Below are 72,089 nucleotides of genomic sequence, written 5' to 3' on the forward strand. Positions count from 1 at the left end.
TAGTGGCTATCCGGTTGCCGGGGTGCTCAGCACGGGCAATTCGACCACTAGACGTCCCTGAAGCGAAGAAAAAGCAAAGGGACTGGTTGTTCCCACCAGTCAGGGGAAGAACACTCTCCAGCAGGGAGATCTCCTCTGTCGTCGGGAAGTGGTGAGACGGTTCAGCAGGGCTCCACCGGAGGTGTCGTCGTTGCAGGTCGGCTCAGCTTTACCCTCGTCGGATTCTTAGGTCCTGTGGGGACTTCTGAAGATCCAGTGCCAAAAGCCCTGTGTTTATGCAGAAAACCCCCATTCATTCAGCCTAGCTGTCAATCAAACACGCTAAGTGGTGAGCGGGACGGCTCACCACTTGGGCCAATCACACCAGAGAGCGACTTGAGTTGGCAAGGCAACTCAGTCCAGGGTGCCTAAACCCCCTCCCACACCCCCTGTGGTACCCAGACAGAATGGCACCACTCTGGAGGGCTTCTGTGCAGAAGCCCGCCAAAAGTGGAACAAAGGGCTCAACCTTACCGGGGCGAACACATACACCATTTTAAAAACCAAGTTCTGGCAGAAAATACCAACCGGTGGATTTATTTAAGACAAATAAACCGGCGGTATGTTAGAGACTAATGTGAAAAAGTATTAGCTTCCAACAATGGGAAGAATCCCATAGGAATATATTTGCGATCGAATATAAAAAGTAGAATCCACTGCCACCAGCCAAAACTCGACGAGGGAGGATGGGACAGTGCCCCCTCGAACAACAGACCCAGGGGTAATCGATCTACCCCTACCAGTACGTCCACAATAGGATGGTTTGTACTAGTTCTGTTAGTAAATTTAGGTCTCGTAAAGCCAATGGTGACTTTACATGCCCTGGGAGACAGTAGTCAGTCCCAGGGTATGGAGTCTATGGTGGGGATCCCCTAGGACATCCCAGTGTTACGGCACGCAGGGTGCGGTGTAACACACATAGCAAAATACATGAGGCCCTATGGCCCCATAGCCCATAGAACACATTGACATTCAAAGGAATCAACCACATTCATGTCCAAGAGTGGGAGGGAAAGAGTCTCACTCTTGGCAGGATGAAAAAAAAAAACTCCAGAAATCCAGCAAAGCTGTTGGGGACTCACTAGGTTAGGAAATTCAGCCTAAACAGAGAATTCTCCCTAACACATAGCCACTAATAAACACAAGTCCTGTCATAGTTTATCCCTATTTGCAGAATTGACACTGTTTTCATATCAAATTGAAGTGACTGTAATAGAAAATGTAGGTCAGAGATTGGCCTGCAACAGAGTAAATCAGCAACAGAAGTGTTATTTCCAAAAGAGTGTGAGCGGTTCTATTCACAAAAGTACTTCCTATTGAATTGTGCATTTTGCTTGCTGCAATGTTTAAATTGGATGCCCTTGCAAAGTGTAAATAAAGGTTTGTGTGCCTGAGAACATTTTTTTTCAACAAAGCAACAGAACATTATCAGATGCAACTATTTTGAAGTACCCTTTCACTACCATTTAAGGTAAATACTAAAGACAAGGGCCAACACTTTGGATTGCCACCACTTGGAAAAGAGAGAATTTTGTAACCTTCCAAGTAATTCAGCAGGCCACACAGTGTGCATCTTGAATATGTTATCAACATGAGAAGCCAGCTTGTGTTCCAAAAGTTAATTCTTTCAACTATGAAGCTTAAAAAGAAATGGATTTATTAACACATCATTATAATTAGGATATGGTGTGTCAAGAAAATGTATCTGATATATAAATGTGACTTTTACTCAATCATAATATTTACTATGTATTTTAGAGTACAAAATGAAATCAATGCGTAGAGCATTATGACAAAACCATTGTATATCATTTCAGGGACTAGATTTGCATGTGTTTCATGCTAACCAAAATAATGCAAGATATAAAGTCACACACACGCTAACATTGAAAGTTATCTATTATTCTGCCATGACTGCAATTCACTTTGAAGCACACCATATTTAGAACTTGAAGTTAGCATGGCCCAGACATATTTCTGTTGCTAACATGAGTTGGAACTGTAAAAATGGGGAACTTGAAACACTTTAACGATTCACATTTGCAGGAATAACCTGGCTCAGGATATTTCTGGGCCCACACAGAACCATTGATCTATTATGCTGAAAGTGGATTCTAAGGAGACATCTATATGCCAAGTGGTATGAACCCTGGGCTTCAAAGGGCTTGCATCTATCCATCAAATTCCAGCCCCCGTGAAGCCCATGAATCCCACGGAGGTGCTGTTGATTTCCATGCAAAGAAAGCAGAATCCTTGCATTGACTCACATTATGTATCCTGGAGGAAAGAATTCATCAGATGTGTCAAAGCACTCTCTTGGGTCCGAAGCCAACATTTCTCCACTTTTGCCAAAATTGAATAGAAGGCTAATGGATTCATGTAACACCAAACATGTAATCATTAACATAATAATGACATCATAATGCAAGGTCGAATAGACATTAAATGAAGTTGTGTAGCTTGAAGTGACAGCTCCAAAAATATGTAAACATGTATATATTGTGCCATGTAAAGATAAGGGGAAAATGGCAAAAACATGTAACTCCTTCAAATTCTTTCACAGCTGGATCATTTGTTCATTTAATTGTGCACACTGATCCACTGAATTTGATTGTGTTAAATTTAATTAATCTCACATGTTCATATCCAATTTAATGTCATGTAAATAAAATTAAATTCTTTTCATGAGCAGTGGAAGTACCCCTCATTTCTCTTCATGCGACTGGTTGAAACCACACATCTGTGACAAGCTATGGGAAGAGTTAAACAATATATATTAGGCTGCTCATGAGATTATGATTATTACGGAATATGGGGAGATGAACCTTGGAGGATTTTTGGAACAAACTGGAGATGTTAGAGTGGAGCCGACAATGTTTGAAGGAATTACCCCAGGCAGCCTGAAGAGAGGAGCACTTACAGAGACTGATGAGCAGAGCAAGGACCTTCATGGGTCCAGAAAAGATGGTCTTAACTAGCTTTGCCCCCAAAAAGGCACCACACTTAAACAGGTAAATAGAACACCAATGCAACTCTCAAAATTGTCCCTATGGACTGTTCAAACTAAACCTTGTGGAAATAGAGGTTTGGGAATCCAGGGGAATGCAATTTGGGAACAGGTGCTGGTATTTAAATGCCATGTGTTCTTCAATCTTCTTTGAACAGAAAGTCACATGTTATTTCTTTATAACCCAATTTACTTTGCAATGAGAAATTACACCTAAAACTGAATGCATTTCAGCACTTTGCATAGAGAAATTAAATGTAAAACTGAATGCATTTCAGCACCACTTTAATGAAGAATTACCTTTGTGAAAATAAGTATCATTTTTAAATATAATTAGTGGCTAAAGCCAGTGTAGAGTCTTTTGTACCATAGTGTAAGTCATGACACACTGACGTCTGAGAAATATAATGCTACAAAACAGCCGTGTGAGGCTTAGATGTTTGTGTAATAAAACTGAGTATTGGGAATGCATTCTAATCAATAAGAATTGATGTGATTCTTATCACCTCTATCTCACTGACCATTTCCTCCACGTGCATGGGAGTGTCCTAGATCCACCAAGAAGGGGCTGTGGTAGGAATAGAGATAGAGAAAAGCATATACCCTTCACTGTGCATCAGTAAAGAGAGTAGGCAACGACCCCCTGCACGGGGTGGCTATTCCCAGTTATCCATATAAATATTACAGGGCCTGTGGTAGAGACCCTGTAGTTATAGTTAAGTTGCTAAACTCATAGAAAGAGCACTTGTTTGGCAGCTTATAACTTTGCCCCCACCCCTGGATGAATGCTCACCAAACTTTGCCAAAAAGTATATGACTCCCCGGAATGATTCTGCAAAGTTTGGGGCGGTTTCATCCAGGGGGTGGGCAAAGTTAATAGGGGGGTTCCAAAATGTGTGGACATCCGTATACACACAATGGAAAAAAATGTGCTTGCGCTGACAACCCAAACCGCTGGATGGATTTTCACCACATTTTGTAAATTTGTTGTTATCCGTTCAGTAGCTTTTAAATAAATTGTCAAAACGTAGGTCAAATAAAATGTGTGATATCTGGGTGCAGTCCGCGGAGTCACTTCTCAATTTGTGGTCCGTGGACATGTCTGGACCAATCAGGGACATCGTACGTTCCTGCTGATTGAATGTTGAAAAACGTGAAGTGCGTAATTTTTTTGAACACCATGTTGGATCCGCCGTCAGCCGCCGGTGTCCACGGATAGTGCGGTGGGGAAAAGTCTGGAAAGCACATTTGGGGTTATTTGGTGGCCGAAAGAGGGCATGGAAAGGGTGGGGGAGTGGAATAAAGATGATAGGAAGCTGTTTTTGTAGGTGAAAATTGGGCGTGCAGGTGCCGCCTAGTCTGTGGACACAGCAGTAGTCCATGGACAATGCTTTGAACAAAAGTTTGGAAAACACATTTGGGTTCATTTGATGGCTGAAAGAGGGTGTCAACGTCAGTGATTTGCTTCCCCCTACTCCGTCCTCCCATAAATTCTTTGTATACACTTTTCCATACATCATTATCTGTGTTCTCTCCAAGCAGCCGGGCTCTCCACCTATTTCCTTTGCTCCCATATGCATGGCAAGTATTCTAGTGTTATTGTCTTTGTTTCTGCCTAGTGCTTCAGTGTGCTGCCAGTAATTATTCATCATCGGTAAAGTCTTAATGTAATTGTCCTCATAGGGCAAGGTTGCCTTGGACATCCATCGATATGTCGCCGTCTTCCCTTGGAACCTTCTTCACGTTTGGAACATCGCGAGGTAAAAGAGGCATTGTGCTGTTGCTGCTGGTACTTCCGTTGCCATGCAGGTTCTGGAGGTACTCATGGCATAGGAGATCAGAGAATAGACATAACAGTTCTCCCCCGTTGTGTCCCTACCAATTTTGGACATGTGCTTATACCACATGCTGTTCGTTACCTGTGCAGTGTCTGTGAGATATGTGTCAACTCCCTGCAAGTCTGTGCCAACACTGCGCTTACCTCTCCTTACCTTATCAGCATTGTCTTCAGTACCACCTGACACAGTAGTCCTTGCAGCTTGGGTCAGGGAAGTGTTGTTGTGGGATACAGCGGAAACATGCAAAGCAAGATATAGCTGCCAGATGGCATTGGCTAAGAGGCCAGTGGATAGCAGTAACTACACAGTAGTTTTAACAATTTTTATTAACAGTACCATTTTAATTACGTTGCTTGTGAGCAGCTGATGAGATGATAAAGTTTCCTGCCTGAAAACCGTGATAAGAAGCGTTATTAGTGTAGTAGTTGTAAGTACTTTGAAGCTCTGTAAACTAAATAATCACTTAGTGCCCATGCAAATATCTCTTCCCAAATCTTCTGTATGGATGAGTCATGGAGCGTGTGCAGAACAGGGTATGCTGTTTGCTCAAGTTGGGGGTATGTTTGGGCCAGGTACTCTATGAATACTTGGTAGTATATCTTGGGCGATCATGCTCTAAAATGGCTGGGCCTTCTGATGGTGTCGACAAATTGGTTGGAAAACGCCTCGGGTGGTGAACAGGACGCAACATTAAGTGACTTCTGATATTGGCAATTACCCTAACAATTTACACAAACAGTCACAGAACCCTGCATGCGCGAATAAGAAGAATGTTAAGACAGTGTTGACGCTGTGTAGCCGGTAGTATGAACTGTGCGTGCGGAATGGTCACATTTAATCACTGTGCTACAACATATTTTTTATACTTGTTCCAGGTCGTGGGAGGGATATTGGGCAGGGCAATATTTAGCTTTTTCAAGTACTGAAAGTCTTGGGGCTGGGAATAATGTTCTTTTACTGGTCAATTTGCACCAGTGTTGCTGTGGGAATATCACGGACTTGGGAGCATCTGACCATAGGGTGGCCAGCAGGTTCTAGTTCAAGTGTATTTTGGACAGTCTCAAGTTCAGGGGTGTTTGGGACACTTGTGTTTTCATGGTGGTCGTTTGTTGCTGTAGCGTTGGCCCTGTCGATATCTGTAGTGGTGCATTGGGGTGAGGCCGATGCTTTGTAGGGCTTGACATCCTGCAGGTGGTTTCAGACACTCTTCCCTTGTAGCTTGACGGCCCTTTCTGTGACCGCCTCTACTAGATGGGGGCGGGTGAAGCGTGGCACATTCCAGCGCCTCACAAAGTTCTTTAAAAGAACCAGGTCCCCAATTTGCACCAGCCTTTCCTTTACTATTTCCAGATCATTAGAATCTTCTCGTATGTTGTCTTCCGTCTCCCCTGTGTCTGCTGTATCTGGTGAGAGATAAAGGAAGCGCTAGAAACAAGTGAAGTTACATACTCATATATTTCATGTTCCAAGTTATCAAACGTGCTCTCACAGTCTTTTAATGCCCTTGTGTGCGGAGCCAGTGGGAGGTGCATGCAGTGTCCTGTCACCACCTCATGGGGAGTTAAATGGTGGTCGGATCCTAGTTTGTTGCAGGACCAGGGGAAGGCAATGGAGTCAATTATTTTTGAGGAATTGCAGAGTTTTTGCTATGCTCTCTTTCAGGAGACTGTTGAGGCGTTCACACATCCTGTTGGCTTGTGGGTGATATGCACATGCAAAAGTGTGTTTCATTCCTAGTAGGGGGGCAATGTGCTAGAAGTGAGGTCCATTTTCAGACCGCAGGACCTCACAGATGCCCCATCTTGGGAATACTACCCTGTGAACATTTTGGCAACAATTGGGATCTAACCCAGTGAATTGGACACTTTTGGGATTTAACCAGTTATATATTTTTTTCTTTCTTCAGGTAGTATATTGACCAGGAATTGGAGTGCGCGCCTCACCCCCTCTTTTTTACATGTCTTGGGAGTAATAGCCGTCCTGTCCTCCTTGGTAGCATTGCTGCCCTAGTTCCCCCCACCCTTGTTGCATCCCGCTGTTCCTGCATGTACGGAAGATATGACCTAGCTGCCTGCAAGTCTAGCACTGGGGTGGCTCCCTTGCTTGCCATGGGAATCCTCCCCCTCCTTCACCAGATCCCTGCGACATTTGATGCATGTATCCCCTGAACCCCCCACCCATAGATTGGTTTGACTGTGGACCGAAAGGCCGTCCTCTTTGGAACCGACCCTTCCACGATAATTGTGTTGGTACCCACCCCTTCACATGTATCCTTCGCCCATGTGTGATGCACATTGTTGCATGGCACTATACTGTTGCTGTGGTTGGTGCTGAGGTTGCGGCTGGAAGTCGCCGTCTGTGTCTGTGGTCTGGGGCTCATTGTAAGTGCCCCTTCTAGTGCATATTTTGACAATTTCATTTGTACTAGTTTTGCTTCATCTGCCTTTCTTTCTTCAGATTTTTGTTTTACCTTCTCCTGCCACAGGCAACAATGGTACACTATGGTGAGTTGTATTTCTGGCCATGTCTTAGCTTCCTTCCCTAACAACTTTTTCAAATGTTTCTGTACTGGCTCTGGTAATCCTTGCATCAATATATGTTACAAGATTGCTACCGCTTTGTCCCACGGCTCTGAAGTTTTGAGGCGCCAGAGCTCTTGAATCTCTTGGATGCAATTAACAGGATCCTCAACTTCATGCATGTTGTGTGATGTAATTGTCCCTATGTCTGACGTGTCAGCGTATTGTGTCCGCAGTGCCTGCCATATTGCTGCCCTGCAATTTGCAAATGGTGACCTGTTGTGGGCTGTGTTTCGGGTAGTCACCCCCGGGAGCCCCGCCCTCTTCCAAATGTCATCAGCTGCGCCACCCAGTATTGAGACAAGCAAACACTTGACATCACCCACTACCAACCTGTGTCTCGCCGTTAGTTTCACCATTTCACAAATCCACTTCCCAGCTCCTCCACTTAATAAGGGCAACTTGCACTTAATATTTTCTTTATCTGTGTGCTTCTAGGGCACGTACTGTGGTCTCATCCGTCCCCTTTCCAATAACAGCATCTGCGAGTATGCAGCCCGTTCTTCAGGTGCCCGTCTATAATGCATTACCTGACTGGGCCCCCTCTCGTCCTCAAATTCCCACCTATGTCTATTGGTTCCACTGCGTGTGTCTGTTGTGGCGCATCACGTGCCGTGTCAGCCCCCCATGAACACGAATGTCCTCTCTATTGTATGACCGTGGCACCATCCCTCCTGTGCCCTGGGAGGTCCCTAAGCCTATTGTTGTAAGGTGTCTGTGGTGCTAACCCTTCTGTTACCTCTTGCGTTAGATTATCTATGTCCTGCCATCCACCCTTCTGTTCTTGTGACCTGCATTCCCACAAGGTCCCTTGTCCCGTTCATGTTAGGTAAAGTTTACCGGGCCTCTCCCTCTCTTCGTCACTGATGTCTTTGTCATGGTCAGACTCCTCGTACATGTCGCTACAGAACCCATTTGAAAAGGTTATTTTTCGTGTGATTAATTTGTGTATTGTTACTGTGTTAAGATCAACAATGTCTGTTAATTTACACTTATTCTCCTCTTCCCGTACTCCCATGTGTGCGGCGCCATTTCTTGTTGTACTCACCTTAAGTGTATTCATACTTCCTATGGGGCCGTCCTTAAGAGTGTTAATGTGGTCCTGTTCCTTCTGTTGCCCCTCGTCTCTCCTTTTTCTTTCCAATTCGAGCATTATCTACTCATTTACCCTCTCTAATGCCCGCGCATCTTTATCCTCCTTATTTCATTCCCGTGCCCATCTTTCCAACCTCAGCATTTTCAGCCTCTTCTCCTCATATTTATGTGTTGCCTGTAACAATATCTTCTTCCTCCATAGTGCCATTTCCATCTCCTTTTCCTCTTCTCCTAGCTTCTCTATTTCCTGCCGCTTCTTCTCCATTTCTTCCTGCTTACTCTCCCACTTCGTCTCTCTCTCTCTACTAAATCCATTCTCTCCATTTCCAGCATTGCTGTCTGCTCTTTCCGTCCCCGCTCCCGCATCTCTAGTTCCTTTGTTATCTCTACTTTCCGCTCCCTGTCTTCACGTTCCAATCTGCCCTCCTCGTCCTTCTGTAATTGCCACTGTTCCTGCGTTGATCGTCCTCAACACCCTTGCCCCAACTCCAAGCCTTATATTGCCTTTGTTGCCCCTTCTGCTTCCCCTGTTGTGACCCCTTTTAGTTTGAGGAGTATATGTGCCGCTACCCACTCTTCTGGACCTATTCCTGCAAACTCGGTTTTCGCACACTGCAGCCCATCCACATCGAGGTTGGAGCTGCCAGCCCCCTGACCTCTGCCTTGCTGCCACTCTCTTTGGGCATATGGGGGTGGTTTATATGTAGGGTTTGAGTATCCTTCCACTGCTTTTAATTCTCTTAACGGGTATATGTCCTGCTCCTTCTCCTCTGCGTCATCACATGTTAAACTAGGCAGTGCAGGAGGCGGAGCTGAAATGTCTGCTTCCTCCTTCTTCACCTCCTGCAAGTTCATCATCCATGGCCTGTCCTCCTGGAACATACGCCATAGTTCAAATATCTCCATGCGGTTAGTTAATTTCTTTCCCTTATAAGTGTTCTGTAAGTGGGTCAAAAGTGATAATAGCACGTCTTTTGAGAAGCTGCTGCTAGGTGGCCATGACCTCTCTATTTTTCGCTCTGTACTCTTGGGCCATTGTATACTGTATTTGATGATTGTGTCTTTGTAAGGGGGAAGTGTCTTACAGAGGTGCAGAATGGGGTTACCGCCCCACTATACATGACCCCCACACCTCTGTGCGAATACATAACAATGTTTGTCTTTTACATGACCTCTAATCGAGGTTTTCGACACTCCGCTGTCACAGGAGAATTTTTTTTATTTTTATAATACAATGTTTTATTACTTTATTATTTACAAGCCTATGAGGGTCTAAACCTTACATGGCGTACTCTGTGTACAGCCCCACCTTCACCAGCGATGTCGCTGTCTGGCACACCACCTCAATCATGCGCATGTGCCTTCCACGCACTGCCACTTGTTCACCTTTCTACCAATCCCAATGCCGTAATGCTAGTACCTCACCGTCATAACACACTGTCCTATGCACCGACCTATGGGTGATGTCACCAAGCTAAAGTTTGAACACATTAATGGACAATTTGTATGTGCACAGAACACTGACATGTTACTTCAACCTTGCTTTGAAAAATCACAAGCTCAAAAACACCCACAGCTGTCTTCCTGCCTCTCCAGCGTGGAGTAAACTCTTTTTTTCACCTGATTAACTGCACCCGCTGTGTCGCCTGACGTGTGAACCATCACTCTCCAGGAGACTTTACCAGCAAATACACCTTCCGCAATCTAGGATAGCCCCAGCTAATCCTTACGGGGATCTGTCATCTATGCTCCGAACTAAAATGTCCAACTCATAGGAATACCATACATATATACATATATATTCACAGTCCAAACCTATCAACTCAATAGTCCCTACTTAACACTGGAACCTGTTGCCTTGCAACCCGAACCACTTCCTGAACATAGAAAAGGGACTTCTTCCTCCGCTCAGGTCCCTACCACCATGCTGGTGCTACCACAATTTCACTACCAATATTGATCAAAATGTACACATACCTCCTCCCACATACATGAAACCCACCCACACAATGCGTTGCTGGTTGCTTGGACCACACATGACGTCTGTTCTACGTCTCTGTCGGAGCCGCTTGGCTGCTGGCTCCCCGTTATCTGCTCATCTTGCTCCTCTGGACTGAGTGGACACCTCGCAGACCGCGGGCTGGATATATTCTCAAGATGGGTCCCGACGACTATCTCCTGTTGCACTGTCCGGATGTCTTGCAATTCCCAAGAGGGTCCTGCAGTCTCCCGGGTCCAACAGCTAAGGAGGCAGCTTCTGGCTGGGCTGACGTCACAAACTATCTCAGCAGTGCCTCCAACTTGTTAGGGTGGACCCCCAGGGATGCCGAGCCGTGCTAGGAGTTTGCAGACGCAAACCTCACAGATGGCCGAACTCCTTCCTTTGTCTCCAAGAACGCAAGGTCCACACAAGAAGCAAGGTGTACTGAGGTTTATTACAGCCAACAAACTGCAGGGATCACATGCACAGAGGGAAGTCCAGGCACATTTCAGTAAACTCTGACTCGCAAACCAGTTTTCATAACTTGTAATGTCACAATCTGCGTCCCACACTAGGCTCTTTTCCAAAAACCTATCCCCACTCGGGATAGGTTACTGATTGGTAGTTCCCATTTAGGAGCCTATAGAGGAATGGTGTTATTGGATAGGGTTGTGTCAGGTGGTATGCTTGGATCATCCCCAAAAACTGTTACTCTGAAATTGTTACAGTGGGCAAGCCCTGTGATTGGTCTGTGAGTCCCGCTATCTACCCATGGGGTCCTGGTCTCTGATTGGCTGAGCTGCGGGCTGCCCAAGCCTGGGACAAACTCTTTTCCTAGCCCGCAAGACACATGTTTGTGATACATGTATACTATGCGTCATGTGTCAGCAAGGTGCAACTATGTGTCGGCGTTTACAATGGTGTGTGGATTACTAATGCCATGAGAGCGCTCCATTCCCAATGCACAAAGTAGCTGGAGAGTAACAACTTTGAGACGGCTGTTCCTTCCCAGCCTCTGAGTCTTGGCCCAGTATCAGCTCGGCCGGGTCACGTGTTTGGAGACCATGTTTGTGAATTCAATAGCTCCAAATTAGTCTGGATTTTATAGGGAATATCCTTTGCTGCAGCGGGTGTCACCTTGGCTCAGTGTGTGGAATGACGTTTGCAACATTGCAGCCTTGGCAGTGTCTTCATTCCTGCCGCAGCTGTACTGCTGGCGCAGCATCCTTTGAGACTTGAGATTTCTCTGAGACGATCACGGCCCACTAGATTTCCTAGACCATGGTCTGGCTTCTGATATGTGTTTTCCATAATGTCCATAGGTTAGTGTGTCATGGCTGACAGGTCGCTCGAGTGCTCCTGTCATACCATAGGGTTAGTTGCCTGTAAGCAGCTGCATGCATTTTTAAAAGCTCTTCTTGCTTTTTGCGTTTCCTGCATTGCAGCAATACATCTAATGGCAAAGTAATAAATGTGCAGACATTATGTATATGTCACTGTCCTCTATCTCATAGAGCTGTACATGCATGTTCTTTGTGTAGTTTGGGTGTGTGAGTATTCTAGATGTGTACAAGGCATGTGTGCTTCCTGTCTAACACAGCTATGTCGTTGTGATGTCTCTAACGACATGAGGCATGGTTTCTTGATGCTTTAGTTGAGTCTGTTCATGTAGCTGTTTCCAGCTCTGTCTTGTGTATCTTCATCCACTCTGGGTAGAGTTCGTATTACTGCATGGTTGTAGGGCCTGCTGGCAGGTTACCTTTTGTGGTAGTTGTCCATCGTAGGAGCAGTGGGAATTGGTGTGAGCTCATATGATCAGCATCCATATTGTCGTTGGTGATTTTCCCTCTTCAAGGGACTGGAAAGGGTGGGCGTACTGGAATAAAGTGAATATAGAGCTGTTTTTCAAGGTAAGAAAAGGGTTTGTAGATGCCGCTGAGTCTGCGGTCAATTTTGGTGTCCGCTGACATAATTTGGATGGCACGTTTATTACTGTGCCATTAGATGTATGTATGCAATTTAATGTATACCTTTTTTTAGACCCTCCTAAACATTACATTCTAAGAACAGTCTAAGTACTATGCTTGGTACAACCTTAGTGTGTTATACACTGATTTTGTGTTGACATTAAATAATCATTGGGTCATTGGGAAAAACAATCGATACTGGATTTAAAAAAAACATTTACATTTCTGTGAGTGTAAGGGTGATAGTATGTTTGTTTGAAATAGGTTGTGATTAAGGGAATGCTTGAAGTAGTTAGATACCTGTTGGTTAGAAGCTGTACTGTCATATAAGAATTGAGATGGTGTATTTGAAGTGTTTTGGAATCAAGTTGTTAGATACCTGTTGGCGTATTCTAAATAGATTGACTTTGAAAGTACTATTGTAGTATTATGGATGTAGTTAGATACCTTTTGGTGTATTCTAACTGTTAATTGTGCTATAGATTAGTGACTGAATTTGGGTTGAAGGAATATTAAGAAATGTGCTAGTAACCTATGTTTTGGGGTAACAGTGGTATTGTTACATTCAAACCAACCACTTATTTTTTTTTGTAAGCTTACAGGTCTTGTGAAACATGGTCGCAGGGAGTGCATGTATGTTCCACGTGTATGAAACCTGGACGATTTCATTTATAGGGATATTTTTGGTTTCCATTACTTGCAGTAAGTACATAAGAAATTGTGTGTTTATAGTAAATTTTACCATTCCTAAACAGTAGTCCAAATCTTGCCTTATACGTGAAACACTGTAACTGTTGTCAGGATTATTTGTAGCATTTCTATGAAGGATGAGCATTTGCAAACACAACTGATCGGAGCCGTTTAAGTATTTGTTGTTGGTGGCAATTGAAAGAGAAGAGTCATTGTCACATGAGAACAATTTACTCCAGTTGTATTGCTGAATTTAAATGGACCAGAGAGTTCTGTTTGTGGATCGTTTGATGGGCCTGCAGATCTTTCTGGAGAAGAGACATTTATGTTTGTTTGTTTGTTTGTTTATTAATTTCTAATGCTCACCAGGCCCAAGGGTATCAGGGCGCATGTCTTTCTTTTCTGATGGACATGCAGTTGACTTGGTACTAGAGAGTTTTGTGGTTGTATTGTTTGATGCAGAAAGAGTTGCTCATTGTTTTTTAGCAGTATTGTTGGGAGATCTACTATAGATTCTGTTTGTATTACTGGTCCTGTTGGCATTAAGGACATGCCTTTTACATGTTGTTGAGTCATGGATTAGTCTACTATTTAAGATGGATTTTGCATCTTTAGTAAGCAGACACGTTCCATTGCTTTTTAAAGTGTTAGCATAGGGGAGGTCTGCAGACGGACACATGTTTTGTGTTAGTTCTCTGTTCTGAAAATGTTGCCAAAGATTTACATTTACAATGCTGCCAAGGGCATTTCGGCAGTGTTTGTGTCCTAATGTTTTGAAAATATGTTGACCTTTCACTGGTGTTAACTATAGGAGACCGCCGAAAACAATCATATTTTTTCCTCCAAACAGTTCTTTGCAGTTGGTTTTTAGGACGTCTTGCATTCTAAGATGAATTCAAGTCAACATGAGGTTGAAAACCATGCTTATTTCATCTATCAAAAGTACTTTCATTTGTTTAGAATTTTGCATACTTCAGTAGCAGTTTCTGCTGATAATTTGTAGTATTCTAATGTATGTTGGTGTTCTACAGTGAGGAGCAGTAGTCAATGTAAAGTTATACATCCTATGTTGTAGGCAGCTAAACCTGTCGGGGCTGTTACTACAGCCAAAAGATTGTTGCTTGTTAAGTTTTGTAGAAATATGCTGATTATTTTAAATAAGAATGTTTTACCAGAACCAGCTTCATCACTTACATACAGGAGCAGAGGTTTATAATTTTGACAGCTACAGGTTTTAGTTTCATGTTTAAAACCATGTTCAATTTCTTGAGTGACTTCTAGATGAATGGTGAGCTGTTCATCATTTATCTATGATTCGAGCACTGACAAGTCTTCCTCAGATTGTTTATATTGATAAATGGTATTTTCTACTTCAGTCATGGCTATTTCTGATTCATTTCGAATGAGTGGCTCTCCAAGTGGTTCCTGGCTTCCTGTAAGGAATGGTCGAGTCCCCTCAGGAGTGTCTTTGTCTAGTTATGCTTCATTTTCTTCCTCTTTTTGGCGTTCATTGTCCAACATTTGTTTGTATTGTTTGAAATTATCATTTGTTATGCTGCTTTCATTTCCTTTGAATGCAGTTTCAAATGAGTCAGAGTCACCTAATAATTATTTTTCTTTTCTCCAAGGTATAAAAAGTTGGAGTAGGGAGATATAATACAGTTCTCTGTGTTGTGGAAATTTAAATGATTACTTTATATGATTAATTAGTCAGGGTTTGGTGAGTTTCACTAGGCTTCCTTTACAATTTCAGACTGCATATTTGCCAGTTGTGTCATTTGGTGTGACAATGTTTTTGTAGGTGTAGTTTTGGGCAATGTCGTACAGAAACATGTGTTCCAAAACAGTACTTCTGTTTGGGTAGCATGTGTCAATTAAATTGTTTTTTAAAATGTCCTGGATGTTGGGATCATTTGTGGCTATGTTTTCTATCTCTTGGTAGGGTTTTAGTACTCTTTTTAGGGATGAGCTGGTCCAAGGTTCACCCAGGCAATGTGTTCAGATTTGCTATATAAGGCTGTACCTGTTAACCAGTCTACAGCTTCATAGCACCCATATTCTCCTTGGGAGAGAATGTTTATACCAAAGCTGTACAATATTTGTGATAATTGTTTGTCAGAGGATATGTCATCCCACAGGTCTTTTAGCTCTGTGTTTTCATGTTTGGTGGGATATTCTGTGACATTTCTTGCAACTGCAGTTGAATTGTCTGCAATGTATTGTATGTTTATGTTTGCATTCCACAAGAGGGCAATGATTGCATTGTAATCATTGATGTAATTGGATGCTTCATCCCTTTTAATGTTGTATGTATTTTTAGGGGATTTGCCTTTTACGATGTGTCTAACGGAAGACATCAAGCTATTTACTTGTCATTTTTTGCAAACTGGTCTAGGGTAGCCAAAGCGACATTTAGTATAGCATTTGCCTTTGATTTTAAATGTATGTCAGCATTATTTGCCACACTTATGTTTTTGGAAGTGTAAGACTTATATATGTAGGTCACTCTCTGTGGATTCTGAAGAGATCTGGTAGGTAATATATTCTTCAATAAACTGTAAAACAGTGACATCACTATCATGGCCAAATTTAGGAGCATCTTTTATCCACAATACCATGTGGATGTGTGGTGCTCCTCTGGATTGATATTCTTTTCTTTATTGCAGATAAAGTGCAGCATGGCTATGAGGCGATAGTGAAAGTAGCTTGATTCATTGACAGGGTCAAGAGAACAGAGTTCTCCTGGTGTTTCTGTATCTATTCCGTCTTTATTTTGTTTCGCAGTGCATAAGAAGTCATACAAATGATCCCACGCGTACTCTACACAACTTAAAGTAACAAACCATGTGGGTGGGCCTAGGTTCCTTACCATACAACGTACATCAGCATGACGTTTGAACCAGTATTCTTTTGTACCATGCATGTTTGCCAGGAGATTTGTGATACTTGACTGCAAAACTTCATCTTTGTCTTTCATTTTTTGAAGCAGTTGGGTAGCGGATATGTTTAAAAGGTTAGAGCCGGTTTTTAATGTGTCTGCAACTCCATAACATAGTTGCTAGTTCACTTTTGAAGGGGAGGTGGAAATGTATTTGACATTGTGTCTGAATCCAGGCTCTTCAGAATACATTCATAAAGAGCGATATTCTAGTGCACTAATTTCCATGGACCTTTCATCATATCTTCCTCCGTTTCCTGTAGGGAAGATTAGAGGAAAAGAATGTGCTTCTACACTTTTTTCCCATATGCTCATTGGGGATCCTTTGGCTTGATTCATTTGATATGTTTCTAATATATCATCAATGGATTATTTGGAGTGTATTGGGCGAATTGTATACTTGTCTAAAATGTTGGCTGCAGTAACAGGATCTACATGTTGCCAAATTCTTTTGTCTTTTGTTGGCACACCATTAATGTGTACAATAAAAGATTGATCTATTGGTCATTGTACTCCTAGAGTTTGTACATTTTCTTTCAGATCCAATGGCAAATATACTACTTTGCCACAGATGCCCTTTTGTAACTCGGATGGAGGTAATTTGGCTGATTTTAGTTGAAGCCGTATTATAACCTGAAATGGGTGCACTGTTTGGATTATAATGTCTCATACAAGTTAAGCTGTTGAAGAGTTATTTGTTATAGCATGTGTTGGAATTTGGTTAATGTCAAGCTTTGTGTTACAGTATGTGCAAAATGTTGAGGGGTCAGTTATTTTGTATTTAGTTTCTGCTGTTAGATGTAAAGCTAATTGGAACCATTGGGATTCTTCATTGTCTTCTATTTTGTAGGCTACATCTACTATTTTTGTGCTCTATTTATAAAACGTTCTATGACAACAGGCACATATTTGGCCTGGTATTTAAGCAGATGTGTTTTGAAACTTAGCTATTTCTTTGTTGTATGTCTTTATTAGGACATTGGTGTTTATGAGGTTTTTCGGTAATGTTTTCTGAAGGTAGAGAATTGTCTAATTGCTAACATTTTGATGGTTGATTTTGATGCAGTTCCTAAAATGCAGGCTAATGAATGTCCTTGCAGACCAGTGTGGTTGCGCTCTGGACAGGAGTCTATGGTTTGTAAAGTTTTCATTCTACTTTTGTCTTTTAGTTTCACATAGTGATTGAGAAATTGTCATAAGATTTAACGTATTGTTGGGGTACATTACACATTGCGCTGCATGCACATTTAAACACTGGGTTGTTTTGGTGAAAGGAGCTTTTGGTTCAAAGTTTTTTGGGACTTTTTTCTATTAGGGTTTCTTTTGCCATAATGGTGTGTTCCACCGTTTCATAGCCTCGACCATTATCGTCTATGGCAATTGTTTTTTGTTGTTCTTGTTTATAAGTCCCTTCATTGAAATATGGTTCTGTGCTGCTTGTGTGAAACCATTCACCACTACAGAAGTTTGAAAAGGTTTGTATATTGATACTTCACATGTTTAGAAGTAGTTTTTGTTATTTATTGATTAATTTAGTTAGTGGTTTAATTCTATTTGAAATCAATACAAACAATGTTCTCTTTAGTTGAAAAGCGCTGTCAATTAGAGCTTGCAGGATTAGTCTCCTGCAGACGTTTTTAAGGGTAGACTGTTACTTTTTAGCTGTTTTTATAAGATTCTGACAAACTCTATGGTGGAACATTTTCTGTAACATAAATATTTAGGATTGCTTTACTGTAACTATGTTAACACTGGTAGATAGAAGGTTAGGTTTGTTAGTAGGTCTGCTTTCCTTTGTACATAATGTTTTACTTTTAGTTTTTGCAATAGGAGCCTTACCTTTTTTAGTCATGGCTGGTTTAGTTTTGCTGAGTGAGGTTACTAGCTCTTTTGTTTTAATGTTTTCTATAAATTGTTTTAGAGGTGGCTGACTATATGGTATAGTTTTATTTTTATATGCTCTATTTTTTACTTTCTTTTCTACCGAATTCCTTTTTAGTAGGCATTTTGTTGTGTCTGTTGGGAAAAGAAAAGGTTTGCTTTGGACAGTTGTGCAATGTATATGCATATATTGTACATGGGTTTGTGGGTGTGATTGTAGCGATGAATAGAGTGCAGTTTGATCATGAGGTGCTATATTGGGTGTGGTTGGAATGTTGCGAGAGTAAGATTCTGCAGAGGTGTAATGGTGTTGGGTTAGTGAATAAGGGCGTGATAGTGTGGTGGTACCTGTAGGGTCATTGTGCTGTTTTGAGCAACAGAGTGGGTGTTGCAATGATGGTGTGTAGATGGGAATAGTAACAGTGTGAATGGTGGAATATACTGGGCTAAAGTGAAAGAAATGCTGTTTTGTAAAGGGTAGCTTGGGGTAATATATACTGGAACTGTGCTGCTGTAATTACATGCATACACATTGTACATTAATGTACTTACCTTGTTGGATGTGATGGGTATTCTTTTTTCAGTTGTTGTCTTCAGTAATGTGCTTCTTTCCTGTAATTGTAAAAGAAAGTTAGTGGGGATATGTGGTGATGGTGAAGTACTTTTAGTAGGCAAGAGTATTATTTATGAAGGAGGAGTGGTGGGGAAAACAGTTAACAAAATGGGTGGACATTTAAAAATTGTCGCTTTTAGGAGCATTTTCATGAAAGTTAAGAAATGCATATGTGCATTTATAGAAGCTTTGTAATGTTTTGTAAAAGAGAAGAAAAGTTAATGGAAAAGATTTGTAGCACACTTTTAAATGGCAGTCGGTGTGTGGAAGTTTAATATGTTATGAGTATATGCATACTTTCCAACAAGATGCATTATAATCTGTAGGTGTTTATGTAGTCCTATATTTATTGTTAAAGTTCTGGCATTTGTGTTTCAACTTTTCCCATTATGAAAGTTGGAGTACAAGTAACAGATTGTAGAGAAAAAAGTAGGACTGCATAAGCAGCTGAAGATTGGAATGGGTTATGTTAGGAAGTATACATGTACTGTCAATATATTAAACTGGCAGACACTAATTAGTGCCACTTAAAAATGGTCTAAAGAACTATTTGATCTGTTTTTTCCTTTATTTTATGAAACAGTTCACAATGCGGCTATACATGCACATATGCATTTTTTTACTTTCATCACAATACTTGTAAAAAGAAACAGTATGAAGCGCATAGAATTCTAATTGTTTGCTGCTTCATGTGAGCTGGTGATGAATGCTGCAATGCATGACTTTTGCTAGAGTGGTTACGAAAGAGAATATGCTTATTGAAAAGCTTATTACAGGTATATATATATATATATATATATATGTATATATATATATATATATATATATATTTGTGAAAGAATTCAAGAAACATTTTTCTAAATATAAGCATACCTGTACTATGTTTTGTATGATGCAGATCTTGTTGAATCTGGAAATAGAAATCATGGACAGTTGCATAATAGTTTTTGATGCAGATGCCTTTCATTAACAGGATATATGTATTGAGAGTTCACGTGTTCATCTGAAGTGTTGAAGTGAGATCACAGGGGTAGGGTTAGGTGTAGAGGTTTTGGATGTGATTGGTGGATGGATGTTTGACTCATTGAAAGCAGCCAATGAGGGAGTGTTGAGAACATCAAAGTGGAAAGGGTAGAAGGGCTGCCCCCCTGCTATGGGGTTCGTGGACACTGCAGTAGTCCATGGACGGCACATGCAGCATCCAGGTCTTTTGTGGATGCCTGGCATGGAAAGGGGACTCTGGGGATTAGCCAATCAGATTTGTTGGGTGTGGTGTACAGGAAGAGAGGGTTGCAGGAGTTGTGTTTGCAGGAGTTGTGAGAACACTGAAAATAGGGATGGCTATTTGTTTGAGAAGGCAGATTGTGTGGATTCTGGGGAACTCTTCAATTCAGTCATTGACGGTGTATCCTGAAAATCATGGCATCCTTAGAAATATTGGATTGGCAGAGTGGATGTTTTGTGGCATGCAGTTTGTGGCTTAAACTGGGCAAGCTTGCTTTTATTCTGTGATAGTATGGCTACCTTTAAATGCCAAGACATTGTGATTGTGCATTGTGGAGGGGACATTTGGGGGTTTGTGACTCCAGTGTATGTGCAGGTTGCCCTGAAGGATTTCTTTAAAAGCCTAATGGAACTGTTTCCTGCTGCCAAGATAATATTTTCTGAAATAAATCAGAGGTAAAAATGTAGATGTCCAACAAACATTTTCAGTCCACAAATAGGTGAGTGCGATAGACATTCTAGATATACTTGGCCCATACCTTTTCTCTGTGCCTGACTTAACTGTATTTTGGTATTCCCCTGTAAGAACACTGTATGTAGTTATAATTAAGCAATGGACACTGGACTATTCCATTGAGGGACCATGTTGTGGGAGCCCATTTGATGTATATCCACTACTGTGTCTTGCTACCAGTAGTGTCCAGACATCTCTACATATAGAGCCATCACGAACGACACGTCCATTGGACTATAATACAGGTACAAGTATGTATATGAAGATGTGTGTAACAAAAGGGAGAATTGTCATCATAATCAGAGTACTCTAGCCGTGAGCCATTAAGATACACTTCTATTGAGCGTTAATAGTCATTACTAAGTTGCAGAAGGGTATCATATCCGACAAGTGTTGTGCAAGATCACGTGGTACGCTGAGTTACATGGCAGTAATAAGACAGATATCTTGCTGAGGACGAGCTGACAGCTCTGCTGTATTTTATTAGTGTACTGACTGCCTGCGCTAGCCTCATGTTGTGATATAACTTAGGATTTATAGAAGTGTATTTTTGGTGTAAGTTATGGAGGACGTAAAGCGATTGTGTGGACCAAGGGGTGTGGTCTGGTGTGAGAGCAGCGGGTGGGGCTGCTCAGACTGAGAGTGGCATTTTGTGGAGCCAATAAAAAGGATTAAGGAGATGAGTGAGGTGGGGCTGCTCAGAGAGGGAGTGGCGTTTCTGGTGCCACTCAGACGGATTGGGTGACACAGGTGGTGCAGTCTCAGACAGAGACACACAGAAGTATTCATTGTGGAAAAGTATTGTTGGGGAGTGGTTGTAACGGAGGAAAAAGGGTGAATGAGAATTAAAATAGAGTTTGATAAGTATTGGTAAATTGCGTTGTTATCCATTATCATGGCGAACAGTCCAATCATTCATTTATGTAAGGCATTGCCCCAATATAAGGACAACATTCTTAAGTATTACACAGAATGGGCTAAAGATACGGCGGGCAAGCTGTTTCTGCCCTGGCCACTGGAAGGCACTCATTCAAGGACAATACTGAAACACATGTGCACCAATATACATGCAGCATAAAAGGATAAACAGTTACAGAATAGGTTAGGGATAGTCAAACTATGAAAAATGAACAGAGAAAACGTAGTGGAGTCAGCTATGGATGCTTAACCAACATGACAATGGAAGCATGATGCCCATGGCTCCTCCTACTCTTTGCCAGTGTGAGTGGCATTGCTCGAAAGCACAGGGAGTATATCCATTACACATAGTAAAGGCAGGAGCAGTGTACATATGCACCTCCCAGATACAGCAATGAAGACATTATACGTGTAGAGAAAATAAGTAAACGGCAACCACTGTTCAGAAGGGGAGAATATTATGAGCATCGTGACTTGCAAGCAAAGTTAATGGATCTGAGTAAGAAGTTCAGAGACAGAGCTGGGCGGCAAGATGCCAGACGGGTGACAACACTTGTAACAAATGAGTGTATATTAGGATAGATAATGTTCAAATTGGATGTAAAGGGCATCAATTACTCTAAAGAGAAGGCAAAGGAAGATAAAGAAAGGCAGGATCAAGAAGAAGTGAAATGAGCAGAGGTAGAAAGAGAAAGAGAGCACAGAAGAGAAAAGAGGGAAAGAGAAACAAAGGGAAGAGAAGAAATTGGAGGGCAGGTGAAAAGAAGATAGAGAAAGACAAAGGATACAGGAAAAGAAGGAAAGGGAGGTCAGATGAGGGGAAGACAGAGAAAAGAAAATGAGAAGAGAAAGAAAGGGCAAGGAAAGGAGAGAAAGAGAGAGAGAAATGGCCATTTGAGGAAAAGGAACGAGAGAAGAGCTTAGAGAGTGGCAGCAAGTAAGTTGGTAACATCATGAACAGATATGTGATCAAAAGCAAAGGTGATAAAGGTGTTGTGAGAAGGAGCAATGACAATCCAGATAGGAACAAAAAGGAGGACATTGGTACAATGGGAAGCTGTAGAGCAGACTAGCAAGACGAAGGCAGGGACATAATGGAATAAGTCATGAATGGGACGTATAAAACAGATCCTCATAGAATACTAGAATTTGAGGATAGAGAAGATGAAGAGGATGATGACCTAATGTTGGCAGAAGAATGAGATGACAAAGAGAGTGGTGAAGAAGAAGCTATTTGATCACCATCTACGGTTATGTGTGTGGGGAGAGCAGTAGCTTGGTGAGAGATAGAAGACCCAGATATAAGGACAGAACATGTTAAATATCCAGGATGCCGAAGGTACATGCAAGTCATTTAGAAGAGAGGAAACCATATGACTGAATAGAATGAGAAATGTACCAGGGCTAAGTAGAGTTAACGCAACAGACGTGGTGACAAAGACAAATGATGCAGCCGCTAATGGACGGTGCGCCCGGCAAACGCAATTTCCCTTATTAGAGAAAGGGGGAGGAGTGCCACAATACAAACCATGGCCGCAGACTGATAAAAATAACTTGATTAAGAAATTACCATTGCTCACAGCATAGGCAGGTAAGTGGATCTATGAGTTGGAAAAAATGACAGTGGGTATGACATTGGCTGTGGGTGACATAAAAAGCCTGTTTGCCGCTATATTAGACTAACAATCAGAGTACATTTGGAAATGGGCAGGATATCCTGGGGTTACACCAGAAACTCAAAACATGAAGTGGCACCATTTAATAATCACAGGGCAGATGTTTGGTTGGCACTTAGAGTACAATATCCTTACACATCAGATATGGGTGCAGTTATGACATGGAAAATAGGCCCAGGCGACGACCCCACTGCATATATACAGGACACTCAAGAGAGATGGAGATTAGAGACTAGGGCATCATGGGACAAAAACCATCACCATTTTGTATTTCATTTTGTGCCAGGGACTCCGCAAAGAGTTACAGAGGCAATGAAAGTAAATTGTCAGGATTGAGGCAAAACCATGGCCTGAGATACCATTGAATATTGTACATCATTGAAGATTGAAACAAGAGAAGGACATAAAGAAAGTTGAGGAAGGAAACAACGAGGAAGCAAAATTAGTGCAAAAGAAATTATCAAAAGTAACCTTGGAAGAAGCTCTGTTAACAAGCACGGGAGAAAACAATGCCCTGCAGGAAGCACCACAGGCGCAGCCAGGGCCAAATGGACATTTTTCAGGACAAGGAGAATATAATTATTATCCCTGAAGACAGGGGTTTGCACCTAGAGGTAGAGGGTGTAGTTTTCAAGACCTACAAGGAGGGTTTAATGGAGAATTTAATGTAGGACAATCACAATTTGGAGGACCACCTCGTGGACATGTGGCACAATAGCACACATTTCACGTGTATGCAGAAGTAGGGGAAGGATACAACAGAATTGGCAACCGGTTGATACAAGAGGGTGGCCAGGATACCCCCACCATATACTGCAGAGCCACCAGCATATTATGCCCAAGAACACACTCAGTAACAGGCACAAGTGCCACAAATACAGCAGACGTAACAGGGGATGCCACTCCAAACACAGCAAGCACCACTGCAGAAACTGCATGCACAAATGCAAGGTCAGGCAGCAACACAACAGAACGCAGTGACACCATGGCACGCAAACATATTGTCACAGGCACCTTCACCTCGAATAGGGGGTGTGACAGTAGTTGGAGGGTACCCTTTCACAAGTATGGTACTGAATATGTATCCACAATAAGACAAAGAAAGAACTGATGTGTCCCATCCTATAATTTATACCAGACCCACAAGAGGAAACAAAGCATCAAAGTGACCATATGTGACAAAATAGTTTCCTTTTTAGTAGATACAGGAGCTACTCAAACCTGTGTTAGAGTGTGAAAAGTCCCAATGTCAGGTATATTCATGGATGTGCAAGGATTTTTTGGGGCGACAACAAAGGTTCCTTTTACAGCCAGCCAATGCATAACCATGAAGGGAGGATAGCACACGGTCAACGGGCTTGACTTGGAATCAAGACCACCCAGAGCAACAAAGGTTCAAATCCGAGATTCACGCTTAGAAACAGAACTCAGGTATGGTTTTAGGCATGGAATAAGAAAACAATTAAATTAATAAATACAATAAACCATAGGAGAACATGACATGGCTATGCCATTGTTATATTACCGCCAGACCCCAGTTAACATATTCGAGAGAGACTTGTTGAGTAAACTAAGCATGACAATATTGTTTACTAAAAAAGGGATAATATATTCTATCCCAGGGATCCATTTTGTTAATGCCCAAGAATATATAAAAGCATTTTATGGTCAGAGAGCACCGAGAGGGGTGCCACTAAACCTGGAAGTGTTCCTTTTTGGAGCACACATATTGCTAGCATGGCTACCAAGAATACAAGAAACAATTAATTAGACTACTAGCAGAGTTTTTGTTTCACCCAGAAGTACCCACAGATGTGGCAGAAGGGCAGATAATTAAAATTGATCTGGAAGCAGCAATAATAAGAGAAGACAGAGTCATTTTACATGGAGTAGACAATGAAGGGGTCAATTGATGCACAGTACTAGCTGTTGATGAGGCACATAGATTGACGTGACAGGTGAAGTATTGTTTATAGATGAGGACTCAGATGACAAAGTAAAGTTTAACATCAGCCTCACATACCAGTTACAAATTGAGAACATGGAGATCCCACAGAGAATGTCATTATTGAGAGAAAGTACACCACCATTGCTTCAATTAGATTTGGCAAACATACCAAAACCCTACGGACCAGCAGTCCATAGGATGTGGAACTATTAAACACATGAAAGGGGTGCAGGAGGACAGAGTTTGTCAGTGTTTTATCAGTCTCATTTGGACTCCCAGGAAGATAAGCAGGATGTGTGCTAGAGATTAGATGATCTGAGATGGTAGATACAAATAAGGTGACCTAGAACTGTAGAAGGAATAATATGGAATAATATGGGATACCAGCACGTCTGGGACAATAAGATGTCTTTTGCTTGATCAAAAGAATGATTATTTGCTTCTCTCCCTTCTCTTGTTTTGAAGTATTCTGACAAAAGCCTTGCACATCATCTATGGGTTAAGGTTCCTCTGATAAATAGGACAAGTTAACTTTTCTGAGTTTATAAACTGATTATGTTTCATGATGTGAGAGACCACGTGAAAAGGGAATTATGCTTAGTAACATGTATCCAATGTCATTAGAGAATGTATATTTATCTATAGGGATGGCCAATGGGGATCTTGGGATGACATTTTAACTAGAATGTGTAGTTATGTAAATCATGTAATTCTCTGTATAAACACAAAGTGTTTTGAGCCTGGGAAGGAGCTTGGGAAGGACAGTCCATTAAACTGTCCATTAAACTCACTTGTACTTACAAAGTGTGTTTGTGACCCGCAACGTGATCTTTAGGCCATCACGAGCGGAGAGGTTTCATTACCACACACCTGGCTTTGGCGTCTGTCTACAGTAATACGTTTCCATGCACATAAAGAATGGCCTGCAGGTGCCATGTTGAGTAAAGTCCTGCCTATTCGCTGAAGCAAGGTGCCGGGGCCCAGTTGTGCAGGTCATTTGAAGGAACACAGCTCCGGAGCACGCATATATTATGTAAGTGCGCTTTGCAAGAAAACCGAGGGGATGGGGGAAAAGTTATTGATATGATATGATAGTTTATTTGTATCACACTCATACACAGGTGTTTCTTTTATTTTCGATTATGGGAATGTGTGAGGTTGAATGGAGTCAGAGAAATCATTGAGGATGAATGGAGTCAGGAAGGTAGTTGAGAGTGAATAAGAGAGAGAAATGCATGGAATTGTGCATTGTTATCTGTTGCAAGTCCTTTTTCCATTTTATACTTTGTTTCTTATCTTTGTTATCCAAAGTAGTAAAAAGAGATCTTTCCGTAGTTGAAGAAAGACAGCATTTTAGTTCCAAGCCCTGTACTAGTGATAAAGAACCGAGACAGAGCTTCCCATAAAGCAGGGAAAGAGAGTGCTGTAGTACAAAACATCATACACTTTTGTATTTTTTTGTTGATATTATGTTGTCTTATCTGTGAGAGTGTTTATGTGGATTAATTTTGAGGACGGAGATTGTGGGGTGAGTGAGAATGAGGTGAGTGATTATTGAAAGATCTATACATTTTAGTATTTTTTTTTAATACCGCTGGATTGTCTCAGTGTTTAGGTATTTGTTTTGGGGTATTTGTTAGAAAAAGCTTGTTTTGCAGTATGGAGACGCCCCTGCCTCATATGTGTCAGTCACTTCCAAGATACAAGGAAAAGATACTGGATTACCACAGATAGTGGGTGCAGGAGACAAAGAGTAGAAGGTTCAAATCTTGGCCACATAGGGTATGCATGATAAGGGTATAGTGGAAAAAATGTATACAGTCTTATGAACAAGATATATGGGACAGAATTTGGGAAGAAGGCAGTGTGGTCTAGAATTATGGAAGTTGTTAAAGTGCATAGAAGTCAGGAGGAAGCACTGCAGCAGGTGGAAAAAGTGTTGGCACACGTAAGGCAGCGACGTAGAGAGGAGCAGGAAGCAGGTAATGAGCAAGTAGCAGAGACAGAGTTGGGTCAGTGGAAGTCAGAACAGTTTCTTTTAAAACTACACTTTGTAGTCATCAGTTATATCAAGGTGGACCTCACAGAGGGAGGTGTTGCTTTGGAAGCAGAACTTGAACCGCCACCAAGAGTACCAGTGCGCTATGGTAGTGTAGGCTATGGTTCAGTGTCCGTAGAAAAGGTAAGGAATGTAGTTGAGGTAAATGAAGAGGAAGAAATGGAAAATGGATGGAGAGCAGGGAGCAACACCAGAAACAGCTCCTAGGGAACTCACACCATGGGATCTTAGGACACGCAGCTATGGTCTTGTAAGTGTAATGAAGTGTAAGGAGAAAATGGGAAAGATCCCGGCAAGGGTAAAAGGGATGCAGTTCCCGTCACTTCAGAAGGGGTTGCGGAGAGCACATTATGTTGCATGGTCACACATGGGCCTGGAATAATCAAATGAAATCACTACCGTTGCTTAAAGCAGTGGCAGAGGCGTGGATTTATGCATTAGAAAAACAAACAGCTGGCATAATGCTGGCCACCGGAGATATTAAACCTTTGTTTACTCCTCTTATTGGAGAACAAGCGGAAGAGATTTGGGAAAAAGCAGGGTATCCATGGGTACAATTAGACACCATTCATCATTATGGGTCACCTTTTAATAATTGCAGGGAAAACGTTTGGGCAGCTTTGAAACCCATATATCCTGATATACTGTATATTAATTCAATTAAGGCTAAGACCATGTGGGTGGATGATGACCCTGTCGCATACATACAGCAGATTCAGCAGATGTGGAGAGCAGAGGCAGGGAATGCATGGGATACAAATGGGGCCATATTGTATCATGTGTTAAAATAGGAACTTCCCAAGGAGGTACAACATGATTTGGACAAAGTTGTGGGGATAGAAGCAAAGGAATGGTCAGAAATTCAACCACAAATAGTGCATCATTGTAAAAGGAGGCTGGAGAAGGAAAAGAAAGCAGCGGAGCATGTGCATAGAGCCAAAGCGAAGAGGGTTCAAAAGATCACAAGTTTCGTGACTGCTCACAAATTCAAAGATTTGCCCTGGTCATCACCCTGCTGAAAATGTGCCCAATGATTGCATGAAAGCACTGAAGCATGTTCCCAATCACTTATGACTAATGTGGGGTGTTTAGGGTGCTCATCGCAAGAGAGGGATCATTTGTTGATGGTGAACTTGGGGTAAAATGATACACCCCTTATGTCACTAACACAAGAAGGACAAAATAGATCTTTATGTCAGAATACAAAATCTTACAGTTTATTATGCTGACCGACACAGGATTTGGAAGGAGGTGTGAAGTAAAGCTGTTTTTGAAAGAGAGTGTATTATTAAATGTGAAATACCTGGCACTAGTCAAAAATTGGATTATATGAAAGGAAACCATTTAAATATTCTGATGAATGTTGGGCTGCAGCATATTGCCAGAGTAACACATTTCATCTATAGAAGACATCACCGAACTCTGCTCTGCATGCCTCATGCAATTGACACCCAACTCCTCCTATAGGCTATTAGAGTCAGTCAGTGGTGAAAAAGCATGGACTATCAAGAATTATACCAGCAGGGATCTTCTTGTGGGGGCTTTTGGGGCGTTAACAGCTTCAGCGGGTTTCTCTGACACTTGTTAGAGTGTTTTATAAGGAATCCCAGGAATACTACATCATTTTAACAGCACACAGATTCAGCTCCAATAGGTGGAACTGACACCACTGTTATAAGTGCAACAATTGTCCCCCTTTACTGTTTGTGTGGATAGAGAGGTATTTGTCCTTATTTGGTATATTACATTAAGGTAAGAATACCGGACACTTTGGAGTGCTATATGATCTTTATCACATTTCACAAATGCATGTTTTCAAACTACAATAATGACAGTGCCTTGGTGGTACCTGAATGTTTCTTTTTTTACTGCTGCCTACTTTCCTTTCCTTTGAATGGTGGTGGACATCATGTCACATGAAATGTTCTCTCAGTCAGTGTCCAACTGCAAGCGTGTGTCACTCCATAAAATTTGTCAGGGGTAATCAGACTCCAAGCCTATTTTCTCTGACTTCTTACTTGTTTTCCCTAAGTTCGAGTGCTTCTGGGCTTGTCTTAAGAGGTTCTTTGTGGTAGCATGTCTTACATGGCCATGGGTTCCCAAGAACCAAAGTTCGTCTTGGCTCCATCAAGTTATTGCATTGGAGTGTGTGCTTGGGCTACCACTTGCTTCTTCATAGTAGGAGGTGTGCAGCATTTATATCTGTTTTCTACTTAAGCAGGCATTTGTGTTAAGTGTGTGCCGTCCTTAGTTTGCACTTTTCAATTGAAGTTGGGAATAGTTCTAGATCTTGAGTTTGAATCTGGATTCAGACCTAACAGCAAGAAAGGTGAATTGGTCAGATACTGGCTAAGCAATAGGTGACTGCAGTAGGTTTGCTGATTACTGGAAAACTCTGGAAGATGTTGACTCTTCTTTTCCGATAGCAGTACAACTCTGCCTGAGTATCATTTTGATTATTTTGCATGGAGAAGTACAGCAACATGGTGCAAGGGAGAGTTTGCACTCTTTGGTATGGCTTTGCGCATTGAAGCCTTGGCTTCAGTTGCTGGTTGAGATGATCATGGAGCCTCACAATCAGCCCTGCACTGTCTCCTATCTTGGTAATCTAAAATTGTGCATACTTACCACAGATAAATCCAGGTTGCCTGCATTCTATCTCTCCCACAGTCTGCTGTGGATGTGCCATCTATACATAGACCTCCTAAATGTGCAAACTAGGGGTGGGAAACATATATACTTGTCATCTGAACTGTTCAGCCTTACCATAGGTAAAGGACCCAGTTTGCCCACATCCTATCTTTCCCACTGTATGCTGTGGGTATACCATGTATACATAGACCTCCTAAATATGCAAACTAAAGATGGGAAACATATATTCTTGTCATATATTGTAAGTGATTTCAACCCAGTGCTTCACCTAAGTCAATCCCTAGCGTGGGAGGCACAATTGAAACCCTTAATTATATATTTTTGTATGTAAGTTCTTTTATTTCTGAATGATGTACCCTTATATCACGCCCCTCTCTTTGAATCCCCCCCCCCAGTCTCACTGAACCAGGAAGCCTGCTGTTTTGCAAAGGTAAAAGATTTATTTTATGCATTTCACAATATATATACATATATATATATCACACTATTCGATATTTAAACAAGGATCACCAATGGGGTGATGTTACAATCAACAATCTCTTTAATCAGAAGGAGTATGGAGAGGAAAAATAATGCAGCATAGAATAATACTTTGTGTGGTTTCAGTCAAATGCAATGCCACTATTTCCCCCTGCACACTACTCAATCCCCCCAATATGCAAGATAAAGAGATGGAAGGGGAGAAAACAAGTTTAAGGAATATACACTCAACAAATACAGTTTCAATCCCAATTTCCCCCAGCAAAATCAGAGAGAAACAGGAATAATGGCAAACAGGTCAAAATGGTTTAAATGTGGCTTTGAATGAATGGTTAAAAGCACAGAAACATTGATTTAATTCACTAAATTGGATTCAAAACTAGTGGGAGCTGCTTTGTATGGTTTCAGATAAACACTAGCAATGATCACTGAGTAACTAGCAGGTTGAAAACTGAATTCTGAGGTCGGATGCCAAGAACAGCTGTTTTACACATGATGAAATTGAGCTAAACGAAAAATTAGCGGAAAGAAGAGCGATTGCGGAAAAACTAGAAGGAGTTGGAATGTTTCTAGCATACACGGTACGGAAGTTATGAAGGTTTTAGTAGAGGTCGGTTTTTCTCAGAAAGACTCAACATTTTCAAATGAAAGATGCGCTTTTGAACATTACAAACAATATATTCTTTACACTAGGGAGTCTATGAAGCCACAAGATACACGACAGCACAGCCACCAATCCAGCGACGTCTCCGGATGGTTTCTACCTGCCGAGATGCTTGTCTTTCTTCAGCAAATATATTAGCGCAAAGATGATTTTGCACTACTATTATCAAAGGACTATAGAGAAAGATTCAGGTAAGACAAATGATTTTCTACAATGTAGTTCTGGATATGATAGAAGGGTTTGGATAGGATTAGTTATGAATAAGATACTTGCTAGAGACAATTCTATGCTATAGATACTCACTACTACTGTTTGGAATGGACCCGTCAGGGATCTGGTCAAAGATTTCTGGACTGGAATTCTGCTAGCCCACCGGACGGAATTCAGGGCGCTCGGGTTCTGCACTCTGCACTCTGCACGGCATTCTGGACATGGCACGGCACTCTGGGCTGGATCTGACGGGTTGGTTCTGGGTTGCAGCTATCTGGTTACAGCTCTGCTCTACTGGTTTGGATCTCTGGATTCTAGCAAGAATTCTTAGCAAGAAAGCAGAAACAGCACAGCCAGGTTGTTCTTTTGGGTTGTTTCCCCTTGAAGGTCTGGGGTAAAATCTGGTTTCAGGATTCTAAAAGGCCAAGCTGAGAAGGGTTCAGCTTTGGAATTGTGCCTCTCTGCTTTTAAAGTTCTGGAGTCTATGGATTTCTCTTGCAAAGTGCTCCGCCAGCAATCAGTTGATGGGTGAATGTGTCTGTGTGTCTGTAGGTCCTAAACTGTCTCTATTTATGTATTCCCTAAAGGGGTGGGTAGGCTAAATTATACTAGGCACACCCTCTAGGAATCCTATTGGTTAGGGTCTGTCCTCTCCCCTGATTTGAGAAGAAAATCTGGTGTCATGTTGATGCTATTTTTCATATAAAGCATATTTTCAATATTACCAACTTGCTAGCAATAACATATTTACATCACAGATTTAGTGAAGCAAGTATTCCTCCGAGTCCCATCTTGGTGAGAGCTTTAGTTCAGATTTGACAGTTTTTCGCGCTTTTGGTTGGGTACCCAATGTTAGATTTGTCCACATTGTTATACATATATGTGCATGACATATGGGCATAATCCTGTGAAGTTTTATATTTTTAGCATCATCACCATTGCTACAAAACCACAATTTCTTTAGTCATGTCCCTGAACATAGCACCGAGTAGTTTCAAAATGTGACCAGAATGTTCATGTTAACAACACTATATTTTACAGATTTTTACAATTTTGCAAAGTTCTCTGTCAGTCTTTTTCAAAAAGATACTTTCTTGTGGCTTAAAGATACACATATCTGTCTGGCCCACCCCCAAAGTTTTGATGGGCCAAGAGCAATCCAGGCCTCTCTTCCTGCTGGCAGTAGTTTCTGTTGACACTTGAATTTGCATACCCTTTCAGTCCAGGAAGCCTTTTGTCTCTCCCCAAAACAACAGAGCAAAATCTCCTCCCCCTTCATTAATATCTGACTGAGAGTTCCTGGGGCAGAGAGCAGAAGGAAGGCACCTTTTGTTTGGGGCACACTGTGGAATTTGCCTTTGAAGTTCTGTGGCTGGCATCAGAGGTTACTTTAACACACTTTGTTTAAAATTGTCTTTGCTAAAATAAACTTTACATTTTCAAAAAGTAGACACACAGATCTCTAATTCCAGTCTTTTTCAACATAGAAATTAAATAGTGGCAACCTATACTGCTTTTGATTGAAAGTCACTTCTTTTCAACAATTTGATTTTAATGCACAAGGTTAAACTCCTAATGCACTTAACTGACAGCTGTCATGCAGGCAGGTGGCGGTACTGTGCCCATATTCTGACAGATTTTCCCAGGCAAGCGTTTTTTTAATGTGGATATTCTTGTAAGGAAATCTGCTCCTCCTGACATTGTGTGCTTATGGGGATTCCTTAAATAAGGTGATAGTTCACACCCTGGAAGGATGTTTGATCTTTCTGATGTTTGGCAACCATTACTTTGCAATTTCAACAGCCAAGAAAAACAGATTTTAGAGCACTTCTGGTTTTCCTGGCAATGAAGCACTGCCTTTTCAGGTAGTTCCATTTCCCTCTGTGGGCAGCCCAATGAAAGGTTTTGGCAGTGTGGTCTCCTGTTCCACCACTGCCACAGGCAAAGTAGATTGGCATCCAATTTTTCCAGTTTCACTGCGCAATTCTGAGTGGTTTAGCGCGCATAGGGCTTTTTGCGGCCATTTTGTTGGTTCTGGTGAAAGCAGTGCACAGTGATGTCACAGGGCAGAACCTAGTGGGTCAATACATCCCACAAGCCCCCCCTCGTGATTTGGCGTTGACCGTCTGTCAATGGGAAGTCGCAAAACTGGGATGATCAGTTTCTTTTCTTTCTGGTTCAAATGGCAAAATTCTTCAGCTTCTCCCATCAGTGGTGGATCGACCGGTTCTCCTCGCCAAGTCCTGATGTGAGTATGGAGCGATACCCCGGGCCCCTTGGATCTTTCCTTCCGGTCCCTTGGTGGTCCTCCTTGGTTTTAGTCTCCATGGATTCCAATTCTAGGATGACAAAGCAAAAGCATATTTGTAGACATTTCCCCACCACTATTGATGTAGTGGGGCAGAGACATACATTTGACAAATCAGGACACATTTTTCTATTTGCAATTTATTGACTATATAGATGGAATATTTTTATAGTTGGAATTCTAGGGAGCTGGAGTGGACCCCTCTGGGGTTCCAGAAGACTCCTCCAGTTGCTGCAGAGTGTGCCTAGGATGGCAACCCTTCAGTTGGTTGATATGGACCCACTTATCTTCCCCCTCTGCCAAACTGCCTTTGATGATGCAGATTTTGTAGGCGACTAGTGAGATTTTGTCTACAATTTCAAAAGGGCCCCTCCAGCTAGGCAAAAATGTGCGCTGTTTGGCCTGGTTCCTTTGGAAATTGTATAAGTAGACCCGGTCTCCTACATGGTATTCTTTTCTAGTAGTCAAACAGTGACGTTTTATTTGCAGATGAAGGAGTAGATCTGATGGCCATCAGGACAAGGGGTACTCGAATATCCCATATTGTATCTCTCTACTGCACCACTAGAGGCTAGCTGGTAGGCAATGTGTAATTTCCTTTTGACCCCAAGTATCTCCCACATCTTTGTCATTACTTCACTAGTGAAGTGGCTACATCGGTCTGACTCGATCCTTTGGGGTAGTCCAAAACACGAGAAGATGTGGTTGATCAGCAGGGCAGCTGCTGTTTCTGCCTTGCAATTTGGGGCCGGGAGACATTCCACCCATTTAGTAAACAAGTACGTCACGGCCAACATGTACTTGTTCCCCCTAGAGGAGCGAATCACAGGCCCAATAAAATCGACTTGAAAATCTGACCATGGCAGAGGCGCACGGTGTGTGAGGGATGTTGGCTGAAATTGTGCACACACAAGATACCCCTTCAAGTATTGGTCGAGGTCCTGCCCCATTGTGGCCAGTATTAAACCTCTCTTAAGATTTCAAGTGTTTTATGAAACCCCCTATGACCGGCTGTGGCCGCATCAGGGGCTTGACTTAACATCAGGTTTCGGAATGAAGTAGGGACCACCCACTGATCATGGCCAGCTAGGGATCTCCTTACCAACAAACCGTCTTGGATTTGGAACATTTTTGGACATTTCATCAGCACTCTCAGGTCCTCTTTGCCAATGTAATCGGTATCCGTCAGGGGAAAGTTCTCAGGGTCCTCAATATGATGGTAAATCTCACCAATTATTGGATCCCCTTTTTGAGCTGTAATCAAATCAGCATCTGGGGTCTCCTTTCTCCATTGTGCAGTTGAGAGTTCATTGTGAGCATTTGTCTGGGACCTAGTGATAGCAGTGACCTGGATTTCCCCCAGCAGGGACTCGATCTGAAGTAGATCCCCTTGGATGGCTCTGGTTTTGGCCAGCTGATCAGCTAGGTCATTTTCAGTTTTGTCTGGACCCTCTACTTTAGAATGACCTTTGATCTTTTTCCAGTCGATGGTCAACCTATTCGAGGTGGCCAGATCATCAATATTTTGAATTAATTTCCCATGTTACATTGGTTTGTTATTTTCACATAACATGCCTCTGTTTTTCCAGTTAACTAGGTGCACCACGAACCTGTTCCGTACATAATCCGAATCAGTGATTATGACAAGTTCGTGGAGTTGGTGTTGGACAGCAGTGTGGATGGCTTGATGCACAGCCATCAACTCAGCCACTTGACTACTTTGGGGACCATTCTTGTACCCAGCGGAAGGTTCTGGGGCATCATCCACCCAGGCATTCCCTACGCCTGCCACAAGTTCTTTTTCCCCGTTGTTGTCAACATGGTACGAGCATCCATCCACATAGACAGTGGGCATTCCCTCACACTTGTCTTCTTCAAAGACTTTGTGTGGGGAATTAAGTTATGCCTCCATGTTGTCCTTGATTTTTAGACTCTCGTCCTCAAGACAGTTTTCTCTGGCACAATCATGCAAGGCAGCCAGACCTTGCGTGAGGGGACTCTTCTTGTTTTGGCCATATCTGACCTCCACAGGAAAGCCTTGCATTGAAAGAATCCAGGAAGTAATTCGGGAATTACTCACATTTCCGGCCCGGAATCTGTCACTTCGGAGATATTGCAGAGGCTGGTGTGGAGTCGCCACTATTTATTTTATTTATCTATTTATTTATTTGCATTTGTCAAGCGCACTTGCAGCCCATAAGGCATCGAGGCGCTGTTACAGAAGATGAACGGATTTATGATTTACAAGCAGGTGCCCAGTGGTCTCATAGTTACACAGTAGCAAACACAGATGCAGGAGATGACTGATACAGATTCATAGCGAAGGGAGAGGTAATTCAAACAAAGAGCCTGGTTTTGATAGCCTTGCGAAAGGCTAGGTGTGACTCAATAAGTCTTAAGTGAGGTGGCAGTGCGTTCCAGTGCGTGCCTGCTTGGGTGGGGAAGCTGGAGTCACCATCGCGCACCTTTCGCGTTGTGGCCGTGACAATCATGTTGGCAGATGTGTTCCCCCTGGATAAACGGGCGGTAATTCTTCAATGCCCACACCATTGCCAGGAGTGCCTTCTCACAATCGTTGAATTTTTCCTCCACAGAGGATAAAGTTTTACTCGCATAGGAGATTACTTTATTGACCGTGTCATGCTTTTGGTACAATACTGCAGTCAAGCATGTATTTGAGAACCCTGTCTCCAAGAAGAACTCCTTGTTTTTGACAGGGTTAGCTAGGCAAGACGCTTGTGAGAGGCTTCTTTTGATTTGACTTACTGCCTCAGCTTGTTCTGGACCCCACTCCCACTTGACCCCCCCTTCAAAAGATGGATCAGGGGTCTTGTGATCTCTGCGTAGTCCTCAATGAACTTTCTGCTGTAATTAGTCAGTCCAAGGAAGCTCCTTAGTTCCCGCAGAGTTGTGGGGTCTTTTAATTTCTGGAGTGCTTCCACTTTTTTTTCCTTGGGCCAGAGACCCTGAGGAGTAATCTCATGCCCCAATCAATTTACACATATTCTACACCACTGTGCCTTTTGAAAGGAGAGTTTTGCTCCGGCATCCCTCAACTATGTCAGAACATAACGGATCTCCGCTCTGTGTTCCTCCACAGTTGAGCTTTGGATGAGAACATCATCTGCATAGGCCAGGTTACCCCTTTCACCCAGGTCAGGCATGGCCTTATTTAGAAATGTGTTAAATTCATTGCCGGAGTTGATGTATCCTAAGGGAGTCCGGGTCCATGTGTACTGCTGCCCCCCAAAGGTAAAGGCCAGCTTGTATTGGTCCTCCCTACTGACAGGTACAGTCCAGTACCCATTGGTCAGGTCTATTGCAATGAATACCTGTGATCTCTGAATCTGGACCAGCCCTCGGTCAATGTAGGCAAGAGGCCATCGGGAAGTATGGACCCGTTTGTTGAGCTCCCTAAGGTCGGTGAAGAGTCTCCACTGGCCATTTGGCTTCAAAATCCCCAGCACTGAATTGGGATAACTGGATTATTGAAGGTGCTGTGGACTGGACGGATTATCCCACGGGACTCAAGGTTCTTAATTATTTCAGTAATGGACTCCATTGATGCGAGAGGCAAGCAATATTGCTTCACAAACACTGGAGTCATGCCAGGGTCCATAGAAATTGTTGTATGGATGTCGGTGTGACCACATTCATATGAGTCCACTGCAAAGAGATCTTGAAAATCCAAGAAAACTTGTTTCAATTTTCGCTTTTGCTCCAGATTCTCACAGGCATCAGCTAGGTTGACTCTCTCTTCAACAAACTGCATGAAGGCTGGAAAGACTTCCGGTTTTGCTATCTCAGCGGCCTCCTCCAGCTGGGTGGAGAAGTCCCTAGTCAGAGTGCTGATTTGGACTGGTGGCTTCAGATGGGGAAGGCAGCCCTCATGGACCTGGAAAATCACCTCATCCCTCCTGAAGTCACAGGTCACATCTTCCTTACCATAAGGGCAGGAGGTGTACACCAGGAAATTCCCCCCATGCCGGGTGAAGGTCTGGTCTGGTGTTGTGTTGTCATCACTATCACTGTCAAAACAGTCCTTGGGGATTGGTCCTAACAGTTCATTACCTAAATCTATGGAAAAATGTCAGTCATCAACCGCCATTCCAATAATGGTGCCTGCGGCTGGAGTGATACTCTTTAAGTAGCTGTTATCCTCCTCTATTGTAATGGTGTCATGTTCTATATTGACTAGTGGTGTTGGGTTCACCCCAATCCTTGCTGTTGGAAGTAAGCATTTAGATGAATATAGGCGTCAGGGTTTTTCAATTTCTGTCCTCTTTTAACTTTCACTTCCAGGGAGAATTGTCGAGTCCTTTCTGGGTTGGTGACTTCCTTTCCAATCTGAATTTCAATTGCATAAGGCAGCAATTGAGCTGACCTAAATGCTGACCTAAATGCTTTCTCTGTGTCATCAAAGCCCATGGGATTATCCGCTAATCGGGACCAAGCATTCAAGTTTATTAAGTCCAAATTAATGGCAAAGCGATTGAGAATGTCACTGCCTAAGTGAAAGGCGGCAGTGATGTCTCGCACGACCCAACAATTATGAACTATGCTCTTGTGGCTTATGGAGATTTTGAGCATACACCTGCTTCGCAGGAGATGTTTGGAATTGGGTGTTTCCAGATCCATTTCCCATTTGTCTATTAGTTTAAATGTGGGAATGGCTGGATCTTTTGGGAGTTTGCAGAACTTACCGTTGTTCACACACACTAGGGCGAGAACAGAGTCCTTCCCTTCATTTAACTGAAAAGGGATGAACAACCGCTCTCCAATTTGCTGAATATCAGCCAGGCTTTGAGCTGATTTCCCATCTTTCTGGACTATAGGAGTGGGAATTTCTGATTGTGAATTTGTAAAGAATTTCAGAGTGTTTCCTTCCAGTGTGGAATGCCACCTTAGACCGGAAGGAAGGTTGATTTTCAGAAATAGAGAGGACCCGCATCACCAGTTTGTTGTCCTATTGCTATGACTGTCACGTCTGGGATTTGGTTGTTCTGGAAGTGAAATTCTACTTGGTCAGATTTTTGTTCAACCATGTGGCAGGTGCCGTTTAAACTAACATTGTTGACACTCTTTTTTAATTGTATTGGTCGGCTAGTCTGGGTCCAGAGGACCTTGTTTACACAATCTATTAGGGGTGACAACCTTCGCAGGAGGTCATTCCCTAGTATACAAGGGGTGCCCTCTGGAATTACAACTATGACCGGGTGCTTCACCTTGTATCGCCCAATTTAAATATCCAAATCCGTAGTCCCCTTGATGGGAATTTCCTGCCCGTCGAAGTTCTGAAGTTGTCCAGGAAGAGGGGTGAGAGGAATTTGGTGTTTCTCCCCCGTTCCCGAATTCAGTTTATCAAAGGCCCTTTTTGACAGAAGGGTCGCTTGGGATCCAGTGTCCACCAGTGCCAAAATTGTACACTGCCCCTGTATTTGGACCGGGGCATAGTATCTTCCCTCCTTCTCCTCAAGGGGGCACCGATAATGTAAATTTTTGGACAACTGGTGGGTTAATTTCTTAGTTTTGGACACTGATAGAGAGGTGGTTTGGGCAGAATTATGTTGGGAGTCTTGGGAATCTGAAAAGAAAAGGTGACAGCTAGATATGGGGGAAGATTTGGGTTCCTCTGGTTCTAGGTTCTGGGCCACGTCCCCCTTTTTGGAGGCAGTCACCACGATGGGTTTGAACCAGGGGATTTTCATGTTGTTGGTTCTGGGGTTGGATGATAGGCGGTGCTAACTCCGTCCCCACATCTACCCAGTCTGGATTTGGGTCCTTTGTGACCCATTTTTCTTTGGGCGGAGTTCCCCCATCTCTGAAGGAGAAGATCCTTTTCCCAGAATCCTCTGAGGATCCCTCTCCTTCAAATTGGAACATTTGTACCTCCTCCTCAAAATGGGTCTGTTTGGGTTCTTTGTTTCTCCTACCTCCCCTCTGCTCCTTGGGTGGCAGACTTGCACGGGCAGGAGATTTTGGTTCTGGTTCCCGGGTTTCCAGGGGCTTTTTACAAGTCAGGAAGTAAGCTTCCTCCAAGGCTTTACACCCCCCTTCCCATTGTGCCTCCTCCCTGGGAACTGGTGGGTTGTCAGGGTTCTTCCCCGTCATTGCACTGGAGCACCAGGTCCGGAGTTTGAGGCATTCTGCGCCGGCATGCTCCTCTGAGGGTTCTGTTGAGCCCTCAGCATGCGACCCAGATCCTGTGCCATATTTTGGACCTGGTGCTCTAGTTGTGACACCCGCTCAGGCTCAGGGTTCTCATTTCTCCCCTGGGCTGATCCCGGGAAGGGTAGCTATCCCTTCTCCAAAAATACCCTGGGTTTGGAAAATGTGGGTACCCCTCCACCCTTGGCCTCCCCTCTCCTGGATTAGGTTGTCTGGGCTCAGGAAATTGGGGAAAGAAGGATGGATTGTTCTGGGGTTGAAAGTTTTGCGGGTACCTGGGGAAGAAGTTCTGTCCAGGATTTGGGGAATTACTGCCCTCCTGGGGGAAGTGTGGAGGGAAGTATCCTGGGTTAGCTGCTATTTGGTTGGACCCCCCCTTGGGCTGGAGGAGTTCGCACATAACCCAGGAATGGTCTATTCCCCTTGTAGCGGGGGCTGATATAGTCAGGCGAGTTAGGGGTCCCATTTGTGGGATTTCCTCCCTGGCTACCTGACTGTGATTGGCCCAAGGGTCTTCTGGGCTTGGGATTGCTCTGATTTTGTGCAGGCAGGTTTTTAGGCCCCCTCATCTCCAAATCTAAAATGGGAGCAACCTTCACCTCTGCCACCTTAGCAGCGGCAGGGATGTTGGTTGGTATGGGGATTTTTGGGTTATTTTTGTTTTCTACTGGCTTTTGCACCTCATAAATTTGTGTGGCCTGTTCAATGACCCAGTCTACTGATCCTTTCTTGTGAAAATCTCTCACTAGCTGGGTCATGATGTGTTTGGGGAGAGCGTGGAAAAAAGTATTCGCAAATTCTTTGCTGTCAGTGCGCACCCTTCTGGTGGTCTGTGCAAAGGCACACTTTAATTCCTGAACAAATTCTTGTGGGGCCTGATCCTCCCCACATTGCAAGTTGTAGGCTGCCTTGCGAGCCTCCTGATGATTTCTGTGCACAGAAAAATGCCCTATAGGTGTACCATCTAGAATTATTTTGGTCCTCTAGCCCCGCAAAGAATCTGGAGTATTCTGGAGAGAAGGTCTATTTCACATATTGAATACAGCTTTGGCTGTCCTTCAAATGGAAAGTTTCCATCATCTGTTCAAAGAGCTCTAAGTGCTCCCAAACAGAATATTTCGCGTTCTTATGATAAGGCGTGATGACGCTCCTTATCGCTTTGATTTGCTTTAGGGTTCTTTGAGTAAGGCCCTTTTTACCTTATTGGCCTTTTTGGTTCAGGTGGCCCTGGTCCATTCCTCCTCTGACTCAGAGGTACTGCTCCCAGAGGTGCCCTTCTGGTCTTCTAGGCTCTCCTGGATTCTGCGAGCCTGGGAGTGGCTGGCAGAATGCCGGGGCCTAGTTTCCTGTGTCCTGGAGCGCTCAGAGGAGTCTTCTGATTCCTCCTTGCTCCCAGGATTTGATGAGTACCCTCCGCCCCACTGTCCTAGCTGGGCAGAGGTTTTCAGGATGCCCTTAGTGGGCATACTCTCATGGGGTTCCCCACTAAATTTTACAGTACTTGGGAACCCATACCCAGATGCCCGCCCATCCATTCCTGGGAGGTGCTGGTCTATGAGCACCATATTCCTAATTGGATTGAAATCTGCCATCCCTGTGGCCCTTGGCTCATGTGCACCCTTGGACATGGGGGTCGCAGAGCCCAGGGATTGGAAGAGATGAAGGCTTCTGGTACTAGGGTTCCTGAGGTTATGCTTAGGTGTTTCCCTTTCCAAGCAACCCTCATCCCTCTCAGCCCCTGCTCCATGTTGCCATGCAAGAATGAGAACTTTCTGTTCCTCTATCAAGGCCTTGCTGGTTTCTATCAATTGCTCTTGCATGGCTACCTCTCTGTGGAGCCTGTCATTGTTCTCTCAGAGAGCCTCATTTTCTCTCTGTGCTTCCTGTGTTGTTTTAGAGTACTGGGCCAGTCTTTGCTGCAGGAGGGTTGCCTCCTGAGTCCTGTCCATGCTGGCCTGATCCTTCCTTGCTAGAGCATCTTCCACCCTCCTGCTGTGCTTTAACAATTTGTCATGGTCTTTTTGGAGGTCACCCAGTCCCTGAAGGGCCAGGTGATTTTCTCCTATCTTCTCTTTTAAATAATGGACTTCCTGGCCTAAGGTGTCCCTTTCTTGAGCAAGAGCCTGCCTCTGTGCAGCCAGGTCATCCCTCTGTCTTTGGAGCGCACCAGCTTTCTGGCGCTCTTCATCAAATTCTGACTGGGTATCCAGGTCTTTCAGGATTAATTTACTGCTCTCTTCTTTTTCTCTATCTAAGTGGCTTTGCAGGGTGACTACCTGCTCTGCGCATGCCCTGTTGAAATATATTTGTTGCTCCAGCTTCTTCTGCAGTAGAGAGTCCAAACTTTCTTGGTACTCCTTCTGCAAGGCCAGCATTCTGGTATCCTGTTCTACCTTCTCCTGCTGCAGGATACCTATGTCTTCTTTTATTTTGGTTAGGTACTTTTACTGTCATTGTCTGATTCATGGCTCCTCTGCAGCCTCTGCTATACAGAGTCCAGATCAGTTTGGGCTCTTTCTAATGCTTGCAGTTGCTTCTTTGCCCGATCTTGGCCCTCGGCATATTTGTTGTGTATTGATCCAGATATGCCGCTATTTTGACAGTCTTGCTTTGCTCTTCCTTTGGCTTAGGGGCCATATATAAATAACTCAGGGCCACATGTAATGGACCCTGGTCTTGCCATGTGTCTAACCCTGTTGCAGTGACCTTTTCTGTGATTGCCTGCAACCACACATTCTGATCCTGCTCTGTCCATTCACCCCTTAAAAATAACTTATGCAATAGGTGTTCTTTAGCCATATTCATTTCTACCAAAGTCGCCATTCTGGAAATATTGATTTCCTTCCTGACTTACAGAAGTTTATTTTATTTTTGCAAAACAGACCAATTCCTTAGAGCGTTCCTATTGAGGGGTGCTTTTCACAGTGTAACACAGCGTGGTAGCCCAACAGGGATCATATACCCAGTCATTTAGCACACTGTATTAGATTGTCACAAGCGGTATATCTAATTCAGAAAATCCTGGAAACGAGCCCCCAATCTTGTAAGTGATTTCAACCCAGCACTTCACCTAAGTCAATGCCTAGCGTGTGAGGCACAATTGAAACCCTTAATTATATATTTTTGTCTATAAGTTCTTTTATTTCTGAATGATGTACCCTTATATCACGCCCCTCTCTTTGAATCCCCCCTGGTCTCACTGAACCAGGAAGCAGGCTGTTTTGCAAAGTTAAAAGATTTATTTTATGTATTTCACAATATATATATATCACACTATTTATACAAGGATCACCAATAGGGTGATGTTACAATCAACAATATCTTACTCCTTCTCTTTAATCAGAAGGAGTATGGATAGGAAAAATAATGCAGCATAGAAAAATACTTTGTGTGGGTTCAGTCAAATGCAATGTCACTCTTTCCCCCTGCACGCTACTCAATCCCCCCAATATGCAAGATAAAGAGATGGAAGGAGTGAAAACAGCTTTCAGGAATATACACTCAACAAATACAGTTTCAATCCCAATTTCCCCCAGCAAACTCAGAGAGAAACAGGAATGATTGAAAACAGGTCAAAATGGTTTAAATGTGGCTTTGAATGAATGGTTAAAAACAGAAAAAATGGATTTAATTCACTAAATTGGATTAAAAACTAGTGGGAGCCACTTTGTATAGTTTCAGATAAACACTAGCAATGATCACTGAGTAACTAGCAGGTTGAAAACTGAATTCTGAGGTCGGATGCAAAGAACAGCTGTTTTACACGTGATGAAATTGAGGCAAACGAAAAATTTGCGGCAAACGGTTCCACATGTTAGAAGTCCGATTGCGGAAAAACTAGAAAGATTTGGAACGCGGTTTTCTAGCATACACGGTATGGAAGTTATGAAGGTTTTAGTAGAGGTCGGTTTTTCTCAGAAAGATTCAAAATGTTCAAATGAAAGATGCGCGTTTGAACATTACAAACAATATTTTCTTTATACTAGGGAGTCTATGAAGCCACAAGCTACACGACAGCACAGCCACCAATCCAGCGATGTTGTCAGGAACCTGGATTGGAAATGCTGGAGTCGATGGAAGTTCCGACCCCGAGGATCTTTCTAGTCCTCATCCAACATGGCGCGGTGCCTTTAAAGGCAGGCTCCGCCCCCCTGCTCGGCGCGTTGTATCTGTTGCTGTTTCATTCAACGCTCTGAGTGCTGCTTACTCGTATCTTCGTTCCGTGATTTCTACTCCTTCTACAGCCCTCCAGTAGCGAGCCGTAACTACGCTCGTTTCCTTTCCTCTCTTACCTATTTATCCTTTTTTTTTGTGTTTCCGTCTTCCTGCTTTTGCCTCCCCAGTTAACTTTTACATTCTACCTTGTCGCTGTCGCTCTGTACTGTACTGTCAACAATACTTTCGTTTGCTTAGAGCACCTTCCTATCCGCAGCAGTTTTGGTTCAACTTCCTACCTTTTGGACACAGTGCCACTTCTTCGCACCGTGTTCTCTACTTCTTTTCTGCTGCCTTTCGTCCACTGCCAGCTCGGCAGCTCCCTTCTTACTTGTTTCTGTACCCCCAGTCATATCTGTGTTTTACTCGCCTCCGCGAGGTTTATCTAGTTTACCATTGGATTGAATTTTCACCTCTCTGGATCCACAACAAGAGCTGCTGAGCATCTGTGCCATCTCTTCGAATCATCATCAAGACCATCTATGAACTAGGGTTTTTTCTGCCTCATGCTTTTTCCCTAGATTGGAGGCTGCCCCCCTGGGGTTCCCCTAGGACAGGTCTTTGCCTCTGTCAAGGTGGCCTCCGGAGGGGCTAGACCTTACCTGCACGAAAAGAAGGTTCGAGCACCCAAGGGCAAGGGTGCAAGGATTAAAAATAGACTCCAGAAGACTGAAACCGGCCGTCAAGAATCCACCTCAGGAGAGTCAGGTGAGGAGAAAGGGGAGGTAGACTCAGATCTTGACAGAATACAACGCCCGTGCAATACCATGGCCTCCTTGGAACAATACCAAGAACTAGTGGCAGCTATGCAGAACCTAACTGCAGAAGTCCAAGCGCTGAGAACTGAGAATATCGCCCTCCGACAACAGGTGGTCTTACACCGTGACGACCGCGGGGATCTACCCGCTATGCCCCTTTCTTTTGGCAAGTAGGATGGTCACCCAGGGGGATTAAAGGACTTCCTCGACGCCTGCAATGTTTATTTTGCCTTTCGCACCCATGCCTATGAATCCGCCAAGTCCAGAGTCGGATTTATTATAGCCAACCTCATTGGCAACGCACTGGCTTGGGCCACTCCCCTGGTAGCCAGAAATGACTCCTCCCTGAATGACTATGACCGTTTTTTGGAAGCCTTTAAGGATAAGTTTGACAGACCAGAAGTATTCTACTCTTCACTGGAAGCTATATTGGATGTCACACAAGGGAACACAGACGTCCAGACCTACATATCCCGCTTCCAGAGATTGGCGGCTAAGGCAGATTGGCCGGACTCTGCTCAACAAACGATATTCCGAAGAGGGCTACACGATGAAATCAAGGATGAGTTAGCTTGTGTAGCTCGACCTGTGTCCTGCAAAGGATTGATGACTCTATCTCTACAGATCGAATTCCGTCTATCAGAACGGAGACAAGAAAGAAGACGAATCAGAGGCACCCCTCAGATTGTCGGTCTACCTGCTCCTTCTCCCACATCCAGGTCAAACCTCACTCCTGAAGAACCTATGCAAATAGGAGCCACCCGAGGGCCTCTCACACCGGAGGAACGCAAACGAAGAAGAGAAGCCGGATTGTGCATGTACTGCGGTTCCTCTAAACATTTACTAAGAAACTGTCCGGAAGTTCCTCCTAGGCGGAAGGAAAACTACAGCCCCCGAGCTGTCGCAAGGGAAGTCTCGGGGGAATTGCCAACTACCCTTGCAACTGCTCAAGAACCATGAATAATCCCGAGGAGAACAGTCTGATGGTGTTCCGAGTTAAATTGTGGCTATCTGACTCGAGTCCCACTGAAGTTCTTGCTATGTTAGATTGCGGAGCAGCCGGAAACTTTATGGACTCCAATTGGGCTAAGGAGCATCAGGTGTCCACAAGACCAAAGACAACTCGCATACCTGTAGAAGGTGTGGATGGGAGGCCTTTGTCCTCCGGACCTATTACTAAAGAGACTATACCTTTGAAGATGGAATTGAGTCACCATTCTGAATATTTGGTGTTCGATCAGATCCGAGCTGCGCACTTTCCATTGGTCATTGGTATCCCTTGGTTAAGACGACACAATCCTCAGATCAACTGGAAGGCCAATAGAGTGAGCTTTAATTCGCACTTTTGTAAGTCCACTTGTATGAACCAGTCAATCGGCTTAACTCACCATGGCGGGAGGTCGGGTCCTGCTCTAAGTCCGGCTATCATCGCTTTGGTTCCAACACATTACCAAGAGTATTCGGAGGTGTTTTTAGACATCCAACCACGTGAGTTACCTCCTCACAGGGCAGAAGACTGTGGTATCGACTTACTTCCGGATGCTGTAGTTCCGTTTGGACGGATGTATCCCTTGTCTCTCCCTGAAAGAAAAGCTCTATGGAATTACCTAGACTCCAATCTTCAAAACGGGCTTATCCAGGAGTCCAGATCCGCTTGTGGTGCCTCCTTGTTCTTTATTCCGAAGAAGGATAGTGCAGAATTACGTCCATGCATAGACTATAGAGGTTTGAATAAGGTGACGATTCGGGACAGGTATCCCATGCCTTTGATCCGAGATATTCTGGAGGCAGTACAGGGGGCTATTTACTTCACCAAACTGGATTTAAGGGGCGCTTACCACCTCCTAAGGATAAGAAGAGGGGACGAATGGAAGACGGCGTTCCGCACCCCATTTGGACTTTTCGAGTACAGGGTGATGCCGTTTGGCCTTGTCAATGCCCCAGCCATTTTTCAAAGATACATGGACAAGGTATTCGCGGATATGTTGTTCGTATCTGTTGTAGTGTACTTGGACGACATCCTGGTATTCTCCCAGACATTACCCGAACATAGGGTACTGGTTAAGAGAGTACTGCAACGTCTTCAAGAACACAAGCTATTAGTTAAACCGGAGAAATGCCAATTTGAAACCACCTCTGTATCCTACCTAGGATTCCTTTTGTCAGGAAGAGGCATAGAGATGGATCCAGGTAAGGTTAAGGCCATCAGGGAATGGAGAGAACCCAACACCGTCAAGGAGCTACAAAGCTTCTTAGGGTTAGCCAATTTTTACAGGAGGTTCATTCCCAACTTCTCCAACCTAGTGCTTCCTCTTACCTCCCTGCTAAAGAAGGGTGTCAAGTTTGCCTTCGGAGAGGAACAACAGAGGGCTATTCTAACCCTTAAGGAGTGTTTTTCCTCGGCTCCTGTTCTGGTACAAACAGACCAAACCAAACCTTTCATTTTGGAGACTGATGCGTCGATAGGAGCGATAGGTGCTATCCTATTGCAGAAGGCCACGGATGAGTATGAACACCCAGTGGCATACTTTTCTAAGACCCTCACCAGCAGCGAACGCAATTACTCTGTTCTGGAAAGAGAGCTGTTGGCCATCAAATTAGCCTGTCAAGAATGGCGACATCTCCTACAGGGCGCTGCCCATTGTTTTGTGATCAGAACTGACCATCGTAACCTTCGGGTTCTCCAACAAATGGAGTGTACCAATGCCCGACATGCCCGGTGGGCTTATTTTTTTTTGCAATTCGATTTTGTGATAACCTACATTCCCGGCTCCGAAAACAAGAAGGCGGATGCCTTGTCACGAAGCATCGGGGACAGCTCAGGGAATTACGAAGGGCATGACCGTATTTTCCCCAATCTTAAGGTTTTAGCAACTACTGTCTCCTTCCTCGAAGACCTGATACCTCAATATCAGGCTTGCACAGAACTCCCTTCTTCGGTCCGCTTACGTAGTGATGGGTTGTACTACCATGAAGACGCACTTTTCATTCCCACTAAAAGTCTGCAGAAACTCATTCTTTCCTGGTGTCATGATTCTCCCTTGACAGGACATCCCGGTATCCGAAAGACCTATGAATTGCTGCAACGAGGTTTCTGGTGGCCAAGGGTAAGAAAGGATGTGCACCAGTATGTCACTTCATGCTCTATATGTGCTTCTAATAAATACCGCACTGGCAAACCACTCGGTCTCTTGCAGCAGCATTCCTTACCATCACGACCATGGGAACACGTGTCTACAGACTTCATTGTCGATCTCCCTCCTTCTAACAACATGACAGTAATCATGGTCACAATAGACTCCTTCAGCAAGCTGGCCCACTTTTCTGCATTCAGGCAGATACCATCCGCTTCTGAGACCGCTGCGGTCTTTCTTCGAGACATTGTCCGACTGCATGGATTACCCCGGACTATTGTATCGGACAGGGGACCTCAGTTTACGTCCAAATTCTGGACTTCACTTTGTCAGACTTTGGGAATCCACCACGCTCTTTCCTCGGGTTACCACCCTCAGAGTAACGGGCAGACAGAAAGGCTGAATGCCAGCCTAGAACAATACTTGCGGTGTTTCTGCAGTCCACAGCAGGAGAGGTGGTACCATTTCCTCTCGCAAGCAGAGTTTGCATACAATAACACTCTGCATACCTCTATTCAAATGAGCCCCTTTTTGTGCACATATGGGTATCATCCTCAACATCTACCGGGTCTTAGTTCTCCAGCCACGAGGATCCCTGCCTTGGATGGTATCTTGCAGGAAATACATGAAATACATGGTCTTGCCAAGAAGGCACACCAGGCCAGTCTACAGACTCAAAAGAGATGGGCAGATAAGAACCGGGGATCTAATCCCAACTGGGGTGTGGGACAACTGGTCTGGTTGTCAACCAAATTCCTACCTAGATGGGTTCATGCTGGGAAGTTTTCCCCTCGATTTCTTGGGCCATTTTCTATCCTTCAACAAATCAATCCGGTAGCCTACAGGCTCAGACTTCCGGACTACCTCAAGAGAGTTTTTCACATATCCTTGCTTAAGGAGTATAAGGAAGATCCGTTCCTTAGACCCATCCACAAGGGTCGCACCCAAGTACAATGTATTCCGGAAGAATATGAAGTGGCTTACCTGGTGGATTCCAGATACCGCAAGGGCAGACTCCAATACCTGGTACACTGGTAAGGGCTATCCAGTGGAAGAAAGGTCCTGGGAACCAGTTAGCCACATCCACGCACCCAGACTTCTCAGGAAGTTCCATTGTCTCCACCCGGGCAAGCTTGGGGGCTCCTCGAGAGGAAGGAGGTATACTGTCAGGAACCTGGATTGGAAATGCTGGAGTCGATGGAAGTTCCGACCCCGAGGATCTTTCTAGTCCTCATCCAACATGGCGCGGTGCCTTTAAAGGCAGGCTCTGCCCCCCTGCTCGGCGCGTTGTATCTGTTGCTGTTTCATTCAACACTGCGAGTGCTGCTTACTCGTATCTTCGTTCCGTGATTTCTACTCCTTCTACAGCCCTCCAGTAGCGAGCCGTAACTACGCTCGTTTCCTTTCCTCTCTTACCTATCTATCCTTTTTTTTTGTGTTTCCGTCTTCCTGCTTTTGCCTCCCCAGTTAACTTTTACATTCTACCTTGTCGCTGTCGCTCTGTACTGTACTGTCAACAATACTTTTGTTTGCTTAGAGCACCTTCCTATCCGCAGCAGTTTTGGTTCAACTTCCTACCTTTTGGACACAGTGCCACTTCTTCGCACCGTGTTCTCTACTTCTTTTCTGCTGCCTTTCGTCCACTGCCAGCTCGGCAGCTCCCTTCTTACTTGTTTCTGTACCCCCAGTCATATCTGTGTTTTGCTCGCCTCCGCGAGGTTTATCTAGTTTACCATTGGATTGAATTTTCACCTCTCTGGATCCACAACAAGAGCTGCTGAGCATCTGTGCCATCTCTTCGAATCATCATCAAGACCATCTATGAACTAGGGTTTTTTCTGCCTCATGCTTTTTCCCTAGATTGGAGGCTGGCCCCCTGGGGTTCCCCTAGGACAGGTCTTTGCCTCTGTCAAGGTGGCCTCCCTAGGGGCTAGACCTTACCTGCACGAAAAGAAGGTTCGAGCACCCAAGGGCAAGGGTGCAAGGATTAAAAATAGACTCCAGAAGATTGAAACCGGCCGTCAAGAATCCACCTCAGGAGAGTCAGGTGAGGAGAAAGGGGAGGTAGACTCAGATCTTGACAGATGTCTCCGGATGGTTTCTACCTGCTAGAGACGCATGTCTTTTCTCAGCAAATATATTAGCGCAAAGATGGTTTTACACTACTATCATCAAAGGACTATAGGGATGAGAGAAAGATTCAGGTAAGACAAAAGATTCTCTACAATGCAGTTCTGGATATGATAGAGGGTTTGGATAGGATTAGTTATGAATAAGATACTTGCTAGAGACAATTCTATGCTATAGATACTCACTACTACTGTTTGGAATGGACCCGTCAGGGATCTGGTCAAAGATTTCTGGACTGGAATTCTGCTAGCCCACCGGACGGAATTCAGGGCGCTCGGGTTCTGCACTCTGCACTCTGCACGGCACTCTGGACATGGCACGGCACTCTGGGCTGGGTCTGACGGGTTGGTTCTGGGTTGCAGCTATCTGGTTACAGCTCTGCTCTACTGGTTTGGATCTCTGGATTCTAGCGAGAATTCTTCGCAAGAAAGCAGAAACAGCACAGCCAGGCTGTTCTTTTGGGTTGTTTCCCCTTGGAGGTCTGGGGTAAAATCTGGTTTCAGGATTCTAAAAGGCCAAGCTGAGAAGGGTTCAGCTTTGGAATTGGGCCTCTCTGCTTTCAAAGTTCTGGAGTCTATGGATTTCTCTTGCAAAGTGCTCCGCCAGGAATCAGTTGATGGGTGAATGTGTCTGTGTGTCTAGGTCCTAAACTGTCTCTATTTATGTATTCCCTAAAGGGGTGCGTAGGCTCAATTATACTAGGCACACCCTCTAGGAATCCTATTGGTTAGGGTCTGTCCTTTACCCTGATTTGAGAAGAAAATCTGGTGTCATGATGATGCTGTATTTTACAATCCAGGGAGAACCTCCCCTTTGTTTCTATACAGTAAATCTATTTTTCATATAAAGCATATTTACAATATTACCAACTTGCTAGCAATAACATATTTACATCACAGATTTAGTGGAGTAAGTATTCCTCCGAGTCCCATCTTGGTGAGAGCTTTAGTTCATATTTGACAGTTTTTTGCGCTTTTGGTTGGGTACCTAATGTCAGATTTGTCCACATTGTTATACATATATGCGCATGACATCTGGGAATAATCCTGTGAAGTTTCATATTTCTAGCATCTTCACCATTGCTAAAAAACCACCATTTCTGTAGTCATGTCTCTGAACATAGCACCGAGTTCTGAGTAGTTTCAAAATGTGACCTGAATTTTCATGTTAACAACACTATATTTTACAGATTTTTACAATTTTGCACAGTTCTCTGTCAGTCTTTTTCAAAAAGATACTTTCTTGTGGCTTAAGGATACACATATCTGTCTGGCCTGCCCCCAAAGTTTTGATGGGCCAAGAACAATCCAGGTCTCTCTTCCTGCTGGCAGTAGTTTCTGTTGACACTTGAAGTTGCATACCCTTTCAAATCAGGAAGCATTTTGTCTCTCCCCAGAGCAACAGAGAAAAATCTCCTCCCCTTCATTAACATCTGACTGAGAGTTCCTGGGGCAGAGAGCAGATGGAAGGCAACTTTTGTTTGGGGCACGCTGTGGAACTTGCCTTTGAATTCTGTGGCTGGAATCAGAGGTTACTTTAACACACTTTGTTTAAAATTGTCTTTGCTAAAATAAACTTTACATTTTCAAAAAGTAGACACACAGATCTCTAATTCCAGTCTTTTTCAACATAGAAATTAAATAGTGGCAACCTATACTGCTTTTGATTGCAAGTCACTTGTTTTCAACAATTTGATTTGAATGCACAAGTTTAAACTCCTAATGCACTTAACTGACAGCTGTCATGCAGGCAGGCGGCGGTACTGCGCCCATATTCTGACAGATATTCCCAGGCAAGCCTTTTTTTAATGTGGATATTCTTGTGAGGAAATCTGCTTCTCCTGACATTCTGTGCTTATGGGGATTCCTTAAATAAGGTGATAGTTAACACCCAGCAAGGATGTTGGATCTTTTCTGAAGTTTGGGAACCATTATGTTTCAATTTCAACAGTCAAGGAAAAACAGATTTTAGAGCACTTCTGGTTTTCCTGGCAATGAAGCACTGCCTTTTCAGGTAGTTCCATTTCCCTCTGTGGGCAGCCAAATGAAAGGTTTTGGCAGTGTGGTCTCCTGTTCCACCACTGCCACAGGCAAAGCAGATTGGCATCCAATTTTTCCGGTTTCACTGCGCACTTCTCAGCGGTTTAGTGCGCATAGGGATTTTTGCGGCCATTGTGTTGGTTCTGGTGAAAGCAGTGCACAGTGATGTCGCAGGGCAGAGCCTAGTGGGTCAATACATCCCACAATATGTCATCTGAAACTCTGCACCCTTACCATAGATACATTACCTGGGTTGCCCATATCCTATCTCTCCCACAGTCTGCTGTGGGTGTGCCATCTATACATACACTTCTTACAATTGGAGACTAAAGATGGGAAACATATATTCTTGTCATATGTGCCATCTGAAACTCTACACCCTTACCAGGGATGCATGATCCAGGTTACCCACATCATATCTCTACCACATTCTGCTGTGTGTGTGCCATCTATACACAGACCTCTTAAACTTGCAAACTAAGGATGGGAAACATATATATTTGTCATATATGTCATCTGAAACTCTGCCCCTTACCATAGATACATTACCCAGGTTGCCCAAATCCTATCTCTCCCATAGTCTGAATCTGGCTCACTGAGGTTCTAAGGTGCATGGAAATGAAAAGAGAACTGTGGCTGGCAGACTAAAAGTCCAGCGTTTTAACTACCAACTCTTCAGTATGTCATATTGTGTTCAGAAACCATGCGCCTTGCGTTTGAATGACAAAGCCCAAAGCCAGAGGCCTACTTTTCAATACATGTGACTGTTGCCCAAAGTGCAGCTTTGCTAACAGAGAGATGCCATGAAGAAATGTGGGCATTCTGCAGCATCGAAATGAACATATACATCGGACACTTCCTTGCCTGATGTTGGATATATTTATGCGGCAAGAATCTATTCAGGGAATTCTTTCCCTCCCCAGTCAAGAGCACCACACCAATATGCATGTAATGCAATTCAATGTAGCCCTGTCTGTGACTCATATAGGACTATGCACTTGGAAATGCTAGCAGTGTTGGAGCACAACAGAATTTTAAATACAAAACACTTTTTGCATATATAGTAACCCTTATTCCTTCACCAGATGCAATGTAGAATCCATCCTCTACCAGGTGTCACTTTCTCACTCTCAGTAGATAGTATGCTGTTCAATCAAGGACTTCACTTTATTTCATTTTGCAAGGCAATTTTCTGCCCAAGCATGAAAACCCAGATATTCGATTTACATTCAGCACCCCTCTGCTTTATGGCAGGGTCTGAGTAATGATGAATAGTTAGGAATTTCGTTTTGACAATTACACTGCTTCCGTTTAGGATTTTCTTTGGGGGGATTGGCACAAAGAATTAGGAGTACACAATTTACTTCAACAAACTATGGTTCTCATCACGAGTTGGGCAGTAGCCCTTAAATGCAGAGTTATTGCTATTACCACCACTTTTAAGGGCTGGTCTTATTAGAAGCTGGAGGTAAAAATGTCCATTTACCATCTGTTTTCAGACATTTTTGGCACTTTAACAGCAGGCACAATAACCACTGGCAGTAACAGCACTCTCCAACCCCATTGGCTCCTATGGACCCAATGGGGAATGGGCAGTAACCACCCAACCGCTACTCATGATCTGGCACTAATAGTTCTGGACCTGGTAGCGATAGTGCTATTTGCACTGGAGTATCCCAACGGTATCACTGCCTGGATACCGCAAGACTCATGATGAGGTCCTATATTTTTATCCACACTGGAAGAAATATTTTTGTTTTCAAATTCCAACAAAATTACTCTGCATCAGTTGGCCATAGGGGAGTTAATTACATTATTATTTAGTTTTTTTTAAAAAGCTAGTGATATAATGGGGCTCGCCACTGAATCAATAATGAGAAGATTTTAAATCAAACAGATCCACGCAAGACTTGGTTTGGTTTGTCAAGTTTACATACATATAATATCTCACCTTTGTGCCCAGGAAAAGACACAACCTCAGGATCATCTCAGAGGGAAAGGAGAGGTATCTGGTCAAATGGCCTCAGTCATGTGAAGCCTTCAGCATCAATCCGTGTGTATGTCTCGAGAGGATAGCTCAGCGGCAACATGCTCGCCTTGGAAGCAAGACGACATGGAGCAACACATGCTCAGAAACCTCTGGGTATTAATCGTGTTATAAATGACCTATCATAATCTATCAATCCCTGCTTCTGTCTATCCCTGGTTTTCTTCCACCTCCCAGGCAATATTGTTTCTCCAGCAATTTTTCCCAGCAGTTCCCACTCAGATGACATCAGGCAGCTCTCCCCTTTTGCCTTTAAGCATCACCTTATGAATCTTTAACCACTCCCCCAATTAACTAAATTATCATTTACCAGCTCATTGGTTAATGAATTGGATTGGTCATTTATTTTCCATCCCCTTAACCCAGGCCTACCCCCTCTTCTTTGATTGGAATCTTCAGAATATCCTTTCCCCCTCATTCATGCCAACATCACCACAACACCAACAACATATAACGTGGTTACACCAACCCTCACGCCCAGGTTTCCATAAATGTGGGGGCTGTTCTGTGTGCTCACATGCACTCGAGACCACGACCATTGACTTTGGTCATTTAGGCACACACAAGATCAACTCTTTCATTAATTGTAATTCCAAATTTTGTATTTATTGTATCAAATGTGTTTGTGGCCTTTATTACATTGGCAGTACGATTTGTCCATTGAAAATCCGTATTAGGGAACATCTTTATTCAATTGCACAATCTGACTCCAAATACCCCCTAGCCATGCATTGGCAACGTGTTCATCAAATGGACAACAAATCAATGATCCAATTTGCTGGGATCATGAAGGTTACACTCCCACAACGTGGAGGTAAACTGGTATTAAAACTCTGGCAATTAGAAGCCCGCCTAATTTGCCAATACCGTACTGTTGATTTTGGTCTAAACACAGACCATGAACTATCCGTGTTTCTGTGACCCCATGTGCCTTAGAACCCTACTGTATGTGATCTGTCACATGTCATTAACTAAGGGTTCGAATCATTATATACTTGTAACAATGGTGATCTGTCAATCAATACATGTGTGAGCATACGATTTTTCAACTTTCATTTTTGATCCGGTTACTTAATCGGTTTTGCCACTCTCCCATATACTAAATTCCGCATTGCGTCTTTTCTGCATAAATGCAGAGCACAACACTAGTTTAATATGACAGCCCCTCTACCGTACTGTTTATGTTGGCATTCAGCCTTTTTCGCTGTTGCCGCCCCTCTCTGTTCCATTCGAGTATGGACACAGAACCTCACGCGAGTGGCTCCATTCATTTCATTTAGCAGCGCTGGTAAGTCATTGCTTAGTTAGTTTGTAGATGAACCCTAACCTACACGGGGACCCTAATCAATTCCGTGTTAGTCTAGACGACCGCCGGAGGCAACATTCAATTTGCTAATTGATGCTTCTCTCTTGCCCTTTTTCTCTTTATGGTTTGTTTACCACTTGGACATTGGCTACTTTTCAGCATTGCTCTGATTGACCAAAAACGTTCTCCGTGCAACTGCAAGTTATTGGTACGTTGCCATTATATTTTTTCAAATTTAATTATGTGTTACTTTTGCTCGTTATTTCTGCCAATTTGGCGTTTTTTAAAAAAAGTTTTACTTTTCTTCAAAATAAAAACTTTTTCATATATTCTTCTTGCTTTATAGGGAGCCCACGTAATACTATTTAAATCTAATTAAGGTTCAATACCTGGTAACCCATTTTATTTGAATTTTAAATTTCGTTATCCTTTGACTCATCTTTAATTCAATTTAATTCATTGCGTAATTATTTCCATTAGCACGAGACTTGCAGATTGACCAAGATTAAGGTACCCCTATATAATTTGGGCTTTACCCATGTACTTTTTGGCTGATCACCATTGCAACCCTTTTCCCTCAATTAATGTTCTTTATTTATTTTCCTATTTCTCTTCAACAACCTGACATCCTTTGACAAACAATGCCGCACTCCATTGGTAATATGTTTTTTACCTCATGTTTAATTCAAATGTAATATCTGTTAACTTTCTTTTCAATTACAATGGCATTGTGGTTGTTTTGGCTTCTCATTTTATTTTACTTGTGGTTGGTACACCCTACCTGCTCCATGTGTTTTGGCTCTGGGTGCTTGTGTTCGATTTTTACTATTGATTTTGGAATTGTGCAATATTTATTTTCACCTACACTTTGTCTAAATAGCCTCAGCAGAAGAGCATGAAGCTCGAAACACGTGTCAGGCTGCAACGTTGTTGATTAAAATCGCTCAATATAATCAGCAAATCATGCTTCTATTTTGATTTTGTGTGCGCAGTGTGAGAGCAAACCCAGTCTTCCTTCATTTATTTTTAAGGTTTTACTTCCGTTAACTGGATCTTCTGTCTTTACAGAGGTCATCTGTTAACCTCATCTACGCTTTAGTCGTCAAAAACCCTAACCCCTCTCATAGCTCTGTGAGCTTCAAGGAGATCCTTTTTCAGACAAGAGATGAGCAGAGCCTGGCCTTGCCTCTGATAGGGGAAGGGGGGCATCTAATCGTAGTGTTGATATTCAGCTCTAATTATCAGAAATATGTGCTTTAAATGTCACAACATCTTTCTTTATACATGAGGCTTTTGTAAATATCTTACAGCACACAATGTTTGTTTTTCGCATGCACCTTGTCCATCTTTAAATTATACGGGCGCAGACACTGGAGTTTCACCGTAAACAGTTCCTTTCAATCCCAGTTGCAGAATCTCTTCATTTCTATTTTTTGATGGCAACTTTCTTTTTGTGAAAAGTGCCTTTCATGTTTTCAAAATGTAGAGAAAGGTAGGCCTCTGTCATTCGCACAGATGGCACACTTAATTTGAGTCTCCCTTTTTCTGACAAGACTGTTGGTGTATTTGGCAGTGTTGAACTTTCCATGCTGGCCTTTCAGTCTGCTAGTCAAAAAGTGTGCTTTCAAATTCCAGAACAGTATTTCTGTATTTTTAGGCCCCAGTCAGACAAACAATGTTTCCTTTTTTCTTGTGGCTACCTTTAAACCCCACACAGAGCAATTAAAACATATATATCGTAAGTCAAAGATGGACCTTGCTAGCATGGGGCAGGAGCAAAACACATCTTGTGTAATACAAGACACTGATGACATGATGCAATATTTTAAAACAAGCCTCATTTGTCAACATATTGCAACAGATTTAAAAGCACTAATTTCTGCTCATCAGAGCGGACTGTGAAACTTGAGTTTCAACCCAGCCTTCCCCCACATCAAGCCATGCAGTAACCTTCTGCCTACTCTTACCAGACAGCTGGGAATTACTTTGAGGCTTGTGCAGAGACAGGAAAGGGATGAAGCTTGTGCCTTATCAAAGTTTGAGTCTGATGAACAGATGACCACTCAGTCAATACAGACCCAGCTAATGGATGTGAACTGTGAATAAAAGTCAGAATAAAAATTCAATTTGTGGTCTCTCCCCGAGCACAATGACAATTGACGTGTTACAAGAGAATGTTACCTGTGTCAGGGGGTAGAGTTGTGCCCCTCTATTCAAAGCAGATAAGGATACCCATGGCCCGGCCATTAACTTTGAAAGAAGCTAATTGCCTTATTGTAGGCCAAACCCGCAAAGATGCAGATGGTGCAGACCTTCATCTAAGTATGGAGGAAAAGAACTGTGTTTTTTTGGACTCAAAGTATGGATGTCATTAAATCTGGCACAGGTTATATAGAAAATCTTATTTTGTCCACTATCTTGAGAACCGTGATACTTAAACATATGTCTGAAAAGCTTATAAAAAGCTCAATTTGATGATACAACGCTCCTCAAAATTCATCTTTAAGAACCAGAGCTATAATCTAAAATGAGATTACAGCTTCCCCAAATAAATTACGGATGAGAGATTTTAGAATATGGTAGCTTATGGATACAATTCCTGTCTGTAAATCCTTGTGATTGTGACATTAATTTTCTCTCTACAAATCACAACAATCTGCAATTTGCACTTGCAATCACGTGCCAATATAGAACACAGTACATTACGTCAAACCTGATCGGACCAATTCAAACATATATAGTTTGTGACTCTTATTTGTAAATTGGAAAAAGTTGCCATATTGTAGATTTTTTAAGTTGATAACTGGAGTGTTCAGAAAGGCTAATGGAAATGGATGGAGCTATAACTCCCAGAGATGGTGCCTAGAATCCTCAGGATCAATAAGGGGAAAGAGGCAAGGCGTGTTTAAGGGGGAAGACAAATAGCTGTCCAATATGAATCATGTGGCAATAAGCAGGCCCCTCATAATTTAGGTATTTGTGATTATGGGCTTAAATGTAAACACACAATCGGAAAGCGGAGTTCTGGCCAAAATGATGAGCTATCTGTAAAATGATCTGAGCTGGCTCAGCTGACTCGAGCTCTATAAAATCATTGGAAGGAAGATTGCAATATGTGGATGAGACCAGCACAAAGACTTAAATCTGGAGGGAACCTGGAGAGGCAAATCGAGTGATTGATTCTGGAAGCCTCCATGACTGAACTTGGAGAGGCCATCTAACCAAGTCATTATGCTTCCCATGAGATGATCCAGGAGCCCTGAAGACTTTTCCTCAGAATACAACCCAGAGAAATTTTAAATGAGTAAACTTGTCCAATAGAACCAAGGATTATGGCAATCTGTTTGAATGAACACCTTCCCCTTGTTGAATGGGTGGTCAGTGTCGCAGTTTATTACACGGTCAAACTTAAGTCAGGGAGCTCATTCCCCACAATGAATGAGGCGCACAATGAATCGCGTTGACTATTTCAGTTTCTTTTTGATAAGGTCTCCAACCCGTCTTGCACACAATCCCAACAAATACCCAGTGCTACAATGAACTAGGAACCAGGCTGGTGTGTATGAAGAATATTTGTATTGATTTATTTAGCCAAATATCACAAATAGATTACATCAGCCACCAATGTTGTGGCAAGACAAAAACACAATAACGTCTGTAAAGGCACTAACATAGAGATATGCAGTCCCAATTAATTTCTTTTAAATCACCCACCAAGACAGAAGAGGAACAATTCCATACACAGTGATTGCAGAGCTGTTAAGCATTCTCCCAGAAACCCTCACCCTCCAAACATCATTTTGTCTTGACTCTTTTGAATGGAAGGCAGTATCAGGGAGTGGGACGGCAATGGGAGAATCGGATTTTGAGTATCACTCACAGAAACAATATGGTTTTGAATTACTTAGCACAGCTGCAATGTGAAAGAATAGAAAGGAATTGGAAAATCGTTTTGCAGAGCACAATGGGAAAATCAATGTTTTATTACTTAGCACAGCTGCAATGTGAAAGAATAGACAGGAATGGGAATCCATTTTTCTACACCTACAAAGGACAGGCAGGGCTTCAGGTATTAGTCAGCACACAATGGGTAAATCGGTTTTTGTGTTGGCATCACCGATTCATTGTGAGAAAGAAAATGCAAATGGGGAAATTTGTTTTTCAGAGCACAATGGGTATACAGGGGCAATTTCATTTTGGCACCTTGCACATGCACAGGCACTGCTGGGCTTCCCATTTCAGGTTTAACATGAAGGGGACCAATGGGGAATTTTGTGTTTACACCCTGCACACACAAGTGCAAAAAGGCATTGGGGGGGTTTAAATCTTTTGGCAAATCGTTATCACTGTCCTGGCTTACAACACACTGAGAAAAGATTGTTGGTTTGAATGCCAACAATACAGATCCTGTGAATGAAATGGGGGAATTCATTGATTTACTATGATACATATGCTAAGGATCTACACAGGCTAACAATGGAAGTTTTCAATGGGGAAATAACTAAAACAATGCTGAATAATATATTAGTCTATATAATCTAGGACTTTTGGGGGTAGTTCTATTTACAGGAGAGGTCTGGACTGGGCATCAGGGCACACCACTGGGACAGCCAAGGGGGTCAGTCAAGGTTCTCCTCTCTTTCCTCCAAAGGGCACCAATCAGCTTCTATGTCTCCTGGCTCCTGTCTCCACTGCAAGATTTAGGCCCCACTGCTGGAATGTTTATCCAGGTTTCAGTAGCAGGTCACCTCTCTGAATTATTGGAAGTAGCCCGGCTCTCATGCAAACTGGCTTAGTTATAGGACAAATGACATCAACAATGTGTCATGATTCTCGAGAAAGGGATGGGCTAGCCTTCCCTACTCCCCTCCCACCTGGGTGATGATAGGGCAAGGGGATGTAGGAGTGCTTTGGCTTAGCAGTGGGAGGAGGGAACTTCATCATCCCACTTTGACAGATGGGCTCGGTCATGTTTTTGGACTCAAAATATCTCAACATGGCAAGTACGCTTAATTTCCCAAATGTTACATGTATGAATACATTTTTGACAACTATATTTTAAGGCAAATCAGATGAGACTAGTGTGTACTCTGCATGTCTTTTCTGTACAGAGATACAGTTTTTCTTCATTTTCTCCGGAACCATATCAGTGAAAAATATGGCACGTTACGGGTTTCATATGAATTATAATTGACATGCTTTTAACAATTTATCACATCTCTGGCAATCACAGTAAGGCCCAAATCACATTTTCATTAATAACTTTATTTGTGTTTATCCCACCAAAATCGTATCATGGTTAGAAGGGGTGGACTGTCACCTATAGTAAAAGCCTAGAATAACTGTTGCGCAATGTACACTGTCCATTTTATGCAATAACATCTGTTTCTCCCATCTTAAAGCAATATACAGTTTCACTCCTCAATGGCTAGACACCCACCTTTTCTCAAGTTTCACTTCTCCTCTGCAGGCACATGACGTCAGCAGAGGGATCTGTGTTTAGATTTCACCCCCCCTCCCTAAGGTCTAATGGCCACTAATGTCCACTCTAATGCACTTTTTATGGGACTTATGACCTGTATGTTTTTAGGCCCACTTTCTTTTTTTTTTATTTGCGTTCCATAGGCCTTATGTCAGACATCATTTCCGTACTGGCCTTTAATTTTAGTGCGCCTTCATACCTGACTCTGGCCTCTTTAGTTATTGCATCCGGGGTTATTTTTCACCCCACAGGTCCCCCCTTCTTGATCTTTGATTACATAGGCAGAGAGGTGAGCAAGGAGAGAGTGAGGTGTCAGTTTCCTTGTGGCCTGGGTTCATTCCAGGGATCTCCTTAAGATCATTTCTGCTCTTTTCCTAGTCCTGAGGGAATGGCACTCTGGTCTGCACTCCACTCTTTTCAGAATTTGGATTTTGGTCCTGGAACCCTCCCTCTAGAGGAGCGAATCACGGGACCGATGAAATCTACTTGCAAATACAAAGAAGGCACTGTCATTCCCTTTTCTGTATGGGAGCTCTGTATGTGAGGGACCTTAGCTTAAACTAAGCACACACAAGACACTCCTTCAAGTATAGTTCGAGGTCCTGACCCATGTGTGGCCAGTATGCACCTCTCGCAAGATTTCCAAAGTTGTATGAAACCCCGTATGATCGGCTGTGGCCACGTCATGGGCGTGACTTAAAATCACGCTTCGGAATGATGTAGGAACCAACCACCGGTAACATCCAGAGATGGATCTCTGTACCAAAAAAACATGTTGGATTCGGAACATTTTGGAAAACTTCATCAACACCCAGGGATCCTCTTTCCTGATGTAATTGGATTCAGTTAGAGGAAAATTCACGGGTCTTCAATATGTTGTTAACAATTCCCAATAATCGGGCCCCTTTTTGTGCTATAATCAATTCAGCATCTGGGGTTTCTTTACTCCACTAGGCAATTGAAAGTTCATTTTTGGCATGTGTTTGGGACCTGGTGACAGCAGCCGCCTGGATTTCCCCCAACAGGGATTCGGTTTCTATGAGATTCCTGTGGATGGCTCTGGTTTTGGCCGATTGGTCAGCCAAGTAATTTCCAGTTTTGTCTGGTCCCTCTATTTTGGAGTGGCCTTTGATCTTTTTCCAATAGATAGTCGTCTCAGTAGAGGTGACCAGATCATCAATGGCTTGGATTAATTTCCCATGCTTGAGCAGTTTTTTATTCGCACACAGCATGCCTCGATTTTTCCAGTTAATCAGTTGCTCCACGAACCCATTCCTGACATAATCTGAATCAGTGATTATGACCAGTTCTTTGAGTTGGTGTTGCACGACAGTGAGAATGACTTGATGAACCACCATCAACTCTGCCACCTGACTGCTTCGGGGACCAATCTTTTACCCAGTAGAGGGCTCTGAGGCATCGTTCACCCAGGCATTTCCAACGCCACCCACCAGTTCTTTTTCCCTGTGATTATCAACATGGTAGGAGCACCAAATCACATAAACTGTGGGTATCCCCTGGCACATGACTCCTCAAAAACTTTGTGCGGGGAAGTAAGGTAGACCTCCATGTTGTCTTGGGTCTTTAGACTTTTTTCCTCAAGACAGTTTTCTTGAGCACAGTCATGCAAGTCAGCCAAACATTGCGTTAGGGGACTCTTTTTGTTTTGGCCGTATCTGACCTCCACAGGAATGCCTTGCATGGACAGAATCCAGAAAGTAATTCAGGAATTACTCACATTCCCTGTTCAGATTCGGTCACTTTGGAGATATTGCAAGGGCTGGTGAGGAATCTCGACAATGATGTGCTCCCCCTGGATGAACGGGCGGTTATTCTTCAATGCCCACACCGTTGCCAGAAGTGGCTTTTCACAATAGTTAAGTTTTTCCTCCACAGAGGACAAAGTCTTGCTCTCATACGAGATTACTTTGTTGACCGTGTCGTGCTTTTGGGATAATACTGCTGTTAGGCAAGTATTTGAGAACCCTGTCTCCAAGACAAACTCCTTGTTTTTTATGGGGAAAGCCAAACAAGGTGCTTGGGAAAGGCTTCCCTTTAGTTGTTTCACTGCCTTGACGTGTTCTGGATGACACTCCCACTAGACCCCAGCCTTCAGTAAATGGACCAAGGGTCGTTTGACCTCTGTGTAATCCTCTATGAACTTTCTACTATAAATTGTAAGTCCAAGAATGCTTCTCAGTTCACGCAGAGTCGTAGGATGTTTTAATTTCAATAAGGCTTACACCTTTTTTGCCTGGTGACTGAGACCCTCTAGGGTTATTTAATGCCCTAACAAGTTCACATGGGTCTTACACCACTGTGCCTTCTGAAAGGACAGTTTTGCTCTGGCTTTCTGCAACTGGGTCAGAACATAGTGTATTTGAGCGATTTGTTTCTCTACAGTTGAGCTCTTGATTAAAATATCATCTACATAGGCTAGGTTTCCCCCTTCACCTATGTCGAGCATGGCCTTATGCAGGAAGATGTGAAACTTGTTGCTAGAGTTTATGTATCCAAAGGGGGTTCGGGTCCACATGTATTCCTGCCCCCCAAAGGTAAAGGCAAGCTTGTACTGGTCTTCTCTACTCACAGATACTGTCCAGTAACCATTGGTCAGGTCAATGGCGGTATACACCAGATGACCCTTGGATCTGGGCCAGTCCCTGATCGATGTAGGGGCCTTCTTGACATGTCAACCCGTTTATTTAACACCCTAAGGTCTGCACAGTGTCTCCACTGGCCATTGGGTTTCAGTATCCCCAGTACCGGGTTATTAAAGATACTGTGGACTGGACGTATTATCCTGCAGGATTCAACATTTTTTATAATCTCCATGAGGGACTCCATAGACACAAGAGGCAACCGGTATTGCTTTGCAAATACGGGATCCATCTCAGGGTCCGTTGGTATGGAGGTTGAATGTATCTGAGTGCGACCACAGATGTACAAATCCATGGCTAAGATCTCCTGAAAATCCAAAAACACCAGTTTCAGCTTCTGCTTTTGCTCCTTGCTCTCACAGGCATCAGTGAGGTTGATTTGTTCCTCAACCATCTACCTAAAGCCTGGAAATACCTCGGGTTTTGCAATTTTGGCAGTATCCTCCAGTTGAGTCGAGAGATCTCTTGTTATGGTGTTGGCCTGTACATGAGGTTTCAAGGATGGGAGTTAGTTACTGCTGACTTGAAACTTCATCCTTCCTGATGTTGCAGATTACCTCTTCCCCACTGCAAGGGTAGAAGAAGTACACTAAGAAATCCCCCCCTTGCTGGGTGAAAATCTTTTCCGGAGGGATATCGTGGTCACAATTGTAATAGTCATTTGGAATTGGTCCCATGATCTCATTCCCTAAGTCAATAGAATAATGTTGGGCATCAACCACCATTCCAATAAAGGTGTCTATGCCCAGCGTGATACTCCTAGGGTCACTGTTATCTACCAATATTTGAATGGTGTCATGTCCTGGGTGAACTAGTGATGTCAGATGTAAGTACAAACCTTGATGTTGGAGGTGATAATTCAGATTTATATAAGCGTCCTGGTTTTTGAGGTTCTGTCCTCGCTTAATTTTTAAGGGATTTGTTAATTGTCGTACCTGTCCTGGGATGGTGACCTCTTCTCCCATTTGAACTTCAACCGCATATGGCAGCAATTGAGCTGACGGAAATGCTTTCTCAGTGTTGTCAAAGCCCATGGGTTGACCAACTTGTTGGGACCAGGCTTTGTAATTAATTAGGTCCAAATTAATTTAAAATTCATTGAGATTGTCACTGCCTAATTAAAAGGTGGAGGGGACATCTCTCAAAACCCAATAATTTTGTTCTATGCTTTTGTCGCCAATGAACAGTTTTTGCATGCACCTGCTATGCAGGAGATGTTTGGAATTTGGAGTTTCCAGGCCCATTTCCCACTTATCAATCAACTTATATGTGGGAATGGTCTGATCTTGTGGGAGTTTCCTGAATAATGCTTTGCTTATGAAGCTTCTTCCATTATTCAGGCATACTCTGGTGAGAACAGGCTCCCCCTTATTTACCTGAATGGGGAAAAACAGCTCTTCACCCTTTTTTCTGTATGTCGGTCAAACTTGACGTGAGCTGGTTTTTCATCATCTTTCGTCATGGGATTTGGGCTCTTCTCTGATGGTCGATTGATATACATTTTCAGAGTATTTCCTTCCAGTGTGGAATTCCACTTAAAACTGGGAGGAAGGTTAATTTAAAGAAAATGGAGAAGGGTTCCCATGAACAGTTTGTTCTCCTAAAGCGATGACAGTGATGTCTGAGACTTGATTGTTCCTGAAGTGAAATTTGATTTGGTCTGACCGTTGTTCTATCATGTGGCATGTTCCACTTAAACTCACATAATGTGTGCTTTGTTTTAATTTGATTGGCAAGTTAGTCTGAGTCCAGAGGACTTTGTTCACACAGTCAATCAGGGGTGATAATCTCTGAAGGAGGTAATTCCCCAGTAGACAGGCTGTGCCCTCTGGAGTGACAACTATCACCAGGTGTTTCAACTTATGTTGCCCAATTTTGATCTCCACATCCGCAGTCCCCTCAAAGGAAATATAATTTTCATCAAGGTTTCGGAGTTGTCCAGGAAGGGGTGTCAGGGGAATTTGATGACTCTCCCCCCTTCCTGAATTCATTTGGTTACAGACCTTTTTGGACAGGAGGGTGGCTTGGAATCCAGTATCCACCAGCGTTGATAATGTACATTGACCCTGTGCCATGACGGAGGCATACAATCTCCCTTCCCTCTATTCAAGGGGGGCAGATAAAATGTGCATTTTGTGCCGGCTTGGCAGTTCATTCCTTTATTTTGAACTCTGAAACTGTATGATCTTGGACAGTTTTCTGTGTTGGAGTCCGGGAATCTGTAAAGAAAATTTGGCACCCGGATATCTGTGGGATTGTGAAATCCCCTTTTAACCCTGATTCTTTGCTGTCCCCCTTTTCCTGGAGACCGTCACTCAAACCTGTTTGTGGGGGGGAATCGTTCATTGCTTTCAGAGTTATCTGGATGACATTGTTGGGGTTCAAGAATTGGGGGTTCTGGGTCAGTCTCCATACTTATTCAGTCTAAGTTAGGGTCTTTTGGGACCGATTTTTCCTTAGGAGGGATCCCCATCCCTGAAAGAGAAGATGTTCTTCCCTGAATCCACCATGGATTCTTCCCTTTCAAACGGGATGATGCAGACTTCCTCCATAAAATGGGTTTTCTTTTGCCCTTGATTTCTCCTACTTACCCTCTGTTCCCTAGGTTCCAGCACTTCGGGGTAGTTGATTTGTGTTCAGGTTCAGAGTTTTCCCTGATAACCCTCCATCCTTGGTCTCCCTTCTCCCTGATATGGGGCTCTATTGTCCTAAAAGCAGGGAGAGAGAGGAGGATTGTTCTGAAAATTGGGGTTTGGAGAGTATTTGGGAAAGAAACTTAAGTTGGAGGGTGGAGTATTTATTCCCACCTGAGTGAAGTTCTGAGGAAAGATTTGAGGGAGGTTTCCTGGCGCAGTACTTACGTGATTGGACACAGGGGAGTCCAGACACATCCCAAGATGGGTCTGTTAGCCTTGTATCTTGGGCTGATATAAGTGGCAGGGTCAGATGGAGCATTTGTCCAATACCCTGCCTGGATACCACCCGATTGTGGTGGATCAGAGGGTCTGGTCTCCTCTGCCACTCATTCTGCTTACTAGAGGGAGGAGTATTTTTAGGCCCCCCCATTTCCCAGTCCAAAATTGGGGTATTGTTCACCTCTGCCACCTTTGCAGCAGCGGGTGTGCTAGATGGTTTGGAATTTTTTGGGTTATATTTGTTCTTTGCTGGCTTCATAAATCCAGTTAGTCTGTTCTATCACCCAATTAGGGCCCTAAACTCATGGAAGTCCCTAACCAGTTGGATCATTATGTATTTACGGAGTGCATGGAAATAAGTATTAATGAACTTACAGCAATTTTTGCGCACCGGTCTCGAGGTCTGGTCAAATGCCTGCTTCAGTTCTTGCACAAACTCTCTAGGGGCTTGGTCCTCTCCTCACTACAGGTTGTAGGCCACTTTGCGGATCTCCTGAGGGTTCCTGTGAAGAGAGAAATGTTTTAAGATGGCCACTTTATAGGTGGACCATCTTTGATGTGTACCGAGAGACCCCCGGCCGGCCCATGGAGTCGGGGTTTGCTCTTCAGCACTTCAAGAAGTGATAGCTGCACCTCAAGATAGATGGGGGTGCATGGTCTCATACTCCAACACCAATCAATAAGGACAACTCAATGGTTTGGCAAAGGGGAGTCCGTTTAATGACAAGTACAAAAAATGGGGAAACATGGAAATCGACAGCAGTGCGACAGCCCGTCTCACTTCAACTCCCTCGAATTTCATTCAAAACATAACTTTTATACTCAAAAACGCATCATAATCTGACGTGTAATACTCAAATGTTAACATGCAATTCTATTGGTTGGAAAAAGGTAACTTTAATATAGGTGCTATATCTGTATATGGTAACTGAGTAAGGGGATTGGGTAAATAAGCGCTTCCTTCATAAATGACTACTGTAAACGTCACAAAAAGTACAACGTCTCACTAGTTCTACTAACTATAGGATCCTACATTATTTGGTCCACTGTGATTGGGTTCGCATCAACCCCATGCATAACTCTCCACTTTGCAGCACGCAGAATGGTCAACCAGGTGCAGGGTGCCCCCTCAGGTACCCGGTCTCCTCCAATTTAGCTTACAATCAATCATCACTTCAACAACAATGTGACAATTATGTTACTGTGGTTGGCCTCGAAACTGCATCTTCTGACTGGAATGTTTTTATATCTCTGTCTGGGCGGATGCCAAGCGGATGCCAAGCATAGGTGTGAACTTGTGCCTCCTCTCGCTCGGCTGGTCGTGTGCTAGTACACCATGGATTTGCCTCGTTTCTCTCCATTTGTGCATTTGATTTTCGTTTCATCCTGCCACCTGTCTTCGCTTTCTTATCTCGATTCTTCATAGGCAGGATATTGTGTTCTTTGCTTTGATTAAAGTAGCTACTGTCTACAGCTTCTATCTATGTGACCTCAGCTTCCCTGGCACAAGCTGCCTCTTCCGAGTTTCAAGTCAGCCTTTTTCCTCTTGATCGTAGAATATGGAACATGTTGCGTTTGGCCTGTAATAACCTGTGTTTTGTTTCTGCTTCTTATGCAAACTGGACCCGCACTTGTAATATTGTGTTTCTTTTTGAAGTAGATAATATACAATGGCGCTTGCCGCTCTATTCTTCTACTTAGCATAGCAAGCCGCACTGTTCTCTTTAGCTTCTTGCAGTTCCAAGCATATGTACAGGCGTAAACTGATTGACTGTCTTTATTTTGCTTAAAGCTCAACTCTCTTACGCTTTGATAGCTTTCTATCACCTTAAGCTCACGGTCTCTTTTCTCAGCGCGTTTCGTCTCTTTGTTGTTATTCTTGGTTCGTCATTTGTTCTACCTTTGAGACCGTCCGGGCTCTCATGACGTCAACATTCACCCTCCATTAAGGATTTTCTGGTTTCTTCTGTACATTTCGTTTCATTTGCTGGTAGGGTTTTCTCAATGGGTACCTTACTGCCCATGGTTGTCTGGTTATTGGTACTTCAATAGGTATTGTTCTTGTAATAGGTACTGGGCAGAGCCGCACTGCGGCTCTCTGCTGGTTTATTTGCTCATCATACGTCACATATCTCGGTGTGAACATTCCTGGTACTTCAAAATGGGCCACTGGAGTGCAGGCTAGATTTGGGACCTCCTCTACAGATGATCTTGATCCTCCAGCCCGGCAAAGAAGCTGGAGTATTCCGGGGAGAATGTCAATTTGACAAACTCCATGAAATTGTGATAATTTTTTATTCCAAATGATGTCAATTCTCTGATCATACAATTCTAAATGCTCCCATACTGAGTATTCACCATTTTTTAAATATGGTGTATTAAAGCTTCTGATGGCTTTTATTTGCCGAATTGGGTCTTTTATAAGACCTCTCTTCTGTTTGGCAGCCTTCTTTTTCCACTCGCCCTCTGACTCCTAGCTGCTACTATTTGTGGTCCACTCCCAGTCCTCTAGGCGCTCGATACCTCCCTGAGACTGGGAATCATTCCCAGAATGACAGGGTCTGGTCTCTTCTCCCCTGTGGTACCGTGAGCTCTCTGGGTCACTTCCCTTGGGCTCCCCCTTTCACACTGGGAAGTACTCATCTTCCTCATCCCTTCTTCCAGGTGAGTTGGAGATCTCCACCACCTCCCTGAATGTGTGAAGGTTTTCAAGATGCTCTTTTGATCCCTGACTCTGGGTCTTCTCTATCTGCAAAGTGGACCAGGTGGTCTCTTTGTAACTTATGTTTCTGCCAGTTTAGCTCCCTAAACTTCTCATCATAGGAGCCCCTCCTGGTCAGAAGTATCTTCTAGGGTATTTTAAAATCTGGATAAAGATTAATATCTGTCAATATCTGATTGGGACCGGCATTCCAGCTCAGTTATACTAGGCCTGATTGAGTCCAGCTGCCTCATGTTTCCCAGTTCTTGCACACTGGAAGGCATGAAGTTAGCAGCACACTGTGCATATAATGTGGTGCGTTGGCTTGAGGTCCCTGATAAGGAGCTCATCACACTGTCATCACACCATAGTCAGAGGGTGCCCTTCTATACTCCAACTGTTTGAGGGTGTCTCAAAGCCTGTTTTTATCAAGCCATTTCCTTCTCCAATCTCTCAGATTAGTCTTACTCAGCCCCTACCTCTTGATATATAGAGGCCTGATTTCTCAGCTCTGCTATCAGGGCTTGAGTAGCTTCAGTTACTTTGTTTTGTGCTTTGTTCTCCTCACAAAGGGACTCATTTTCAATCTGTGCTGCCTGCATTCTCTGGGCATAGTCAGACCTCTTCTTTTGCAGCTAACTAATCTCCTGTCTGTGTGCATTTTTGGCCTGTGTTGCCTGCTCTGGGTCAAACTCTACTTGCTGCACATGTCCCATTAATTTTTTCTTTTCTATCCTCATTCAGTCAGTTCCTGAGAACATAACTCGCTTTTCTTCATGTCCTTCCTTAACTGGCACACTTCCTGACACAATGTACTTTTCTCCTGACACAATTTACTATTCTCCTTGATGAGGTGTTCTCTCTGTCGTTTCAGAGTTTTCAGATTTGGTGCTCCTGATTGAATTCCATCTGGGAATCGACCTCCCTTATGATCAACTGGCTATTCTCATCTTTCATTTGTTTAATCTGCACTTGAAATGCACAAATGTCCTCTAAGCAGGTTCTATTGTGCACACTTAATTATTGTTGACTCAAATTTTCAACACCTTCTTGATGTTACTCTCTCAGTGCAGAAAATTTAGTTTCACACTCTAAATGTGCGTGCTGCTGTGCCATTAACTCCTCTTTTAGCTGCTGAATAATGTTTTCCAATTTTAACTCAATTGTGACTCTGTTGCACTTTTTCCTCTTATTGTTTTAATTATCTCTGTGCTTGATCCACAAGCTCAGATTGGTTTTGTACAGAGGCTACACTCTCCTGATATCTTTCTTCCATGATCACCATATGAAAGTGCATATATGCTGTGAGCTGAGCCATTTTAATGTGCTCATCTCTGGTGGTCTGTGTCATATAAAAGTCTGTCAGGGCCTGATGTAACAGGCCATTATCCTGCCACATATCCACTTTTACAGAGGTAACCTCCTGCATCATTCTGCCACATTTAATTCTCCTGTTCTACTCATTCACCTTTAATAAACAATTTGGATGGAAAGTGCTTCCTGGCCAGATTGATTTCTACGGTGCTCATTATGAAATGTGTTCTGCACTTACTATGCTCACTGTGCAATGGCAAAATCTCAACCCTGTTCCTGCTTAGTTTATATTTGCAATGACAACTCATTGATTACTTTTATCTAAGCACACCACCATGAAACCCAGGGTACAGGTATGGATGGTTCCTTCGCAATGCAACACAACTTTCTTCGCACTAAATGTAACTATACCTTCAATGAATAGTCTGCTCTACTGTACTGTCATGAGTCAAAACTCTCTACCAATCACAGGAGAAGCTCCCAGTTTTGTCAAAGTTTATTGCACAGTCACACTCAAGTTCGGGAGCTCCTTCCCCCACAATGAATGTTGCGCACAATGAATTGCTTTGATTATTTTGTGTTCTTTTTGATAAGGCCTAGAATCTGTCTTGCACACAATCCCAACAAATAACCAGTGCCACAATTGACTAGGAACCAGGCCGGTGTGTATTAAGGATATTTTTTATTAATTAATCTATTTAGCCAAATATCACAAATAGATTAGATAAGCCACCAATGTTGTGGCAACACAATAACACAATGGGCCTTATTACGAGTCCGGCGGTAGCCGTGCCGTAAAATCCGGCAGGCTAGCGCCGGACCCGAAATATCATTCCGCCTCCATGATTGCCGGAAACACTGGGGCATTGCATCCCCGGTGACCCGGTAATTCCGGAGGCGGAATTCCGTAAATCCCCATTCCCATGGAGTCCAAATGGGGACAATGGAAACATCGGTTCCCTCTATGACCGAGCCAGTGTTCCCATATCCGACCTGCAGGCGGGGGGGCATTACTCCTCCTGCATGCAGAACTCAGATTTACCGCCACCATTGTTTCCAGACCGACAGGGTCGTAATGAGGCCCAATGACTTCTTTAAAGTCATTAACTTAGAGATATGCTGTCACAATATTTTTTTTTAAATCACCCACTAAGACAGAAGAAGAACATTCCATACACAGCGATAGCAGGTTTGTTAAGCGTTCCCCCAGCAACCCTCACCCTCCAAACATCAATTTGGCTTGACTCTTTTTAATGTAAGGCAGGGGCAGGGAGTGGGAACACAATAGGAAAATCGTATTTTGAGTATTACTCAGAGAAACAATATGGGAGACAGAAAGGTAATGGGAAAATTTGTTTTGCAGATCACAAATGGAAAATCGGTTTTGAATTACTTAGCACAGCTGCAATGGGAAAGAATAGAAAGGAATGGGAATCTGTTTTTCTACACCTACAAATGACCGACAAGGCTTCAGGATATTAGTCAGCACACAATGGGAAAATCGTTTTTTGGGTTGAAATCACAGATGCAATGTGAGAAAGAACATGCAAATGAGGAAATGCGTTTTTCAGAGCACAATGGGTACACATGGGCAATTTTGTTGTGGCACCTTGCACATGCACAGGCACTACTGGGCTTCCCACTTCAGGTTTAACATGGAGGGGATCAATGGGGAATTACATTTTTACACCCTGCGCACACACGTGGACCAAGGCGTCGGATGCTTTAATTCTTTTGCCAAATCTTTATGACTATAACGGCTCAAAACAGACTGCGAAAAGAGTGTTGGTTTCAAATGCCAAAAATACGGATCCTGTGAATTAAATGGGGGAATAAATTGATTTACTATGATAAATATGCTAAGGATCTACACAGGCAAACAGGGGATTTTTCAATGGAGAAATAACTAAAAGAATGCTGAATAATATTTGAGTCTATG

The sequence above is a fragment of the Ambystoma mexicanum genome, chromosome 1q (assembly GCF_040938575.1).
Source record: "Ambystoma mexicanum isolate Mex_15411 chromosome 1q, UKY_AmexF1_1, whole genome shotgun sequence".
Lineage (NCBI taxonomy): Eukaryota > Metazoa > Chordata > Amphibia > Caudata > Ambystomatidae > Ambystoma > Ambystoma mexicanum.